Source organism: Marmota marmota, unplaced genomic scaffold (genome assembly GCF_001458135.2).
Source record: "Marmota marmota marmota unplaced genomic scaffold, marMar, whole genome shotgun sequence".
Lineage (NCBI taxonomy): Eukaryota > Metazoa > Chordata > Mammalia > Rodentia > Sciuridae > Marmota > Marmota marmota.
Genome location: NW_025999930.1, coordinates 514,340 through 583,835, shown reverse-complemented (window position 1 = coordinate 583,835; position 69,496 = coordinate 514,340). Strand labels below are relative to the sequence as shown.

The 69,496-nt window shown below is 54.9% G+C and overlaps 1 protein-coding gene across 1 annotated transcript; it reads left to right on the top strand.

Moving 5' to 3' along the window:
* Positions 1-20,094: 20,094 nt before the first annotated feature.
* On the top strand, positions 20,095-62,682 carry Phf2 (PHD finger protein 2). The gene is made up of 21 exons (XM_015506284.2): positions 20,095-20,180; positions 24,032-24,146; positions 34,252-34,412; positions 37,972-38,113; positions 41,457-41,643; positions 42,499-42,661; positions 43,725-43,812; positions 44,240-44,346; positions 44,839-44,930; positions 46,045-46,134; positions 46,713-47,078; positions 47,920-48,039; positions 48,406-48,521; positions 50,497-50,675; positions 50,787-50,857; positions 51,599-51,759; positions 55,963-56,237; positions 57,933-58,028; positions 58,527-58,636; positions 59,403-59,781; positions 60,592-62,682. The coding sequence occupies exons 3-21, from the start codon at positions 34,304-34,306 to the stop codon at positions 60,678-60,680; spliced, it is 2,940 nt and encodes a 979-aa protein (XP_015361770.1). The 5' UTR covers positions 20,095-20,180; positions 24,032-24,146; positions 34,252-34,303; the 3' UTR covers positions 60,681-62,682.
* Positions 62,683-69,496: the final 6,814 nt, after the last annotated feature.

The window sequence follows — 69,496 nt, the reverse complement described above, 5'->3', positions numbered from 1 at the left end:
GAAATTTATAAGTTCTGTGTCTAGATTCTTCTTCTTTTCCTCCTCTTCCTCCTCTTTGTCCCTCCTCCACCTCATTCCTTTTCGTAGGAGATGTCTGGTTGTTTCAGCATCATTTGTTGAAAAGACGATTTTCTCCCTTGTATTGTGTTGGCTCCTCTGTCAAAAATCAGTTAATTATATTTGTGTGGGTCCACTTCTGGGTTCTTCCTGCTCTGTTGACCTCTTTTACTGTTAGTTCATCGACACACACACACACCCCTTTTTTGATACTGGGAATTGAACCCAGGGATACTTTACTAAGGGATGGGCTAACCCTCCCTAGTCCTTTTTTGTTTTATATTTTGTGACAGGGTCTTGCTACGTTGCTAAGGCTGGCCTCCAACTTCTGATCCTCCTACCTCAGCCTCCCCAGTGACTGGGATTACAGGCATGCGCCACCATGCCCTGTTTTTACCCCACTATTTTGATCATGGCTGTTTTATAGTAAGTTTTAGAGCCAGGTGGTGTTACCCCCTCTGACTTTGTTCCCCTTTAATACTGTGCTGGCTATTCTGGGCCTTTCGCTTGGCCACACATAAACTTTAGAGTCAGTTTGTTAATCTCCACAAAGTAACTGGCAGGCATTGGTCTCATGTCAATTCTAAAGATCAAGTACTGTACCACTGAACTCAGGACCTTTAAAAAAAGATATTTTGGAGACATGGTCTTGCTAATTGCTCAGGCTGGCCTTGAATTTAAAATCCTCTTGCCTCAACCTTCCAAGTAGTAGCTGGGTCAATGTAAACACTCTTGGCATTTATCCCATTTAATGTCCTCTGAGCTTTATGGCCTTGGAAGTTTCTGTGGACAGATGTTCAAGTTCCTTGTTTCTTCTATGGCCACGTTCTGTTTACTGATGAGCCCCTCAAAGGCATTCTCCATTTCTGTTATAGCATTTTTTATTTCTAGCATTTCCTTTTGGTTCTTTTATATATAACTTTATTTCATTTATTTAGTTTTTCAATGTAGTGCTGAGGATCAAACCCAGTGTGTCACATGTGCTAGGCAAACGCTTTGAGCCACAACCCCAGCCCCCTTTTGGTTCTTTCTTAGAGTTTCCATCTCTTTCTTTACATTGAATCTGATCTTACAGTTTGTCTGCTAATTTCCTTAGCAAATGAATCATAGTTGTTTTATATTCCTGTTCTAATTCCAACTTCCCAGCCGTGTCTGGGTCTGGTTCTTTACACTTGCTTTGTGTCTTCAGACTCTGGGTTCTTTTGTTTGCTTTTGTTTTTAGTGAGCTTTGTGATTTTTGTTGCAACAATATTAAAAACAAGAAGTCTAACCCCCTGTCCATTGCCATCCAGAGGGAGGTCACCTGTAAGATATCTGTATGTGTTTGCCTCATACTTTTAGTCTTCCCTGTGGATGTTGAGATCATGTGGAATCGCTGTTTCCCATTTGGAGCCCTGTGATTGTGGGGTCTCCGATGCTTTAGTCTCTGTGTTTCTTTGGAGTGGTATCTGAGAAGGCTTCTCCTTGTGCATGGGGCCTCTTCTCACAGTGCTGAGTGGTGCCTGGTTGAAGGTGAAATTGTCATGAGAAGTCTCCACTCTTGACTTTTGTGCCCTTGCCTCACAAACCAGAGGGAGAGACAGGATGAGAAGATTCTTGATCATTTCTTTTTTGTGCTCGAGAGCCTCAAGTTTTGACTTGCCGTTAGCTACTTAACCTGAAGGTTCTGAACAGTTCTGAACCAGTCCTTGCTTTTGACTTGCATTCTATACAGATTGATCTTTTAGGATTAGAAAATATTTATTTTTTTAAAGTAAGTTTCTATATACTTTTAAATTCAAATAACTCTGATTGAAACCAAATCAATTTATTATGATTAAAAATATTTTTTAGGGACTGAGGACGTAGCTCATTGGTGGAGTACTTGTCTAATATGTGCAAGGTCCTAAGTGATCCCTAGTCCTGGAGGCAAAAAGCCAAAGAAACAAACAAACAAAAAACACTTTAACATCTTCACTGGGTGGATAGCAATAGATACACACAGGAAAAAAATGCTACAGTTAAAACTTTGCTATGAAGAGTCTGTCCCTCCATGCTACAGACTGCAGCTACCAGACCTCTCCAGAGATGTATCTTTCCAGAACATTGTGATCACAGAGAAGCATGTTTTTGGATTTCCTTCAGTTTCCCCCCCAACACACACAAAAAACTGGCTGTGGTTTTACACTGTTCTGCAACTTATGTTCTTTGCTGAACTGAACCTCCTAGAGATTGTCCAGATTAGCAAGTGTGGAGTTTGTAGTTCTTCATACTCCAGTATATTTACCTGTTTCCCATGGGGGGAGGGGACGCTTATGCTGGTTCTAACTTTGGGTGCTGCAATAGATGCCCTGTGCTCAGGTGTGCCACATGTCCACAGGTAGAGTCTCAGAAGAGGACATAGAACAGGTGTCTGTGTTTCAGATATTGGCTGCTCCCACCTAAGAGCTCACACTAATGTGGGTTCCTGCCAGAAATCAATGAGGATGCTTGTTGGTCTGTAGCATCAGTCTCAGAGTTCGGGTCTGGAATGTATCCCAAAGGCCCAGGTGTTGAAGGCACCATCTTCAGCCTGTGGCACTATTGAGAGGTGGTGGAATCTTTTGGAGATGGGACCTAGTGGGAGGTTTTAGGTCATTGGTGATGTGCCCTGGAATGAAATATTGGGACCCTGGCCCCTCTGCTCCCTCTTTCTTTGCTTTTTGGCTGCCATGGGGCAAACGGGGCTTCATCTGCTGTGTGCTCCCACCATGATGTACCATGCTGCCACAGGCCCAAAGCAACAGGGCCGAGTAGCCACTGATTCAAAGCTTTGAAACTGAGCCCAAATAAACCTTTCCTTTTTGTAAGTTGATTATCTCAGGTGTTTTGTCATAGTGATGAAAAGCTGCCGACACAAGCAGTACCACCAAGTACCCTCTGAAATTGTTGACCTTTACCAGCCCCATGGTGAGGAATCTCACTGTGGTTCCAGGGGGCATTTCTTCCTACCAGTGATGTTGCACATCTTTTCATATGTTAAATAGCCATTTGTATGTCCTTTTCTGTAAGCTATTTAGGTCACAGCTTCAATCAACAGTCAGATGTCTCAAAAGAAGAACTACAAATGGACAAAAAGTACATGAAAAAATGTTCAACATTTTTAGCAATCAGGGAAATGCAAAATCAAAGGTACACTGAGATTTCATCTCACCTTAGAATGGCAGCCTTCAAGAGTACAAATAAAGACCATTGCTGGGGAAAAAGGTACTCTCATAGGTTGCTGCTGGTAGGACTGCAAATTAGTACAACCACTCTGGAAAGCACTGTGGACATTCCTCAAAAGACAAGGAATGGAACCACTATATGACCCAGCCATCCCACACCTTGATATATATCCCAAAGAACTAAAATCAACGTACTATAACGACACATGCAAAACAATGCTTATAGCAGCACAATTTACATTAACCAAGTCTTGGAACCAGCCCAGGTGCCCATCTGTAGCCAAATGGATCAAGAAAATGTGGTGTAGATACATAATGGAGTTTTACTGAGCCATAAAGAAGAATGAAATGATGTCATTTGCTGGTAAACGGATGGAACTGGGGAACATCATGCTAAGCAGAAGAAGCCAGACTCAGAAAGTCAAGGGTTGAATGTTTTCTTTCATATATGAAAGCTAGAGAGAAAAAAATACATAAAAAAGGGGATCTTGTGACAATAGAAGGGAGATTCGCTAAGTAGAAGCAGGGGACCAGGGTGAGGGTGGAGGGAAGGCAAAGGGGAAGAACTGGGTAATAAAGTTGACCAGATTATGCCACTTTATATATAATTATAATGCACCAATTAAAAAGAAATAGAGGGAAGGAAGACAAGTAGGGGAGAGGAAGGGGATCAGGGAGGGAGGGGGAAGGGAAGACAGTACTAGGGCCTGAAGTGGAGAAAACTGTTATGTGCATTTATGAATGTCAAAAGGAATCCTACTGTCATGTACAACTACAGTGCAGCAAAAAATCACTAGTCAGGCAGATATTCCATTATGCAATTTTCCTACAGAAGAGGTTCTTCTTACTGTTTGCTCCATCCTTAACATGCATCAGCTCTAGGCTGAGGCCTGCCTTAGGTGCATGAAACTCATTTGCGAGCAGTCATTGATGTTGGTCCTTGATATTTTTCAGAGTAATGGGCAGCTGTTCCCTTGTCCTGGATTATCTTGATTTTTGCATCCACAATGTGGTGGAGCTCCGAGGGTCTCAGGAGAGGAGCCCCCCCACCCCCATCACTATGGAGGTGCAAGAAGGTCTAGTTCACCTGCACATACACTCTACGGCCATCCCTGATGTGGCTTCAATTAGAGCAATAGGCCAGTGTGCCCCGCTGACGTCTCTCCCACGTATATTTATTTTAAATAAACCTACAGTGGTGTTTTTGCACTTTTAAATGCCCTAGGGGTCTCACTTTCAACAGGCTGCCCCAGAATGTCGTATTTCAGGTGAGTTACCTAGAGCGACTTGGGCCTTTGTGCCTTGGCCACTCTGGCCTGCCCTTCCTGGTTCCTGTTTGCCTCTGGACTTGGGGATATCTCCTGATGGAACCTGAGCACTTCCCTGCTTCCTCTGGGAGTGCTCAAGCCTGGGGCAGGTTTTTCAGGTTTCTTGGTCATGGAACATTAGCTGTCACAGGGACTTCTGAGATGAGCCCAGCAAAGCCCTCGGCTTTAGAGCTCGGTAACTGGGCCTTGTCACACTAAGTAATGCACCTCTGGAGTTTAGGGGAGGTCTGCTCTGGCCTGATTTCCACCAGTCATGCTTGGGGTTTTCTTTAAGCAAACCATTCTAGAAATGTGGCTAAGAAGGGAATTCCCAGATAAGCCAGCCAAAGCCAGCACCTTGGCACGGGCTGCATGGCTGGGTGCAACGATGCCAGAGGGAAAGCAAAGGTGGCATGTGGGTCGGCACGTGTCTGGGCTAGTCCCAATGGCGCATGAGAAATTCATCGAGGAGGCCTGGTGTGACTTTAGGGACAGGCTCTGACCCAGCAGGACCTGGGGGCAGGGTGGAAGTTGGTGTCCAGATTTCTTAACCCTTCCCAGATGTCTCTGTGACCTGGTGTGGAATGACTTCCAGGACCCATTGCCAAGTGCAAAGCCCCTGAGGCTACCGTGGGTCTAGCAGGACCACCCTGAGCCCCCAAATCAGAGCTTCTTCACATCCTGACAGTAGAGGGATTGGGAGGCTCACCTCAACCAAGAGACCCCAATCCTGTCCCCATCCGGGGCAGCCTGGCCTGTGCCTGCAGTTGGCATATGTAGCACCACGCAGCGCCTGCTCTAGAAATGCACAGCTTGGCACAATCACGTGGAAACACCAGAGAAACCCAGACAGTGGTCTCTGCATCAGACCAGCAGCCCAGGGCCCTCAGGAGGCCAGACTGTGAAGGACAAAAACCTGCCCCAGTTTAAGGAGCTCGGAGACCTGGAGGCTGAGTACTGCATGTGATCTTGGAGCAAATGCACCGATGTCTACACTGACCACTGTGGGGACCCCTGGGAAAATCTGAAGACGTAGATATCTAGAGGAGGGAGCTCATCCCAGGGTGTCACTTTGTCTGATGTTGTATTGTGGTTGGGGTGGACAGTGTCCTTGTGCTTAGGAGGCTACAAGCTGGTCAATTAGGGGGATGGTCCCCTAATCAGTGAAAGACCCAGCACCTCAGGAGACTGAGTGACAAGTTTGAGGCCAGCCTCAGCAACTTAGTGGGGCCCTTTAAAAAAAAAAGAAAAAAAATGACTGGGGTGCAGCTCAGTGGTGAAAGTCCCTCTGGGCTTGATCCCCAATACAGGAAGAAAGAAACCAAAATAAAGCAAAACCAAAATCAGAGAGAAAGCAAATAAAGCTGAATGTTAGCATCTGAGGGAAATGATGAGTATTCCTCATACTAATCTTTCTACATTTCTGTATATTTTAAAGTTTCAAAATAAAAAGTGGAACAAAGAGTCCTCTTGGAGGCCATTGACACAGAGAACTGTCACCCGTCTGTCCGTGGCCACCTCCTCCTCTGCCTCACACTTCACCAGTGCCAGATCAGGGCCCAGGTCCTGCCTGACCCCATGTGGCTTCTACTTGTCCACACCTAAGGGAGAGTCTGGGGGAGTTGGGGTCCATCCCTGCCTGCTGCCAACCTTGTGTGCCGCACCTTCCATACAAGGGGGAACTGTCCTGGGCTGTCAGGAGGACTTGGGGAATGGTGCCGGGGTCGGGTGACTTCTTGCCTGGCATCTGACCTGAGAGAATGAGGGGCACTGTCCACCCCACACCCAGGGCCACTCCACGCTGCTCACACTGTCTTGCAGCGGCCTGTCCAGTGGCTGCCAGGCAGGCTTGATACCTCAGTGCTAGAAACACCAGAGAAACCCAGACAGTGGTCTCTGCAGGAGACCACCAGCCCAGGGCCCTCAGGAGGCCAGGCTGTGAAGGACAAGAACCTGTCAGTTTAAGGAGCTTGGAGACCTGGAGGCTGAGTACTGCATGTGATCTGAGCAAATGCACCGATGTCTGCACTGACCACTGTGGGGACCCCTGGGAAAAATCTGAAGACCTACCAGGTCCTCTTCTCATGATTTAGTCCTCACAGCCACTTTGGAGTAGGTGGTGCTGTGGCCCCTTTCCAGGTGAAGGAGCCAAGTCACCTGCCCCAGGGCTGCCAGCAGAAGAGGCACAGGGGTCAGATCATGCCCTCCAGTGCCAGGTCGTGTCCACTAAGGAGAGAGGACGTTGGCTCACAGGGCCGTCACCCAGCATGTGTACCCACTGACCTAGAAGAGAAGAGCAGCCTCCCGGGGCGTGTCCCTGGGTGTTGGCGTCTCTCGTGCGTGGACCCGAGTGCTGCTCAACATGCAAAACGTGCTTCGCTTGGTTGTGACACCGTGAGAACTTGAAGATGCACACAGGCTCCCTGGGCCCAGCTTCTTCACTTTCCACAGGGATTTTCTCCCTTCTTCCCTGCCTGTGGCTTCTGTTCCCCCGGCCACCCTGTCCTGCTGAAGAGCAGCACTGCAGAGTTCACGTGAAGTCAGCACGGCCAGGAAGCAGCTGTTGCCCTACCCCTCCATCTTCTCCTAGGAGTGAGAAAGAGGCTGGGCTGGGCTCCATCAACTCAGGGTTCTGGAAGAGTGCACTTGGCACACCTGGTAACAGGGAAGAGATGTTGGCATTCTTCCCACCCAGATTCTGTTTCCCTGTGGAGTTTTGCCCTTTTTTAGCCACTCACTACCAGAAATGAAAGTTATTGTGATGTTCTGTCAGCCCAGCAGGAGAAAATGATGGCGATGAGAGTGATGGGGATGATAGGGATGATGGTGGTGCTTGGTTTGTATGGATACTAGTAGTAGTGATCCTGATGGTGATGGTGCTGATGGTGGTGATGGTGATGGTGGTGGTGATCCTAATGGTGATGATCCTAATGGTGATGTGTTGGTAATGATGGTGGTGATGGTGATGGTAGTGATGGTGATGGTGGTGATGGTGGTGCTGATGGTGGTGATGATAATGGTGGTGGTGATCCTAATGGTGATGTGATGGTGATGATGGTGCTGATGGTGGTGATGATGATGGTGGTGGTGATCCTAATGGTGATGTGATGGTGGTGATGATGATGGTGGTGGTGATCCTAATGGTGATGATCCTAATGGTGATGTGTTGGTAATGATGGTGGTGATGGTGATGGTAGTAATGGTGATGGTGGTGATGGTGGTGCTGATGGTGATGGTACTGATGGTGGTGATGATGATGGTAGTGATGGTGATGGTGGTGATGATAATGGAGGTGGTGATCCTAATGGTGATGTGATGGTGATGATGGTGATGGTGCTGATGGTGCTGATGGTGATGGTGCTGATGGTGGTGATGATAATGGAGGTGCTGCTGGTGGTGATCCTAATGGTGATGTGATGGTGATGATGGTGGTGATGGTGATGGTGCTGATGGTGGTGCTGATGGTGGTGATGATAATGGAGGTGCTGGCAGTGGTGATCCTAATGGTGATGATCCTAATGGTGATGTGATGGTGATGATGGTGGTGATGGTGATGGTGATGGCTATGACAAGTAGTGAACTATCTTTTCAGGCACCTGCTGTGTGCTAGGCACTGTGGTTGGTGTGGTACATACAATCCCTCCTGTAATTTTCTCATCAACTCTATTAAGATCTGATGGTCTATTCTTTGTGGTAAAGAATCTGAGACTCACTGTGGCTCAATACGTCTGGTGGTCACCAAGTTGGTGGTGGCAATCACAGCCCAGGGTTTCTACATGCTCTGGGTGTCACTGGATCTGAGATACCCCAGGTGCTGTGCTAGGGGCCAGACCACTGGACCTCCTGACATCTTGGTAGCCTCTTCATGCCTACTTCTGCCCCATCACCACTGGGATCCTTTTGATACCCAGGGCATCCTGAGCAGCAGGAACCTGTCTATACCACGATTCGTCCTGAGACAGGTCCCCAGCCTCACTCCAGGCTGGATGGCTCAGGAGGTGTTCTATGAGGGCACAGAGCACAGGAAAGAGGGAGGAGATGACTAGGAAGACGGCTGTCCTTAAGCAGGGTTTCTTTTGCTAGATATAAAAACCCGGTATTTTTGGTGATTTAGTAAAGTGTAGGGGGTATGCTGTCATGTTTAGTGTGTTGCATTGAAACTTAAACTTCTCAACTCAGACACTCAGAGGACCACAGTTTTATTTATGTATTGACAGTGCTGGGGATCAAAGCCTGGGACTTATGCCTGCTGGGCAAGCTCTCTACCACTGAGCCACACCTCCACCCAAGACCTGTTGTCTTAACTACTGTGTCGTTTGAGCACAGCGTGACCTGGTTACCTGACGGTTGCTGGCTGGAGATGTACCTTATCCCCAACTTTTGTGATTTTAAAATAACCACGAGTCTTTGTGTGCATGTCTACTCTTTGCCTAAGGTCTGTAGATGTGGAGTTACTGACCTAAAAGACACAAATCTATTACAACTCTTGCCACATGTGGCTGGAGCTTAGGAGGCTCCTTGCCAATTTACCACCCTGCCTGGGAGGACCAGAGCACCCACCCTGCGCTCCCACTTGGGTCACGAGTTGGTGTTTTTAAAGATGAACTTTGCCAAGGGCCATTCCCGGTGGTGGTTGCTGCCTTAATGCACACCTGCCACCCGGGGAGCTTCTGTGGTCCTGCCAGCGATGCTGCGGAAGGGCCAAAGGTCAGTGAGAGCTCGGCCTCTCCCCCCCTCCTTGGGGATTAAAAGAGGATCTGAGATTCTTCCTATAATTAAAACAAAACAAAACAAAACAAAAAACTGTCAGAGCAAGGTTACAAGAACTGAGGTTAACAGAAGTCAGTGCTTTTAACAGCAGGAGGAAAAGCTCGACTGCTGTCCAGTTGTGTTGCTCACAAACTAATTCCATTCTGGGTTTTAAAGCATTAAGGAATGCGACATGGTGACGGGTGCCCTGCTGTGGGCCAGGATCAGGACCCAGTCTTCCCTCCCTGGGCTACTGTGCTGGACCCTTGACTCTGCTTGGAGGGAGCCCAAGACAACGTGAAGCCCTCCAGGGGTCTCTGCCCTGTGGTTTACTGCTGACCGTGGCCTTGGGCACCTGTCATTGCTCAGTGTTGTACCCTGACACACTTGAAGCTGGGATTCCATGTCACCCTCAAGAAAGCCGCTGCACCATCTGCAGAGCAGGGATTCCTACAGGACAATGGGACACTCTCTCAAAAATCACTTCCTCTCTGGGGCCCCCCTTGCTTGTCCTATGGAGAGGGTCTTAGAGCCGTGCCGAGTGGCAGAGTCTGGTGTTCACCCAAGGAACTGCGTGAAGGCTTCCTGGGAACTGACAAGCTTCGTGAGCCATCTAAATGGGGGTTTCATGGTCCCTGCAAGTCACCGAATCCAGCCCTCCTGCCTCATCCCCGTTCAGTTTCCTTGATCTTGGCCATTTTCTCTTGGGTCGCATCCCCCACCCCATCCATCTCTGGATTTGGAAATTCTACCATCTTTCTGGTTACTGAGCTTCTGGCCCTAAATTTGCTTTAGTTTTCTTTGGAGTCCACTCAGTTTGTGGTGCTGGGGTCACAGTTGGCTCAGGTGAGACCGGTCGGCCTCCCTAGTGGTACGATCACACCCGTGTCACTGGAACGCGGCTGCCTCCACCCTGTCCTCTCCACAGGGCCCTCCTCAGGGCCAAGGTGAGTGTGATGGACCGAATCCCACATATGACATGAGTATGGGTACACGTGTGCACCGGCATGCGTACACCCAGAACTGGACATGTGTGCATGCACACACAAGCCAGCACATCTGCCCGCATTCCCAGGCACACACTCATCCCTGGGCACACGCACACACAGACGCAAGGTACGCACAAGGCACTCATGCCCACACCAGGCACTCATGCACGCACATGGCTACACATAGCACGTAGATATACACGGATTCTCACACACGCGTGGCATATCCTCATTTTAAAAGGGATCGAGCCGCTTTTCTCCTCTAACCCGCATCTTTGCACTTACTGTATTGTGGCACTCTCATCAGCATAGAAAAGTGACTTCATTCTTTTTGTTGTAAATTAGTTTAGCAGCACTGTGGCCTGCTTGTCTGCCTGTATGTGTGTCTGTCTGTGTGTACAGTGTGTGTCTGTGTGGGGCGTGTGCCAGTGTGAGTGTGAAGCCACATCATGGATTGGTGCTTGGATGCCTATTCGTGGCCATGTGGGCCTCAGCGTCCTTCTGTGGTGACATTTTGGGAGCTGCCTCTCCTGTCATCACTGTGGTACTTTGCTGGGACCTGCAGAACTGGGCTCCCTGTGCCCTGTGCCCACACCCACCCCTCCTCACCCTGTGCCCCATTGGCTTCTCCTTTCTCAGGGCCCCGGTGGACCCTCCCCATCACGTTGACTGCAGGGCAGGTGTTCTGTTTTTTCCCCACAGCTCTGAGGTCTGAGTCTTTGTTTGGTCCTTGTCCCATGCCCCTCAGCCATCACAGGTGTGGACACCCCTGCGGAGCCATCTCCCAGCCCCTTGGAGCCCCACACCTGAGACCCAGACTCGGGGCCTGGGCAAACCTCATTCCTCCGCTTGTGCCTCTCCCTGGGGACTGAGCTGCTCAGACGCTCCCAGGGCAGGGAAGGAAGTTTTGACTGGTCTGAGCTGGTGCCCGGGAGCAGCATGTGCTGGCATCACCAAAGTATGGGGCTGGTCATTCCTAGTTTTCGAAGGATGGAGTTGTGGAGGTGGCAGTGGCTGCGGGGGGAGAGTCCCAGCAGGATCAGTTCTTAGGTGGCCCCAGTGGCCTGTGCTCTGGGCTCTCCCCGTAACCAAGCCTGCTCCGTGGCTCTCCTCCAGGCCCGAGAGGGGAGAACCGCTGCGGCTGTCCGGCGGACGCGACTCTGCCGGGTTTGCACAGCGGCAGTGTGTTCTCTTGTGGAGCCGGTGTCCTGGGCCCTCCCTGCCTCCGAGGTCTCTGACTCCCCTGGGGTCAGATCCTGCCTCTCCCAGCTCCAGGTCTCTCCCCTCTCCCCCAGGTCCGGAGAGGCAGAGGGCTCTCAGCTGAAGGAGGCCGTCAGGCCCGGGGCCACCCCTGAGGCTCCGTGTCTCTGCTCTTTCCCAGGGACTACAGCTCATCTGCCTTGGCTTGTCAGAGGGGAGGGCAGCCGAGGCCCGAGGACCCTGCTGCAGGGCACAGGTGACCAGTGGGCCCTGTGCTCGGAGCCATGCGCCTCCTGTGAGGTCCTGTTGGGGGCTCATTCTTCACCTGAGCCAGCTTTTCCCCAAGGGGGTGGCATTAAAATTAGCTAAATCTGGCCGTTGAAACGTCAGGTGGCCTACAAGGGGTGTCTTTTGGAGGGCACGGTGGGCGAGGGCCACTAGGAGTGTCCACAGAGCAGTACCGCTGAGTGACATTTCCTGTTACTCAGTGAATGGTGTTAAACTCACACCAGGAGTGCAGGGACTATGGAATCCTAAAGCCACCAAGCCCCCTTCAGAATGCCAGCGTCATTTGCTCCTGGCTTAGGAAACTCTTTCCCTCTGTGCTGTGGCTATGGTTCTTCATGATTTCTTAGGGGCACTTGGAAAGCTTTAACTTTGGGATAATAAAATAAAGTGACCAGTGTCGGCAAATAGCCTGCCTGTGAGGATGGTGGTGGCCACAGTGGGACCTGGCTCACAGCAGGTCCCTGGGTTCTTCCGTGGCCCTCTGCTCCTGAGCCTGGTTTAGGTAGCTTGGATTTTACCCCTAGGTGGCTATGGTCAGGGTTGGAGGCCCGGGCAGTAGGGCCTGGCGTAGTGACTCGAGGTTAGGGCCTGTAGGGAGCCCGCCCCGGTTCCCTTAGCAGGTCTGCTCCCTCAGTGTGGCAGGTGACAGGGAGGCCCCTGTGGTCACCCCTGGGCCAGCCCTGCACGTTCTGTGCCCACCTCTGGCCCAGGCCCTGGCTGGCTCAGGTTGAGAGGGCACCAAGGCCCTCAGTTCTGTGAGCTTATTTGGAGCAGAAGCAGAGAGACCAACCTGCGACAGACAACCACCTCTCTCTCTCTCTCTCCCTCTCTCTCTCTCTCTCTCTCTCTCTCTCTCTCTCTCTCTCAATTAGAGCTTCATGGTTATACATGGTGGTCAGGTTCATCCAGGCAAACTGAGACCTGCTAACCACCTCTGTTTCCCTGGAGCTCGGGGTGGCCATTCTGGCCGAGGACAGGCTGCCCCGTCACTGTGCCGTCAGTTCATTTCCTGGCTGCGTGGCGTGGGGTGGCAGGCCTGGATGCCCCGTTGTGTGGGTGGACCCTCCTGTGCAGAGCACAGGGACACTGTGTGGAGGACCCAGAGGTTGTGGCCCGGTGAGCGTCAACCCCCCTGCCCTTTATGCCCTGAGGTGCTTGGAACCTGGTCATGCACTGACTCCCTGGACAGTGCTCCCAGTCGGGGTGCTGGCTGCCACGGGGGTGTGCCCTTGGCCTCGGCTTCCTCGCCTGTGAGCTGGGCTCACGCTGTCTGCTCCCTTGGCGTCAGGATGAGGAGCCAGGGATCTGCTGGCAGAGCCAGGACAGGCATGGTGGGTGCTCCCAGGCCCCGTGCTGGTCCTCCGGTGCTGTAGTGGGAGGTGAATTTGAAGAACCTGTTGGTTTCCGTCCTTGAGGATTGGCCTGCAGCCCAAGCTCCACTGTGGCTTTGCGACAGGGTGGATCCCCCACGCGCTTAGATTCGCCTGTGGAAACCCCCTCCACTGCTCCCGGGGCGCAGCTGGTCCTGGGCTGAGGCAGACATGTTGCTTGCTGGGGCATCGCCTGCTCTCTGGGGCGTCTGGGGGCTTTCCACAGACCAAGGTGGTCCCAGCTCTGAAACCAGCAGGATGCAGCCCGTTCCCCTGCCAGGTGACTTGGCTTGTTTCGTCATTATGAATTATGGCAGTCATGACAAAGGTGCTGTTCCGAGCCTGCTCCCTGTCTGGTCCCACAAAAGCCTTTGGGCCTGCTGAGGCCCAGGGTCACTGTGAAGGGGAGGTGTGCAGAGTGCCACCGGGTGTCATGCTGCACCTCCACCTCCCGGCTCCACCTGCTGGCTACATTTCTGTCCCCGCCCTCCTGTGTCGTGGCATGGTCTGTTGGGGAGATCCCCGAGTCTAGTGGCCTCAGGGCGATCCTGACATGGCGTGGGAAACGTCCTCCGCAGGCTCGTTTTCTGTTTTGATGATTGGGAGCACTGTGTTAATCCTGGGCGTTCTCTCCGCTTCCTTCCCAACTTCTGTTTGTTTACCCAGCCACTTGCCTTCCTGGGAGCAGACGAAGGTCCCTCACTCTGCTCTAGCTGGTTTTGTCTTTTGCTGGACTTTTTAGGCTACCTGGACTGCACTTCGGTTTCGGTCTGAGATAGAGGAACGCTGTATGTCTAAACGTTTCCAAGGTCTGTTTCTGGGCTTTGGGCTCTCTCGCTCAGACTCACGGCCGTGACAGCTCTGGCAGAGCCACCTGCACAGGGACAAGGCCCTGGTGCCTGGGAGGGTTGGTCGGGTACCTTGGGCAGTGGCAGTGACCACTCCATCTATGGAGCACTCACCCCGGGTCAGGCCCATCCGTCCGTTTGCCTCCTGGATCTGCACCTGCAAATGCCCCAAAGGCAAGGGCAATACTGACCCCATGAACCAGCAAGAACCACGTTTAACCCCGTGGGCCCAGTTTCTCTGTTCTGATAAGTAGGGCTGATGAAATAATATCCCCATCATTGAAGCACTGCTTCACAATCGCATTTAGGGTTCTTGGCAGTGATGGGGTTCTGGTAGTGAAGAAGGTGATGACGATGGTGGTGGGGATGATGGTGAAGAAGGTGATGATGACGGTGGAGATACTGATGATGGTGGTGGGGATGAAGGTGATGGTGATGATGGTGGGGATGAGGATGGTGGGGATGAAGGTGGTGGTGATGAGGGAGATCATGCTGGTGGTGATGTCACTCAGGCAGAGTCAGGTCTTTATTTTTTTTCTCTCTTTTTTTATTGAGCTAAAATTCATATAACTTGAAATTAGCCGTTTTAACGTGAACAAGTCAGCAGCACTTCGTACATTCAGTCCGTGTCACCATTGCCTGTATCTGGTTCCAGAACAGATCCCAAAGGAAGCCCCACAGCCACTACATGGTAGCCTCCCATTCCCTCGACTTGCTCCTGGCCTACGCACCACTCTGTGTCTCTCTAGATGGACCTGTTATGGACATTTCTTATCAGTAGAATCACACGGTGTCAGTGCAGGTGTGTGTGGCATTTTCCACTGACATAGTTTTGAGATTCATCCACATTCTTGGACATACTTAAACTTCATTCCTTTTTTAGGGCTCAATGATATTCCACTGTATGTAGGACCACGTATTGTTTATCTGTTCATTTGTCATTGGCTGTTTGGGTTGTTTTCACCTTGTGGTTTTTGTGAATACCCTTATCACTTGTATTCAAAGATTTTTTTTTGAAGCCTATATTCAGTTCTCTTGGGTATATACCCATGAGTAGTAATTGCTGGGACACATTGTAATTTTATGTGTATTTTCTGAGGAAACATCAAACTTTTTCCCCAAGGTGCCTGTGCCATTTTATATTCCCTCCACTGAGGAATTGGAAGAGGGTTACAATTATCCCATACCCTTGTAAATACTTACTTTTCTAAAAAAAAAATTATAAAAGCGAATTTATAGCCATTCTAGTGGGTACGAAGTGATACGTCATTTAGTTTTGATTTGCACTTTAATAACAATGGTGAACATTTTTTCATGTGCTTGTCAGCCATTTACCAATCTTTGGAAAAGTGTTTAAACCATTTGTCCATTTTTAAATTGGATTATTTGTCTTTATTGTTGAACTGTAAGCGTTCTTCATATGGACGCCTGGTCCTTATCTGGTATATGATTGGCAAATATTTCCTTTCATTCTCTCAGTGCTGTTTCTCTTCCTCCAACTCCTTTTTTTTTTTTTTTTTTTTAGTACTGGGAATTGAACCCAAGGGCACTCTACCATTCAGCTGTGTCCCCAGTCTTTTTGTTTTTTACTTGAGACTGGGTCTTGCTGAGTTGCTAAGGCTATCCCCCAACTTGTGATCCTCCTTCCTCAGCCTCCTGAGTCCCTGAGATGACAGGCGCCAGCCATCCTCACGGTGTTCTTTGATGCACAAAGAACATTTAATTTCCATGAGGCCAGTTTATCTATTTTTTCTCTTGTTGCTCATGGTTTTGGTGTCATATCTAGGAATCCGTTGACAAATACAAAGCCACAAAGATTTTTCTCCATTTTTTTTTTCTTCTAAGAGTTTTACAATTTTACATCTTACATTTAGGCTGTTTTTATTTTCAGTTAATTTTTGTATAGGGAGCAAGGTAGGCATCCAAGTCCGTTCTTTTGCATGAGGCTGTCTTTTGTTGAAGAGATTATCCTTTCCGCCATCGAATGGTCTGGTAACCCTTGTCAAAAATGACTTTTTTATGTTTAAGTGTTAAGTTTTGAAATTGGGAAGTGTAAGTCCTCTTTATTTTTCTTTTTGGAGGTTGTTTTGGCTCTTTGGGGTTCTTTATTATTCCATACGAACTTAAGGATAAGCTTTTCCATTTCTGAGAACAAAGGTGTTGGGATTTTGTAGGGATGGCATTGGATCTCTCATCACTTTCGATATTATTGCTATCTTGACATTAAGTCTTCTGACCTGTGAACATGGGATGTATTTTCATGTATTTCTGCCTTTTAAAATTTCAGTGTTGCATAGCTTAGGTTAAGTTTATTTCTAAATATTTTATTTATTTATTTTTTTCCAGAAGTAGGGCTTGAACCCAGTGCCTTATGTGTGTTGGGAAAGTGCTCTACCACTGAGCTTCAACCCCAGCCCTTTCTTTTTTTTTTAATACTTATTTTTTAGTTGTAGTTGGACACAATATCTTTATTTTATTTATTTTTATGTGGTGCTAAGGATCGAATGAACCCAGGGCCTCCCACGTGCTAGGCGAGTGCTCTACTGCTGAGCCACATCCCCAGCTCAACCCCAGCCCTTTCTATTTTATTGTGAGACAGTATCTTGCTAAGTTGCTGAGGCTGGCCTTAAACTTGGGATCCTCCTACCTCCGCTTCCCAAGTGGCTTGGGATTACAGGCATGCACCACTATGCCTGGTTCTAAATATTTTATTCCTTTTATGTGATCATAATTGCTTTCTTGATTTTATTTTTGGATTATTCCTTTCTAGTGTATGGAAATACAGCTAGTTTTTGTGTGTTGATCTTGCATTCTACAACTTCTGAATTTATTAGCTCTAGCATTTTTTGTGTGTGTGTGTGTGTGTGTGGATTCTTTAGGAATTTTTGTAGGATTATGTCATTCAAATAAAGATCATTTTACATCTTCCTTTCCAGTTTGGATGCTTTTAATTTCATTTCCTTTCTCTGAATAGGACTTCTAGCACTGTGTTGAATAGAAGTGGCAACAGCAGACATCCTGTCCCCTGCCTGATCTTCTAGGGAACGCTTTCAGCCTTTTATCGATGTGTATAATGTCACCCTTGTGTATGATATTAGCCGTGGGTTTTCACGTATGGCCTTTATCATCTGAAGACGTTCCCTTCTATTTAGAGTTTGTGGAGTTGTTGTTGTTGCTGTTTTTTAATCACGAAGGGTGTTGGATTATGTCAAGTGGCTTTCTCTGTATCAGTCTAGAGCCACAGAAGTGGCGTGTGGTTTTCTTCATTACGTTAATGTGGGGTGTGGTGTGGAAGGAAGGAGACCAGGAGAGGACTGGGAGAGAGGGAGCAGAGGGCGAGGCAGAGGCTGTGCCGCCCCAGAGAAAGGGCCAGGTGAGCCACACTCCCCCGTCAGACCTCTGTCTTCTTGAGTGGGGGAAAGAGAAGCAGAAATCTGCTGTCCCAGCCTCCAGGGAGGGCTCAGGGACACTTGCCTTCCTAGCAGGCAGCGGTGATGCCTCGGGGATTGCAGCATTGGCTCATTTCCCGTGTGGAATGACCCTTGCATTCCTGTGATAAATCTCACTTGTTTGTGGTATGTGGTCCCCTTAAGGTGCTGCTGGGTTTTATTCGCTAGTATTTTGCTGAGGATTTTATACCAGTGTTCATAAGGGTTGTTGGTGGGTAGTTTTCTTGTAGCGTTTGCCTGACTTTAGAGTCAGGATGATGCTGAATTTTTATAATGGACTAGGAAATATTCCTTCCACTTCTAACTTTCTGCACAGTTTGAGAGAATTGGTGGTGCTGAATTATTTTTGGCTCAGCCCAGGCTTGGTATTATTCATCTTTAAATATTTGATAGAATCCACTAGTGGTGATTTGGAATTTTGTTTTTAGGAAGGTTTTTCAATGACTGATTCCATCTCTTTATTTCTTACGGATATGTTTAAAGTTTCTGTTTTTTTTTTAAATTTCGATAGTTTGTGTGTTCCTAGGAATCTGTCCATTTCACCTCGGTTGTATAATTTATTGGCCTGTGCTTTTTCATATTATTCTTTCAGAATCCTTTTTGGTTTCCTTAAGGTCAGTAGTAATTTCTGGTTTTAGTAATTTGAGTCTCCTCTTCTTTTTTTTTTTTTGGTCGGTCTATCTAAAGACTTGTCAAAGAACCAGCTTTTGGTTTGGTTGATCCTCTTCTAAAGTCGCTGAGTTCATTTCTACATAGGTTACTACATTCCCCTCCCAACACTTAACATTGGAGGGCCCCCCATTCAGGGGAGAAAACGAGTTCAGAGATAGATATGATGTTCCATCATCAAAGAAAGCTCAGGGCTATAAGACGTCAGGAAAAGTATCCAGTGGTTCAGACCCAGAAGAGCACGGGTTCCCCTGGAGGTGAGTCCAGCTGCCCTGAGCTTCCCTCTCCAGGGACCCGTGTGCCCTGTGGCTCCAGCAGCCCTCCTGGCATTGCCAAGGTGACTGAGTGGGCTGGGGAATGCAGCCTGTGTCCTTAGCAGGTGTAGGAGAAGAATGACAAGCTCAGAGCCAGGTGTGAGACGAGGCCCAGCATCTGCACTGAAATATGCTGCTTTCCCTGTGGTTCAAGCGTAGGCAGTCTGCAAGGGGAACTGTCACCCTCTCCCACCCTGACGTAGCCTGTCAACTCCCAGTGGTAACTCACCTGTCCCCACATGGTCTTGTCATTCATCACTCTTAATGGTCACTGATGATTCCATTAGGGGGAGGGACACTAGATGGCAAAGTTTGTCTCTAAAGAGAAAATTTAAGCTGTTTCTAATCTTCTTCTAACACAGAATGCTGAACAAGCGTCGCAGTGCATACAGTGCTTTCCTCTCAGGATGTTCCCATGTCCACCTGTTGGGGTGTATGTCCTGCCCAGGGCTTCGCCAGTATGCCCTGCCCACAGGAGCCGTCGTGTCCCTATTTCCCAGTCTCATCACCTTTACGTTTTAGTGTTTTAAAAGATTCCTACTAATTTTGATAGCTATGAATCTCTATCGGCCCCCAAATAAAAAAAATTAAACAAAAGAAAACATTTAAAAGGTCATTCTAAACGTGACTGAAAATGGTTTAGGAAACTTGGCTTTAATTGTTTGGGAGTGCCTGCCCTCCATCAAAACCATCTGCTTGGTGGACATCGGTGGCTTCTGGATAGCTTGTTCCTCTGAACTCCTCCTACACAGAAATTCTGGATGTGCCCCTGGGGAAAATGTCATTTTAAAAAAATGTCTGGTCAGTTTTCTTTACACTTCTTGGCTCACGAGAAGGAAACGCTGAAGCGTGTTCCCAGCCCATCGACTGCTTTTCCTTGTGGGGGTAGATTTCCCCACGTCCCGCCCTTCATCAGCTCGATTCCCATTTATTGCATGGTACAGATGGCCACTTTTCTGTCACTTTTAACCAAAAAAGTAGAAGCCATCGGAATGGAGCCATATCTTTCCATCTTGCTGGGTTTGATACTCTAGAAGCTTTTGATGTTTTGGGTCGTAGCCTTTGGTGCTCACTGTCCTCATTCCCTAAGTGGTTTTGGCCTGTGACCAGGCCAGTGTCTGCTCAGCGGGCAGCTCTCTCCTGGGCTGAGTTCTCAGCAGGAACTCAGGGAGGGAGGTTGGAGAGGTCATGATTCCTGTGACCCAGGTGTCATCCTGAGCCCTCTGGGGTTGAGCTGGGCAGGTGGCCGTGGTATGTCCTGCATGGGGTGCTCCTGGCTGTTGCTGGTATGTTCTGTCCTCACGGGCTGCTCCAGGGAAAGACCTGGGGGTGACCTGGCTCTGAGATCCCCCCTCATCTTCTCTGAACCCTGGGGGACAGGGTGGAGGTGGCCTTGTGGAGACAGGCCTGCTGGATGTGAGGCCCAGCCCATCCAGTGGGTCCACGTGGTGGTCATGTCCAACACTGTCTGTGTCTGGGCTGCAGATCCACTCTAGGAGGGCAGCCCTGCAGCCCCCCTGCCCTCCAAGGACCCTGTCCCTGTGCAACTCTACTCCATCTGGCCTCAGTCCTCCAGTGGTGAGCTGGGACCCTAACTCAGAGTTGGTGGATGAAAGTCACCTGAGGGGGCTCCAATGAGAAGGTAACGATCTGTTTCCTCCTGTTTCAGCTGTGTTGGGGTGGAAGAGGAGGAGGCGCCAGACATTGACATCTACCACTGCCCAAACTGCGAGAAAACCCACGGGAAGTCTACCCGTAAGTACCCAGAAGGCCGCCTCTTGCCATCTGGAGTGGCCAATACTCACCTTGGCTGCAGGGAGGGCCGGGGCTCTGCTAGGCCTGAACCTCGGCCCCGAGATGCTAGGGCTGAAATGCCCTGGGTAGCACCAAATGGCAGTGTCACAGCCTCAGGACTCCAAAGCTGGGAACCCCTCAGGCCTCACCTGCCCCTTCTGATTGGCACCTGCCCCTTCTGATTGGCTCCTGCCCTCAAGAGCTATGCAAAAACCCCACTAGATTTAAGGCCCAGGGCTGCATAATTAACTCTGGTAGTGGCCACAATAGCCTGAGTCTGGGGTGCAGACTTGGGAATTCAGGTAAGTGGCGATGACGGTGCATCAGGGCCCCTAGCTCAGCCTATCCCTGCTGCACTGTCCATTGCCACAGGTGGGCCCAGGTCGTCCGTATGTGTTTGTGGGTGGGCTCTGCATGCTCCTCCAGCAATAGCACCCCCCTTCCCAGGGAATCTCAGAGGGCCTGTGTCTCTCAGAGCTTGCTGTTTGTGTGTGCTGAGGCCTCCCCTTTCCTCTGGTCCCTCTCAGGTTCAGTGGGTCCTGGGGGGCTCCCAAGGCACAGGCTCAGTCATGCTTGGCAGGTTCACCCAAGTAGGTTTTCAGCTCCCAGGCCAAGCCTGGGTAGCAGGTGGGGGTCAGAGCCGTGTTCTGCAGAGACCTCAGGAGAGAAGTGGCCTGGAGACTGGACCGGTGTCACAAGTGTGCAAGTGTGGCCTCCGGGCTCCTGCCTGGGTTTGTACTCACAGAAACTGAGGCTGATCGTAGCCTTGGCTGGCTGGTCACACTCCCATTCCTGGCCCTGGGCTGGCTGGGCTGAGTGGGATGGTACCCTGGGATAGGGCTGGGGCGTCAGTCTCCTTCAAGAGAGTTCCCTCCAGGTCCCTGTTGCAAGCCAGGGGGCCAGACCCTCAGGCTCCGTGGGCAGAGCCCTGTAGACACAGTGGGATTGGAGGGAGGAGGCAGAGGTGGGAGAAGCCCCAGCGCTCTTGTTCTCGGAGTCCAGCCTGATCAGGGGAGCTTTGGCTGGCCTGGTGCTTGGTGGAGCTGGCGCTTTAGAGTGAGGTCTCCCTACTCTGGGGACCTCACTGCTGTCTCTTGGCCTCTCTAGGGCTTGGCCTGTGTGTTAGTCAGCTTTTTGCTTCTGTCACCAAAATACCTGAGATAAACAACTTAAAGAAGGAAAAGTTGATTTGGGCTCATAGTTTCTGTCCACTGCTCTGGGCCCCAGGTGAGACAGCGCATCATGATGGAAGGAGTGACAGAGGGGCACTGCTCAGCTCTTGGCAGCCAGGAAGCAGAGGTGGGGGAGGGTAAGGGGCCAGGGACAAGATATACTCCCATGGGCAAACCCAGTGACCAGGTGTCCAACCATGCCCCACCTGCCTGCAGTTTCCACCTGCTCCCAATAATCTATTCAGCCTTCAGTGGACTAACCGTTGAGGTCACAGTCATCCTTCTGATCCAAGCACCTCCCCCAAATCCCAACTCTGGACATTGCTACATTGGAAACCTAGTCTTCAAGACGTGAGCTTTGGGGCACATTCCAGATCTAAACCGTTAACCGCCTGTGTCCATTGCTCTGAAGGTGGGGGCTGCACTTGTTCCAGATTTTGTCCCTTGCTCCCTAGCACATCCTCAGCCCCGTCAAATGCCACCAAATATGTGGGTGGGTGAAGATGAGAAGTCTGGTGGCGCTTTCTGAGCTTTCTAGGCTAAGGCTGTGCCTGGGGGAAGTTACCTTCCTAGCCCCTCCCCAGCCATTGGCAGCCCTGGGGACAAACGATGACCCTACATTCTGGTGACTGCTTCAAATCAGAATTAGGGGAGGAAGAATTTCTCCTGGGTCCAGATACCTCGCCGAGCACACCTGGAGATCTCAGGGCCTCCTTATCTTTGCCACAGGACCCAGGCAAATGAGGCAGAGCTTCTGGGCGGATCCAGGGCTACACCATGGGACCTGGGAGGTGGCCAGGGCAGAGCAGGGCTGGCGTAAGGAGGTCCCAAGAAGTGTTTCCTTGGGGTGGAGGATCCACCTTTCACTCAGGGGCCGCTGGTCAGAGGATTTTGGGGGCAGCACTGCTCTGTGTGGTTTATGCCACAGGTGCACATGAGTGTCACCTGAGAAGAGGTTCTAGACTTAGAGGTCTTGGAAAGCACAGGCTGCGGCTCCTGCTTTGACAGTCAGCACGTGTTCCAGGTGTCTTTGCCTGGGGACTCTTGTGAGTCTGGCTGGGGTGGGGTGGGGGGTGCGTAGCTGAACAGGTTACCCACATTGACGAGCACATGGTGTTGATGTCTTTAGTGCCCCTGGATGTCCTCTGAAACACTCAGTGTGACAACCCACGTGCTGTGGGATGCACGTGTACCCACCCCACCCAGGCCCCACCCCTGTGCTTGGGGAGAGTTTGGGCCAAGGTTTGGCCATCAGCTAAGAGCTCACATGCAAGTTCCCCATCCCATCTCCTATAGCCCAGCCCCTAGGGAGCAATGTGTGTGTGTGTGTGTGTGTGTGTATGTATGTGTGTGTGTGTGCGCACACGTGTGCATGTGTGCGTTTGCTTGCTTGCGTCTTTGTTTGTGTGTGTGTGTGTGTGGGGGGGTGTATTAGTCCATTTGAGCTGCTGTAACAAAATACCAGAGACTGGATGGCTTAAATAACATCAAATTTATTTCCCACCACTCTGGAGACTGGGAAGTTCAAGAAACAGGCTCTGGCAGATCCTGTGTCTGGTGAGGGTCCTGTTCCTGGTGCAGCCTGTGGCCTGTGGAGCCCTCTGGAGGCCCCAGGCCTGCCTCCTGCCTTCCTGCCCTTGCTGTTCTGGCCTGGACTGGGGCTTTCAATGGACATGGCGAGGACAAGAGGGACCCATGCCTGTGGCCAAGCATCACCTTCTCTTTACGGAGGCCACAGCGGTGGGATTGCAGGGCCCTTCCCCGAGCTGTCCCCTGTCCTGATATGTTCCTTGGACTGATTTTGAACCATGGGCCCTACAGTTTATCTGACCAACATAGGGCAGGTGTAGGCCTCAGGTTCCTAGACTGAATCTTGGCAAGGTGTCCTGTGTGACAAAGGCACAGGAGAAGCAGGAAGCAGCAGCTCTGGGTTGCAGCTCTGTGACAAGCACAGTCACTAAATGGTCAGACTTACTTTCCCTTCTCTGTCACCGTCAGGTTCTGAGGACTGGGGTGAGAGCCTGCTGGTCCAGGCTCCATCCTCCCCTGCTCAGAGCGGTGCAGCGGGCTCCGTGCTGGGCCTGGGGGACACCTGCACCCCATGCCCCAAGCCATCTTCAGGGGTGTTTCGGGGAAGGAGGTGGAGAGAAGAGGGCCACCTGTGGTGGTGGCTATCAGGTGCCAAAGGTCCCAGCAGGGAGGTGTCAGGGTCTTGATATGGAGGGCAGGCGGAAGGCGTCATCCAGCTCTGGGATGGTGGTTCCCGTGGCTCGGGACCTTGCAGGAGGTGACTCTGGTGATCTTGGCAGATTTGGTGCCTGAAGGAAGAGGAGACCTGGGAGACCCCAGGTTCTGCGTCAGAGTGATGGACGGTGATGACCCTTTAGTTGGTGACACCAGAGGCTGGGGAGGAAGGGTGGGGTCCGAGTTCCTCTGTGTGTGTGTGTGGGGGGGGTAAGGGTGAGGAGGTGCTGGGTGTGAGGGTTGGGGTTTCAGGAGGTCTGAGTACTCACAGGCTCAAGGCCTTGCTGGGTCCCCCTGCAGGGCAGCAGGTATGAGGGCCCCGGAGGGGGGATTGCACTTGATGACATCCCCCACCTCCTGTCCCCCACCTCCTGTCCCCCCCCCGCCCCCCTGCAGTGAAGAAGAAGCGGACGTGGCACAAGCACGGCCCGGGGCAGACGCCCGACGTGAAGCCCGTGCAGAACGGCAGCCAGCTCTTCATCAAGGAGTTGCGGAGCCGGACCTTCCCCAGGTGGGGCCAGGAAGGGGTGGGGGGCCCCCGCAGAGTCTGGTCCTCACCCTGTGGCCCTGCCCTCTCCCTTCATCTTTCACCCCCTGCAGCCAGTGGCCATGTGCTCTGCCCCCTTGGGCTCCCTCTTCCAGGAGAGGGGGAGTGGTCATGCTGCGCTGGAGGTCACAGAGCCCCCACTGCAGCCCCAGGGTGATGGCCAGGGGGACGAGCACAACCCCTGTTCCCCTGGGTGGAGGGCACCCTTCCTGCCAAGTGCCTCACCTTTATGTCGTTCCTGTGGGTTCCTTTCTTTCTCTTTTTGGTGTAGGGATGGAACCCAGGGTGCTTTAGCACGGAGCTACATCCCAGCCCTTCTTGTATTTTCTTTTGAGACAGGGTTTCGCTAAATTGCAAGGGGCCTCAGCCTCCTGAGTCGCTGGGAGAGAGGTGTGCGCCACGGAGCCTGGCTCCCTGGTTTCCTCAGCCCTCCTGGGAGTCCTCTTGCCTCCCACATGGCCAAGAGGCCAGCACCTTGAGGAGGTGGCATGGAATGGCCCCCGGTGAGAAAGGGCATTCACCAGAGGCCCCCCTGAGCTACCCGTGGCTGAGAGCTCCTTTCTGTTTGTCTGACAAGATCTTTTTCCTTCTTCTTTATTTTGGAAGGATGATTTCACTGGAAAAAAGAGTTTTACATTGTGGATTTTTCTTTTGACACTTTAAGTATTTCCGCCAACTCCTTTCTTGCTTCTGGGATTTCTGATGAGAAATAGAATGTCACCTTATCCTTACTCCCCTCTGTGGAAGTGCTTTTCTCTTCGGACTTCTTTCTTTTTTTCTTTTTTCCCCCCTTGTTGAGTGAGGGGTAATTCACAGACCAAAATTCATCCACTTAAAGTGCACAGTTCAGTGGTTTGTGGTGTGTTCACAGACATGTGCACCTTCACCAGTCAGTTTTAGAACATTTTCATCCCCCCAAAAAGAAATCCCACATGTTTATTGTCACCCTTATCTTCTATCCCCCGCCCACAGCCCTAAGCAACTACTGTCACTTTCTTTTATTCATACATTTGCTTACTATGGACATTTTATATCAATAGAATTGTACAGTATATGACTGGCTGCTTGAGTCCTGTGTCACGCCTTTGAGGTTCACCACGTTGTATCGAGGGTCAGTGCTTTTTTCTTTTTAATGATTGGATAATATTCCACTGGTGCCTAAACCACATTCTGTTTATGCATTCACCGGGGAGGGGCATTTGGGTTGTTTCTGCATGTACAAGTTTTTGTGAGGTCATGTTTTCATTTTTTTAAGAATGGAATTGCTAGGTTGTATGGTAACTCCGTGTTTAATTGTTTGAGAAATTGCTAGACCATTTCCCAAAGCAGCTGTACCATTTTACATTCCTGCAAGCAGTATATGAGGCTTCTTATTTTTCTACATCCTCCTCACTAGGGTCTTGTTATTATTTAACATTTTGATCCTGACTGTCCTAGTGGATGTGATTTGGTATGTCATTGTATTTTGATTTGCATGACCAAATGACCAAAGATGTTGAGAATCTTTTTCTGTGATTATGGAACTTTCTAAGAGTTTTGTCCTTGTAGCATTTACAGTTTATTCTTTATTATATCTTAATTAATTTTTTTTTGTATATGGTGGGAGGCAAAGATCTAACTTTATTTTTTTTTACATGTGGCTATCCATTTGTCCCAGTATATTTTGTTGAAAAGATTATTTTTTTACTGTTTATTTTTATGTGTTGCTGAGGATCAAACATAGTGCATGCCAGGCAAGCACTCCACCACTGAGCCTATTCTTTTACTACTGAGTGGTCTTGGAGCCTGTATCAAAATCAGTTTGCCATAGATGTACATGTTTATTTCTGGATGCTAATTCAATTTCACTGGTCTATTATTGTCCTTATGCCAATACCACACAGTCTTTTTTTTTTCTTCTTCTTCTGATTATTTTTTATTGGTACATGCCATTGTGACATATTTCACATACATAAAAACATAATTTGATCAATTTCATTATCCCTCTTCCCCCTTCCCTCCTCCCTTCCTCCACCCCCATATCGATTACTGAAGTCATAGTAAGTTTTAAAATCAAGAGGTGTGAAGCAAAGTCTAACTTTGCTTTTCTTTTTCAAGATTATTTTGGTTCTTCTGGGTCCTTAACTGTTCCTTGCATTTTACTAAGATCAACTTGTCGATTTCTACAAAGAAATCATCTCGAATTCTGAATGTTTTTGATCTAAAGATTATGATAGAGTTTTTCCATCTTAACCACGTTAAGTCTTCTGGTGCATGAACTTGGGATGTTTTTCCACTTATTTGGATCTTTTAAAATTTCTTTCAACAACGATTTATAATTTTCTTGAGTTTTGGACTGCTTTGGTTGAATTTATTTGTGTTTTATTCTTTTTGATGCTCCTGTAAATGGAATCATTCATTTTATTTTCAGATTGTTCAGTGCATAGACATATATTTGGTTTTTGTATATCAGTCTTGTGTCCTGCAACCTGCAGACTAGTGTGTTAGCTCTAATTTTTAATGAATCCCTTAGGATTTTCTCTATAAAAGATCATGTGACTTGAAAATAGAGATGGTTTTACTTCTTTCTTTACTTTTCTGTCTGGATGACTGGTATTTCTTTTTCTTGCCTAATTGCTTTGGCTTTAGAACCTCCCTATGATGCTGAGTAGAAGGGGCAGGGCAGCGGTGATCAGGGCTCCACCCAGTGCTGTGAGCATGCCACTTGAGGGGGGAGCTTCAGTTCCACATGTGGCCCCCCTGCAAGAAGGCAGCCTCCACTTCCTGGCAGTACTTACCCAGGGCTTAGCCTCAGCCACAGAGACTGGGACAGTCAGGGTTTCAGAAAGAAGCCCTGGAGTGGGAACAGGCAATGGAGCCTATGTTCTTGGCTGTAGGTGTCCAGAGTGGAGTCTGCATCCTGCTGAGCAGTGGGAGGTGGAGTGAGAGAATGCTCTGTATTGAAGTATCACAGCCTTTCTGCATGATTTTTTATAGATTTTCTTCATTCGTGAATGAACTGGCTTTGAAGAATTGCTTTGTAAATAATTTCCCCCAGTTCCACTCTCATGCTAGGAATTTCTGTCTCTCGTCTGGATTCTTTCAAAACATTACCTTTGTCTTTGGTTTTCTGCAGTTGGAATGTGATATGCCTTGGCGTAGATGTCTTCTGGGCCCTCTGGATATGGGCTGTCTTGTCTGCAATTTAGTAAAATTTCCAGCCTTTACTCCTTTTTTTACAATTGATTTTATTTTTTTATATACACGACAGTGGAGCCTTTACTCCTTTAAATATTTTTCTGCTTCTTTGTCTCTTTTCCTTCTGATATCCCCATTGTGCATATGCCATGCTTTTGCATAGAGTATACTTTGTAATTTGGGGTTGAAAGCTGGGCGTGATGTGTTGTGTAAGAGGAACTGAGGTGACTGGCTTTCCGTGTGGCGTTAGGTTAATCTGGCTAGGACGGGGCCATGTTAAATTTGCTATAGCTCTAGGTGCCAGAGACTTCACTTCTTCTAGTTTCACTGTTTAATTACCTCCCCCCATTTTCTTTGATTTCCTGATTAAATAGAGTCTGTGTCTTGCAGCTGTTATAACCAACTTGTTATCCTAATGTGCTCTTTGTCACTGGACCCAGGTGTGTTTGCTCTTTACTCAAAAGCCAGTAGTTGAGAGGAAAGTTGGAAAAGAGGAAGTCAGGTTTATTCAAGGACTAGGCCTGAGAAGATAGAGGGGGCTGTCCCCCTTGGCACTCTGTCTTGGGGACCTCAAGTACTCAGAATGACTTTTATGGAGGAATGGAAGGATGTGCACTGGGACAGTGGGCAGAGAGGTCACATGCTGAGCAGGGTCTTCATCAGGTTACATGTCTCCTGGCCGACGCCCCCCTCCCCCACTGAAAAGTTGCAATTGACCTTGACTACCGAGGTCTAGTTACAACCATATTTTCTACAAGTTGAACATACAATTGACTGTGTAAGTGATGCACAGAATTAAAGAATAAGGAGGGCCCTGTTACACACGCAGATCTTATCTGAAAGTCTTATCTGAAAGTCGACAGATGTTCTGGGTTCTGTAAATGTAGTTACAGTTATAGTTCACTGTAACCCTAAAGTTACAGTTGTGTCACTCTGTGTTCACCGTAACTGTAAAGTTAGAATTTAGAATGCTCGGCACAGGGAAGAGAAGGGACTCCGCGGAGGGACAACTCCCAAAGGGGTGGCCACCGTTGTGGTCTGTCGACTCAGAAATCATGACCAAGGTGTTTTTATTCAGGTGCAGAATAGATTTGCAAATCAGAGAATAGAAGAAGTTCCGTTTGATCACGCTGTCATTCCTCCGAGGGAAAGTTGGTCTGGGCTTTTATAACAAGGAGAAGTGGCACATGCAACTTGGGGTTGGAGGAGGTCAGCTGGACCCAGGACCACGCAGCGGGTGGAAACCACCACCTCAGGGTGCTCGTGCACCTTGTTGTCCACTGGAATGCCCAGGTCAGGGGCAAAGACTGGTCACTCTGGTATTTCTCAAACCTTGCAAGCGAGGTGTTGCTAGGTTCTGGGAAATTTTTCTTTCTAGTGGATTCAGTTCCTGACCTCTCTTGTGGCAGGTATCCCGCCCCTATCAGTGCATCTCTAAGGCCAAGAGAGGAGTCTTGTCTCATTTTATCCATTCTAAGCCTTTTGGACTTCTATTTTACCAGGTGGTCAGGCTGTGGGGAAGGGAGTGTTCTGGGATTTCATGGTTAATTCTCAGTGCTTTAGTTGGCCTGAGTTTCTGGGCCGTGACCTTTGGAAGCATTTCCCTTACCTGAGACCTGAGACGGCATGGCTGGAGGGGGCTGGACTTGGCTTATTTCCCTTCTTCCTGTCATAGAAAGGTCTGGTAAAGTGATTTCCCCTGGATGGTAGACCTTGGTTATGGAGAACATTCTAGGTGTATTTAAAAATGATTTATTTTCCCTTTCCCCAGCCTGGGTCAAGAGGGATCTTTGTTTTCTGTTTTGTTTTTGTTACCAGGGATTGAACCCATGTGCACTTAACCACTGAACCACATCACCAGCCCCTTTCTAAAATTTTTTATTTAGAGAGGGTCTCACTAAGTTTCTTAGGGCCTTGCTAAATTGCTTAGGCTGGCTTTGAATTTGAGATCCTCCACTCTCTGCCTCCCAAGCTGCTGGGATTACAGGCAAGTGCCACTGTGCCCTGCTAAGAGGGATCTTGACCTTGAGTACTTGGTGGTTTCTGAATTGATGAAAGTGTGCCCCCCCACCCCCACACCACCACCCTGGGTGGGGACTTTTTAACTCATAAGCTGGTCTATACTCACCTTCCAACTGTTTGTCCAAAAAGGTTACCACTTAAAATTCCCATCAGCTTCTGCTCCAAGTGAGGCAAGTCTTGCCTGTGATTTTCTTTATTTTCCTGTTTCCTCAGATTTGGTGATGGTTGTTTGTCCTGTAACCCCAATTCCCTGATGAATCTGAGAAAAGTTGTTGATTATTGGTTTATTTGGCTTTTTTATTGTGAGGATGAGAGTGTCAGCTTTCAAGCTCTTTGTGTGTTGGAGTTGAAACCAGAAGTCAAGTTCCACACTGTTCTAAGCACCTCACGTTAATTGGGTTATTTATCTTTTTATAATTAAGTTGTAGGAGTTCTTTACATATTCCAGCAGGGCGTGGTGGCACACGCCTGTAATCCCAGCGGCTCCAGAGGCTGAGGCAGGATTTCGAATTGAAAGCCAGCCCCAGCAACTTTGGAGCCCCTAAGCAACGCAGCAAGACCCTGTCTCAAAAATAAAAAAGGGATGGGGATATGATTCAGTGGCTGAGCGCCCATGGGTTCAATTCCTGGCCCAAAGGGGGGAAAATCTCTTTACATATTCCAGATACTCATTCCTTTTCAGATTTTCTCCCTCATCCTACAGGTTCTCTTTTTGATTTCTTGATAGTATCCTTTGAAGCACTAAAGTTTTGATTTTGGTGAAGTCCAATTTTTCTATGGTTTGTGCTTTTAGTGCCACTTCTGTGAAAGCATCACCTAATACAAGATCTTGAGCATTTATGCTTTGCTCTTCTACAGTTTTTGTAGTCTCAGCTTTTTACTTAGGTCTTTGACTCATTTTGCTTTAATTTGTATATGTTTTGAGGTGGGGGCTGTGCCATTCTTCAGCAGGTAGATCTCCAGTGTCCCAGCACCTCTCACTGAGAAGGCTGCCCTCTCCCCATTGGTCTGTCTTGGCACTGTGGTTGAAAAGCACTTCACCATGGATGTGAGGGTTGACTTCTGGACTCTCTGTTGTGTTCCATTGCTCTGCATGTCTCTGCTTATGCTTGGGCTGTCTGGTCTTGATTGTCATAAGCTTTGAAGTGAATTTAGAAGTTGCGAGGTGTCCTGCGGGTGCCTTGCATTCCGTTCAGCATTCCATGTTTTGGTAGGAATTGTATGGACTGCAGATCAACATTCCATCATTTGTTTTTTCTTTCTTCTTTTTTTTTTTTTAATTTTCTTTCTCTCTCTCTCTCTCTCTCTCTCTCTGTCTCTCTATCTCTTGGTGTCTCTCTCTCTCTCTCTCTCTTTCTCTCTCTCTCTCAAGCACTGGGGATTGAACCCAGGGACACTCTACCACTAAACTACATGCCCACCCTTTTATTTTTCTTTTGAGAAAAGTTCACACAAGGTTGGTTGCCCAAGCTGGCCTCAAACTTGTGATCCTCCTGCCTCCGCCTCCTAAGAAGCTCCTAATGCCTGGCTCCATTGTTTCTTGAATCCTACTCCTTCCTTCTAGTTTTGATTTCCCTCTTGTTGAATAATAGCCTTTACTACTTCTTTTAGCAAAAGCCTATGAAAAATAGACTCTTTTTGTCTGATAGTGTTTTCATTTCATCCTTATTCTTGAATGATTCTAATATCCTGAAATTGATCTCTAGTTCTAGAGTTAAAGTTATTTTCCTTTTAGTCCTTGAAGATACTATTTTATTATCTTTTGACATCTCTTGTTGCTCATGATGTCTGCTGTCAGTCTCGTTGCTGGGGTTTTTGTTTTTTTTCCTGGTAAGTAATGTGGTATTTCCCCGCTCCTTTGAAAACACTGAAGATAGTCTGGTCTTTGATGTACCGTCGTGGACGCTGATAACTCTATGTTTGCGGGTTTTTTTTGGTTGTTGTTGTTTATCCTGATTGGAACTCTGTACACATTTTTAATCTGAGAAGTCGTGTCTGAATTCTGAAAAGTATTCTATTTTCTCTTTCAGTAGCATTTCTCCAACATGACCTTTGTCATGTTTCAAATCTTTCTTCAAATTCACTTTCTTCTGCTCAGCAAATTGCCATTGAATGCATCCATTGGGCTTGGAAAATTTCAGTCATATTTCTATTTTTAGAATTTCTGTGAAGTTCCTTTTCAGTGTCCTTTTCTGTTCCTTTTTCGCACTCCCTGTTCTTTTGTAATGTGTTGGGTGTGTTTCAACATTTCTTTTTTAGCCGTTCTGTTTCCCTGAGTTCCTGGGATTTCCTCTTGCCTGCTGTCTCTGGGGACTCCCTCTGGTGTTCACTTGCTTCTGTGCGGCTTGGATCTTCATAGGGGTGGTTTTCCAGGGTCGCTGGCATGTCCCAAGCTGCTACTTGGTTTTGTAAGTGCCGTTTACTGTGGCCCTGTAAACTTCATAGCTCCAGCTCCCATTTGGGCTTCCTGCTCTGTGCATTAATGTGAATTGGGAATTCTCCCCAGTGATAAAAGAGGTTTAGATTATCAAGGGCAGCTTTCCACCTATGATCCTGTAGAGGAGACATTTCTCTTGGCTTCCAAAGCTTCCTTGCGTGACCTTGGTGTTCCCCGGCCGCCCCACAGCAGTCTCTGTACATTTCCTTCTTTCTCACCTTCCTCTTACTCCTGCTGGTTTATCTTTAGCACTGTTACCATGTGGTCCAGCCAGTGGGCCCTCTTTCATCCTGACCTTAACTGACTTCTGGGCAAAACTGGGCCGGGAGCAGTGGCACACACCTGTAATTCCAGTGACTTGGGAGGCTGAGGCAGGAGGATCACAAGTTCAAAGCCAGCCTCTGCAACTTAGTGAGGCCCCAAACAATTGAGCAAGACCTTGTCTCAAAAAATTAAAAAGGCTACAGATGTAAGTCAGTGGTTAAGCACCCCTGGGATCAATCCCCAGTACCCAGACAAACCCAAACCAACCAACAAACCCCCCAACACTGGAGGCTGCCGCCCTCTTCTCACTGGAGCCCTGTGCTTTCTTAGGTCTTCCTCCCCCACCTGCTTTCTCTCCTGCTGACTCCCCTCCCTGTGGCATCACCTGCCAGGGGCTCTGTTCCTGGCCCCGCCCTGAGGCTCCACACCTGTCTCCGTCTTCTAGCTGTTCTGAGCTCTTGACCTGTAGCTCCACTGCAGGATCCGACACACACCTCAGACCAAACATGTCCCCAGCTCAGCAAGGTCCGCTCCTTGCTCCCCACTCCGGCCCTTCTCCATGGTCCCTCCTCTCCCACCAGTCCCCTGCCACCCACTTGGCCGCGTCCTCTTCCCTCACCCCTGTGTGATGGAGCAGTGGTCGTTGGCATCTCCTGAGCCCCCTCGTTCCCGCCTGCTCACTATCCAGGCACCCGCTGAGGTCCTGAGCTTCCTCCTGCTCCTGTCTTGGTTCTGCTGTAGTCCCCTGTCCCCCCAGCAGTGTACAGAACCGCAGGCTGTCACCACCCTGCTGAAACTTGTCCACGCTCTGTGCCTGCAACACGAGCCCTGGCCAGGTGGACGGGCCCTCCAGTCCCCAGCCCCCTGTCTTTCCTCACACCTGCCCTCTTCTCTACGCCCCGAGGCCTTGATGACGCAACTTCTGTCCCCACTCCTTAGGCCCCTTCAGGCCTCTGCCTGATTGCTGCTGTCTCCCATGGAGCCTGTTCTCAGGATCTCCAACAGGGGCTCCTCCAGCACAGCCTGGACCCAGGACAGTGCCCACACACAGGGGTGGGGTGGGGAAGGCATCCACGGTGTGGTGGCCGAGGAACCCACATGCTCTTTGGGCTCCCGCTTCCCCTGGAAGATTGTCAGGGCCTGTCCAGGCTCTGAGGCTGTCATTGGACCCCTCTGCCTGTGGATCTCCTCATGCCTCTGGCCGTGTGGTGGCAGCAGTGTCCAGTAGGGGGCAGGCCAGGATTGGATACCCTTGTGAAGGTCACAGTGGCCATCCGGGTGGATGCCTGGTCCTGGCCTTGCCACCTTTTCTGGGCCAGGAGTGTGGGGCAGATGGGGCTGGGCAGTGTAGGAGGTGGAAGAGGCCTGATTTTTACAGCCGCCTCCCTGTGGGGCTTTGTGCAAGGCCCTCCCAGCCATGGAGCCTCTTCTGGGTCCCTTCTGGGGTCACGGACTCTGTCCACCGTTTTGGTGGCTCCTTCCCTTGTCAGTGCTGACCCTGGTGGCCACTATTTTAGCTGGGTTGAGTCCGGCTGCCTGGAGCTTGGCAAGTCCTGTCAAGGTGATGGGGAAACCAGGTCCCAAGGCGGGTGAGGGAGAGGCTGCGAGTGCCTTCTGTGTGGCCGCACTGGGCAGCTCCCAGGCTCTGGTGAGGGATCCCAGACCAGGGCGAGGAGGTGGTGGTCCCAAAGCATTGTGTTATCACACCTTGTCCCAGGGCTATGGTGGGAGGTGGGAATGGGCTTCAGGCTGGGGCTCACTGAGTCCTGCTTGATGGAGCTCTCCCTGGACACTACTCCTGTGTGGCTCATCCTGTTGGGGCCTCCTGGCCCAGGCCACCCGGAGGCCGTGGGAGAACCTGCTCTTGTCCTCACCCTTTGGGCTGGAGCTGGGCAGTCAGAGGGGGATCCCCCCAGGCTGTGGGGATAACAGGAAGGGCAGTGGTATGCAGGGATGTGGCAGTCTCAGTGTCCCTTGTCACCATGGGCCCTGATCTCAATGATGGGAGCAGGGTACCTGGTGGTGGGGGTACAAGAGCTGGCACCATGTCTGCCTGTGACTGCGCTGGTGGCCCCAGAGAGGTGCTTGGTCTCTCCTGCCGGGGCCCTGTCCAGACCTGTCTGGTGCTGGCAGCTGTGACAGGGCCTCTGACCTGCCCTTCCCCTGCAGTGCTGAAGATGTGGTGTCCCGTGTGCCCGGCAGCCAGCTCACCCTGGGTTACATGGAGGAACATGGCTTCACTGAACCCATCCTTGTCCCTAAGAAAGATGGGCTGGGCCTGGCTGTCCCCGCCCCCACGTTCTATGTCAGTGACGTTGAGAACTATGTGGGTAAGTGCTGTCCCCTTCCCATCTCATGGGGGTCTGAAGTTGTGAGGCATTGGGGTCATCCACTGCCTGACCTCCCCAGCACCGTGGACACATCTTGGACAGAGGAGCCTGGCAGGCCCAGTTCCTTCCGCATGACCCTGGCTACAAAATGGGGCTGGTCGGGGGCCCCCTGATTCTCCCAGTCTTGAATCCCACTGTTGCTGGGTATCAGGTGGTGGGAACTTGGGTCCCTCCCTGCCCTGGCTGCCAGCTGGGTCCAGGCCTGCTTTCCCTACGCCATGACCTGCTTCCCCAGTGCCAGGGCCACCTACCTCTCCTGGATGCTGCTAGTTCCTGATGATGCGGGTGGCAGCTGCCTTGCGTGTCCATATATAGCTGCAGCTTGTGACACTCTGTCAGGGCATGTGCAGGTGGAGGAGGGTGTCTGTGTGGCAGACATGAGGCAGCACACCTGGGGTAATTCTGGCAGGATGGGCTCCTCGGTTGCTGGACTCAGGTGTTCATGGGAGGGGGGTCCTGGGAATGGCTGGTGGGGAAGGAGGAGAAATCCTGGAAACACAGCACCCAGCATGGGAAAGGGTGTGGGTGTGGGCGAGGCCCTGCAGCCCAGCAGCTCCTTCGCTCTGACCTTGACGTCTGTGAAGCCCACGGTCAGGGGTGTTGGGGGCTAAAGTGAGATCATCTGTGAAAGCCACCAGACACACGGAAGCACCCCCAGGAAGCTGCCACGTTCCATTTTGGCAGTGGACAGGGGCCACATGTGCACACTGGGGCTTCCCAGGACGGGCCCTCAGATTCACGAAGGGAGAAGAACATGCCCCGAGGGAGCCGCAGGGGAGTCTCAGAGAGGGGTCAGGGAGGCCTCCTCCCTGGCTGCCAGTTGGCGGTTTTGGGGTCTGTGGAAGAGGCTTATTCTGTGCAGTCCTCCTCAAGAGGGAGGGCAGACAGCGGGCCACTGGGTCACTGTGTACGCAGCCATGCATAGACAGGGACATTGGCAGTTCACAGTCGCCTTGCTCCACCATGCTGGAGAGTGGCCTCGTCTTGGCCGTCTCTGGGCGTATTTGTCCTACCAGGCACAGGAGGCCAGTCTGCCTGTCAGGGCTGCCTTCCTCTTTTTAACACCAGGCCTGGCTGTCCTGCTAGGCATGGAGCGCAGTGGGAGCGCCAGTATCCAGTGCGCACTGCCCAGCACCAGGCCCTGTCCAGGCTCCTCCCATGTAGGAGCAGGTTTCATCCTGCTGGCAGCCCTGAGAAGTGTGGACCCACAAGGGCCCTGGCCCCTCCATGGGTGTCCCTGCGGGGGCAGGAAGAAGTGGTCCTTAGTGGTATTTATTGCTTCCTACAGTCTTTCTTTTCCCCTTAATTAAAAAAAAAAATTGTGGAATTTTTTAAAAACACATCCAAAGTGACAGCGAGCCCTGTGCACCTGGCACTGGCCACGAGCCCCCAGATTTCTGTTCGTTTTCTGCCAACCCCACTCTTCTCATCACTGGAGGGTTTTAAAGCAAATCTCCACATACATCTTTTTGCCCATAAAAACTTCAGTGCGTGGCTGTAACAGGTTTTTAAAAATGTGTAATCACAATTTCATCCTCACACTCCGTAGTGCTAATGATAATTCCTCAATAGTATTGAAGACCCAGGTTAGTTCTCCCCAGTTCCCTCCAAAGAGCCTCCTTCCATTTGGCTGTTGGCATCCGAATTCAAACAACATCCACACGGTGCCTTGCATTTTTGTGCCCTCGAAGTCTCTTCTCCTCTCCGATGGCTCCTACCCGCTCCCATTGTTTTGGTTTATTGGAGAAAGGGATTGTGGGTCGACAGAACTTCTCACATCTGGGAATTGGTGGTCAGTGTCCCTGTGGCGTGGCTCACTGGGTCTCTCTGTCCCTGGTGCTTCCTGTAAACTCAGGCTCAGGGTCCTGTGGAGATGGAGCTCAGGCTGGGCACATCTCCTTCTGGATGGGTGTGCCGCCATCTGTGAGGACACCTGTAACCTGCCGAACACCTCTGGTGATGCTACCCTGGAGGTCCCCCCAGTGGCCTTCAGCTCACTTCCAACTATCCGCTGTGCCCTGGCAAGGGGCCAGCTTGCTAGTTCCTTCTGTTCTCCTCCCTCTCTTGATCATGGATCTTCCATAAAGAACTTTTCCTCTTCAGTTATCTGGTAATCCTGGAGAAGACATGGCACACACCTACACTTTAGAAATTAGAAAGTCAGGAATCCTGCACTCTGGGAACACTGCTATGGTTTATATCAATGTCCCCCAAAGGCTCATGTATTAAAGACTTGGTCCCCAGCCTGTGGCACTGTTGGGAGATGGTGGAACCTTTAAAAGATAGAAACTCCATCACAACCTCAGAAAAGGCAGGATCAATGTTTTTCCCCTAATTTTTCAATTGATTGATTTTTAGAATAGTGAAGTACCTATATTAGTCAGCTGTCACTAGAACAAAATGCCTGAGCAATAACTTAAAAAGGAAAAAGGTTTATGTTTTAGTCAGCTTTTTGGCAGCTGTGACTAAATGACCTTGCCTGCACAACTGTAGAGGAGGAAGAGTTTATTTGAGGGCCCACACTTTCGGAGGTCTCAATCCATAGACAGCTGGCTCCATTCTTCAGGGCCCCAGGTGAGGCAGGAACAACATGGCAGAAGAGTGTGGCAGAGGGGAGTGGCTTTCATGGTGATCAGAAAGCAGAGAGAGAAACTCCACTGGCAGATGCAAATATATCCCCAAAGCCACCCCCCAATTCCCACCTCCTCCAGCCACACCCCACCACTTCAGTTACCACTCAGTTAATTCCTATCAGGTTAAGACTCTTACAACCCAATCGTTTTTCCTCTGAACCTTCTTGTGTGGTCTCTCACGTGAGCTTTTGGGGACACCACATCTAACCCTAACAGTTTATTTTGGTTTGGTCCCATAGCTTTGGACCTCTGATGAGTGTGCCAGGTCACGGTGGGTAGAACAAGCTGCTATGTCACGAGCCAGGAAAAGAGGAAGAAGGAAGGACCAGAGTCCCATAGTCCTCTTCAAGGGCATGACCTAAGGACCTCTCACAAGGCTCCTCCTTTTAGAGGTTCTGCCATCTCCCAGTGGCACCACAGGCTGAGGACCAAACCTCATGGGTCTTGGGGGACACTTATCCAAACCTTGGCATGGCCCTCCAACTGAAGGGTTTTGACTTCTTAGTCCTTAAAGTCCAGAACTAACGTGCCCCAAGTGGCGTTCAGGGTGTGCTTACACTGAAACGCACTGTCGGTCTGAGATGCAAGTTGACTCGGCATCTGCATGCTCACCAGGGGACCTGGCTGCCCTGCCTGAGGCCCAACGTTCACCACCTCACAGGGTCTCTGGGTCCTGTGACAGGGGGAAGGGAGCGCTGGGCACTTTGAATCCAGGGGAATGGCAGGCAGGAGTGTTCAGTACCCAGAGCCTCAGGGCCAGGCCCACCCACGCCACATGCGAGGCACCGAGGGTGTGTGTCCACCCTGAGTTCAAGGGAGGCCACATCACTTCCTTGGTGTTCTCATGTCCTCCTGCGGCTTCCCAGGGCCAGAGCGGAGCGTGGACGTGACAGACGTCACCAAGCAGAAGGACTGCAAGATGAAGCTGAAGGAGTTCGTGGACTATTACTACAGCACCAACCGCAAGCGGGTCCTCAACGTCACCAACCTCGAGTTCTCTGACACCAGGTGACCGGGCCACCCTGGAAGTGGGGGCTAGAGGGGCCTGCCTTGGGTTCCGACCCCTGCTGCGGGGCAAACATCACGGGAGTGTGACGTGCTGGCCGCGGCACATGCTGGTCCTTCCTGTTTCTCTTTTCAAGTATGGAAGTGTGAATAGTGTGGATAAGAGAGCAAGCAGAGGAGGCCCGTCCCCGGCCAGGGACCCTTGGTGAGGTGTGGAGTGGTCTCTTCCAGGATGAACACAGTGACACACTCCTGACACGCCAATGTACGACACCCTCACCAACACACTCATGACACACACACAACCACAGGCACGCTCACCACATGTCTACCCATATGTCACTGAGATGCTGAATCACTGTCACACTCACCCATTGACACACCCACTACGCATCCCCGGCACACTTACACCTTCAAATACATACGCAGACACTTGCAGTCACAGGAAGTCCCACTGCTCACCTACCCTGCATCCTGCCTCCCCAGGCCTGGCTCCCCTCGCTGCTTAGATGATGAGGTCCCACACAGGTGGCCCTGTGGACCTCGTCCCACGGTTCCAGAGTTCCAGGTAGTGGTTTTGGTTTTGTTGGCGACGCTGGGGCTGGAACCCAGGGCCTCCTTGCTGGGCAGGAGCTGCACGCAGTCCTCGGGCCACGCAGTCCCCAGCCCAGAGCCACTGAGCTGGTCGCATGCGGCCTCCGTCCTCTCCTTAGGACCCTGCTCGCCTCCAGGACTGTGTACTTGGCCGTGTTCAGAGCCTGCCCTGCCCACCCCCCACCCTCAGTTCCACTGCCCTCCAGCTGTCCCCTTGGGAAAGACCTGGAACACCCGTCACCATGGGCAGGAGTGGCTAGGAGGGATTTTATTCTTGTGTCATTCCCACCATGTCTGCTTCCAGAAAGCACCTGAGGTGACCCATGTGCATATAGGACGTGGGGAAAAATCAAAGAAAACCACACCAAGGAAGAATACAGGCCTGGACCCAGGGCCACAGAAGGAAGGGGACTGGACACTGGGTTTGGTTTGAGCCTCCTGACAGCAAAGGCACAAAGGGGTGGCCTTTGGTCACAGAGAGGGCAGCTGCCTGTATGAGACTCTTCCCAAGGCTGCACTCGGAGCGTGTGTTGCGTTGGTCCCTGGGACACACTGAGTCATTTCTCCAGCCTGCTCTTGGGGTCCTTCCCCAGAGACACCTGGTGACAGACAGAACTAGATGGTGCTTTGGCCTGGAGCTTCTTCTTGGGCCTCTCAGGGACGTGTTTTGCCACCTGTGTCCCCAGGCGCAGTCTGAGGCTCTTATCGAGCACTCGTGCACCTGAGTGTTCTCCTGGTGTGGGCCAGGGCTGCGGCAAGACTGGGAGGGCAGCAGTGTGCCATGTCTGGCTGGCCAGTCATCCTCCAGAGGTTGGCCAGGCCACCAAGATGAGGCCCAAGCCCACGGGCATCTGGGGCAGCCCTCAGGGCCTGTGGTGACCAGTGTGCACCACCCCTCCAGATGCCCATGGTGCAGTGGGTTGAGTGCCGTGGGCCAGCTGCCTGTCCTCTAAGCGCATGCCTCACACCACGGCAGCCTCGGGGGCCCACAGGAGCGCTGGGATCCTCTCCAGCTCAGAGGAAGGGCCGACTGATTACCCGAGGGGCCAAGCCAAAGAGAGGACTTCCGGGCTATGTCAGGACGTGGAGTCAGCAGGCACTTCCAGTGTGCCCTGTGCGAAAGGCCAGGCCAGATCCTGATGAGGAAGACCCAGGTTGCCAAAGAAAGACCCTTTCCTGCAGGCAGCACCTTTCACTGGGGGCAGGGAACCCTCTTACAGGCCAGGGACCCCCTCCTGAGTGCAGCAGTATGCTCAGGGCACGGACTGGGGACCTGAGAACTCTCATGGGGGGTGGTCGTGAGAAGGTTGCTGGAGATTTAAGGGTGAGGGTCTGTGGCTGAAACTGTTGAGGTCAGGGTGGCAGGACCAGGCTTGGGATTGTGGCAGTGTTTTGATTTAGGGTCTTTAAGATAGAGAACTTGCTGGGTGCGATGGTACACACCCGTAATCCCAGAAACTCAGGAGACTGAGGCAGGAGGATCGTGAGTTCAAAGCCAGCCTCCGCGAAAGTGAGACCCTAAGCAACGGGATGTGGCTCAGTGGTAAAATGCCCCTGGGCTCAATCCCTGGTAGGAAAAAAAAGAAAAGAAAAAGAAAAAAGAGAACTCCCTTCCACTGATTAGGAGAAACACAGATGAAAATAAAGATTTTATTTCTTCTCGGTCCTGGGGCTATAGCATCTGCTTAGAAGAGTCACACATGGAGGTCAGGGAGCACTGGAGGGGAGAGAGGGGGCAAGAGCCAGTGACCTTAGGGGTCCAGGTCTAATTCCAGCCGGCTTCCTGTGTGGAGTTGGAGTTGGTGGCTTCCAGCAGGCAGGCCTGGGCTCCACAGAGTCACACTGTCACCAAGAGGTGATCGTGGTAGCAGACGTGCATAGTCCAGACCAGTAGAGAGGCCACCAGGGCCAGTCAAGCATGTTGTATGCCACTCTCCCATGGGGAGGTGGTCACCAGGGCAGACATCTGGACCAACTACATTGAGGAAGTGGGAGGAGGCTGGGAATGGAGACTGTGAGGGGTGACTGAGTGCGACTTGTGGTGTGGGAAAGTCCAGCCTTTGTTTAAAGAGGATGTCATCAGAGTGCGCGTGGCTTCACACTGAGGTGGAGATGGGGATGTGGGGGGCTAGGAAGGAACTTCAGATGGAGCAAAGGGGACAGGAGAACCCTGTATGGCCCGAGGCAGTTAAAAAGCTCCAAGACCTGGTTCTCCAGGGTGGCCAAAATGTCACCCTCCAGTTGCTGCTGGCCTTGACATTTTGACGCAGTCTTATGCAGTTTATGCAAGACATTGACATTCAATGGAATCAAGGCTCTCTTCACCTTCCCCCACACCCCATGGGTATGAGTAAGCGGGATCTGACTGTGCCCTGGTGTGCAGGGAGGGTTGCCGGTGAGAAACCTGGACCCTCAGGCCCTTTTAGAAACATGGATGTGGGCTGACGTGGAGTAGTGGCCGGCTTTCCAGTTCCTCTGGGAAGGGGTTCTCCTCCTGGGGTGGTGGGTTCCCAGGCCTTCTCCTCCCTCTCTTCTGCATGTGGAGAACAGCATTCTTGGCCTGCGTGGCCACAGCCAGTGGGCTCAATTCACCCTCTGCCATCTTCAGTTTGCCTGTCCGTGAAATGGGAGCAATGCCACGTGGCCCATGGGCTGGTGAAACAGTGGGTGACGTGCTCCTTGCCTGCCCCAAGCTTAAAAAAAACGGAAGCACTGGTTCCCATCACCACTGACTCTCTTCTCCTGCCCCCAGAATGTCCAGCTTCGTGGAGCCGCCTGACATTGTGAAGAAACTGTCCTGGGTAGAAAACTATTGGCCTGATGACGCTCTGCTGGCCAAGCCCAAAGTGACCAAGTACTGCCTGATCTGTGTGAAGGACAGCTACACAGACTTCCACATCGACTCTGGGGGAGCCTCCGCCTGGTACCACGTGCTCAAGGTGAGCCCCGCCCCGCCCCACTCAGGGCACGCCTTGCCTGCATGCACCCTGGTCCATGCAGTTCCCCCAGAAGTTACCCCACAAGAGGGACCCTGGACTCTCGGGCCCTGGGACAGGAGGCTGTGGAGATATATCTGGGTAGAGGGGCAGGGGTGCACTGAGACTGGTGACATGCTTGTGTCTCCTCTTCCTATGGGACTGAGGCTCACTGACAGTTGGGTGAGACCACTGGGGGGTCCCATGTGCAGAGAAGGTAGAGGTGTTGGGGAGCCTTCCCGGAAGGGAATTAGCCACAGCCCGGACTCCCATGGCAGCCAGCCCAGCAGGAGCCTCTCACTAGAGGAAGCCAGAAGAAAAGCCAGATGCCAGTGACAGCAGAGTCCCTAAGCTTAGTTTTTCCAGATCACCCGGGGCTGGGGTTGGGGGTGATGGCCTTGAGCCAGTTGCCACAGTGTCCTCTGGCCCATCTTTGACCCAGTACACAAAGTCTCGGGTCTCACTGCTCTGTGCAGAGCCCTGCCTGGTGGCTGTCCTGCGGGTAGGAATGACGCGCCTGTCAGGGTGCTTTCCAAGTCAGGACTCGTCACAGCAGCACCAGGGCATCTTTGCTCTCCGGTCCCCCAGTGTCCCCAGCACTGGGTGGACACTGCTTCCCCATGTTCTGTCATCTCCAGCACCAGGGGGCTCTGTCCCTTTGTCTCCCATTGTACCCAGCACCGGGAGGGCTCTGCAACCCTGTGTTTCAGTGTCCCCAACACCAGGCAGGCTCTGCCCGTCCCACAGCATCCTCAGCCCTGGGTGGGAGCTGCCCCCTGCCCCTGGTATTGTGGGTCTGCCAACGGGCTCTCTTGACAGGGGGAGAAGATCTTCTATCTCATCAGGCCGGCCTCGGCCAACATCTCCCTGTATGAGCGCTGGCGGTCGGCCTCCAACCACAGCGAGATGTTCTTTGCCGACCAGGTGGACAAGTGCTACCGGTGCACCGTCAAGCAGGGCCAGACTCTCTTCATCCCCTCAGGTGAGCACGCTGGCTCCGGGAACACGGAGCTTGGGCTTGCCAGCCCTTCTCCTGGTCGCTGCTCTGTTCCCTGTGCTGTGTCCCAGCCACTGGCTGCCTGTTCCACCCAGTCCTTAGAGAGGAAGAGCAGCAGGCTCTGTGGTAGCCGGAGGAGGCCTGGGTGCCAATCCCGTTTGGTCAACACTGGGACTGCCTCTGGGCTGTGTGGCTCGACTCCCTGTGGCTGAGCCACCAGCCTGGGAGACCTGGCTCAGAAGGTGGCAGAAGCAGCCGCGCTTCAAAGACACCGAGACCAGTGCTGAGGAAGGAGGGCAGGTAGCTGCCGATTTGGATGTTTGTTAAGGGATGTGTTGACCGAGTGCAGGAGAAAGCAGGTCCCGAGCAGCTGAGTGTCCCCCAGATTCTTCTGTGAGAGTAAATTCCAGACCTTTTAGCTCCATGGTCTCACCCATAAGTAGTCCGCTATCTGAAAGACTTCATTCCCTTTAAGGTAACACAGTTATAATCCTGGTGTCCTGTCTTTAAAAGTGAACAATTAATCACAAGTTCACGGTATCATCAAATAGCCAGAGTGTTCAGATTTTCTAACGGTGATATTTCTTTTTCCATTTAAATTCAGGATCCAGATGTCCTCTGAGTTTGGCTGGTTTCCAAGCCTCTGAATCTTTGTACTCTCCAGGGCCCCTCTTTCCCTCCCCGTCTTCCTCACAGTCACAGTTATTTTAGGAAGAGCTGCGGATTTCCCGGGGTTTGGCCCTGGCTCCATCCCCAAGGATAACCTGGGGACAGATGCCAGCTCTCAGGGAGAGCAGAAGCCAAGTTCAGGTTTCTCCTGCCCCTGCATATGGAGGCCTGGGACCTAGCTCATGCTCTGTGTGGTGCAAGGCTCAATCCAGCCGCCTGGGCTGGCTCAGTCACGTTCTGTCCCCAGTCCCCTCAGAGGGGGTAAGCAGCCAGGATGGGCTGATAGGACCTGGGCAGGGGAGGCCAGCACCGGTCTGCAGCCTGGACAGGCAGCTGCTGAGTGCACAGAGCAAGGTGGAGCCCCGTCTGTCTCTCGCAGGCTGGATTTACGCCACGCTCACCCCTGTGGACTGCCTGGCCTTCGCGGGACACTTTCTCCACAGCCTGAGTGTGGAGATGCAGATGAGGTAGTGCCAGCAGTGCCATCTGCCCTTGGCGGGGTTCCCCCGGCTGGGTTGGTGTGACGGACATCTTGGCCCGAGCCGGCTGGGCCCAACCTGTGGATGGTTCTGGGCACCACTGTTGGCCTTGCTGGGCTGGCGGGAGGGCACACGAGCTCCATGGTCTCACAGTCCCTGAGGGGCTGGGGGTGGGCAGGCTAGTGATGGTTTGAGGTCATTAAAAGCTGCTGCCACCTCTCCCGGGCTTTGGCTGAGGTCCCAGGAACTGCAGCCCACTGCATCCTCCTGATGTGGTCGGTCCTCCCAGTGTGTTCCTCTGGGTCATTGTGGCTGTGGCGTGGCTTGGGTAGCGTGGCCGTGGCCTGTATTCGCCCTCTAGTGTGGTAACTTGTTATTCCTTGCACTAAATGTTTTTTTTTGCTGTGGCTTCCAGGGCATATGAGGTGGAAAGGAGGTTGAAATTGGGCAGCCTGACTCAGTTTCCCAACTTTGAAACTGCCTGCTGGTACATGGGGAAGCACCTGCTGGAGGCTTTCAAAGGTACCGGCTGTCCCAGGGCAGGCACTGAGCCGTGCCTCTGGCTGTGGGGTGGACAGACCTGGGATGGGGCTCTCTGTCCGGGTCTGGGTACTGCTTTCGTGTAGCTTGATCACAGCCCCTTGGAAATAAGAAGGCGCTTGGGGCTGCTTGGTGCAGGACCGTGGGGACAACCCATGGCCTATCTCCTGGCACTCCCACAGTCCTTTGCTGGGGCAGGGCTGGGATACTGGGTGGAGAGGGCAAGCCAGCTGGCCTGTTTCAGGAGCCTGGTGGGCGAGCCGCGGGTAAGGTAGCAGGAGGCTGTGGAGGGCCGACCCTTCCCCTTGCAGGAAAGGCCACCAGGTGGGTGGGCACCCCAGGTTCCAAGAGGAACCGTTGGCAGTTGGGCAGGTGGCTGTGGGCGGAGGCCTCTGGAAGGCAGGGCCCTGGGCGCCCTCCAGCCTGCTGCTGGGCTGGGTGCCCACCCAAGCTAATGAGCTGTCTCCTCTCCAGGTTCTCACAAGTCTGGAGAACAGCTGCCCCCTCATTTAGTCCAAGGAGCTAAAATTCTCAATGGTGCTTTCAGGTCATGGACAAAGAAGCAGGTAGGTAGCAGGCCACTTGTGTTCTTGGACAGGGGAGTGGGTGACAGGCAGGGGCAACACCCAGGTATGTCCTACTCAGTGGGTGACAGGTGGGTGGCCCAATCTGGCCCAGGGAGTACTTTTACATCACTCACAGACAGCTGTCTCCTGCCCACTGATGGAACCATCTGGGACTCCTGAGGGGGTAAGACATAGGTAGATTGAGAGTGCCCCCCCATCTGGGGCTATGGTGGGGACAGCACCATGAACCTGGAGAGGACAGGAGGACCTGGGAGCAGCTGGCCCAATGACCAGGCATCTGGATCTGGACAGGGAGTGCTAGGGACACTGTTGGACCCTCCTACTTAGGAGCCACACTACCTGGTGCAGGCACCTAACCAACTTGCAGTGGCCTGGGCTCTGCACCAGCTGTGCCTTCCCCATGACCCCATGGTGCTGGCCCCCTGGAGCAGCGGACACTGTTTCTCAAACAGGGCCCAGAGGACCCCGCTTCCTGTTTGCATTCTCATTGCCTGGGTTGTGGCTACAGAGAAGGGGGCGGGTCTGGCTCAGCCTTGGGCCCCCTTGGAACCTTGTCTCCTCCTGGGGCTGTCATTGTGCAGAGCTACCTGGCCATCTGCAGCCTGAGGGAGGAGGGCTGCCCCCCAGGGCTGGGGTCGCCAGCAAGTCCACAGGGACTTTCACAAGGTGGAGTCCACGCAGGGAGCCCAGTGCAGCTGACTTGCTCATGGGTGAGGCAAGTGGGGAGAGCGCAGCTGGTGTCCTCCCGGGGCCGTCCTGGGGCCACCATCTCTTTTGGGCCTTATGACTGGGGTAGTCCGGGGGCCCCTGCACCTCACTCCAGCTGCCTGGCCAGGCAGAAGGCTCAGGTCCACAGCTGCCCCACCAGCTGCTCACAGGAGCCTCAGGTGGGGTCCTAGCCCTGTGCAGCGCCTCTGGAGTGGGGCGCACAGGCAGGTTCCAGGACCCAGTGCTCCATGGCAGCCTCTCACCCCAGGACAGTTGGGTGGTCCTGGTCCTGTCTGGGTGGGAAGGAAGGGAGTAGATCGGAGGGACGGGGCAGGGGGCGAGGAGCCGCAGACGGCAGAGCTGGCGCTGACCCCGGGTCCCACAGGCCCTGGCGGAGCACGAGGATGAGCTCCCTGAGCACGTCAGGCCCTCCCAGCTCATCAAGGACCTGGCCAGAGAGATCCGGCTCAGTGAGGTGAGGACGTGCCTGGGGCTCTGCGCTGGCCCCTGGGATGAGGGTGGGCTGACCTCTCCTCCGGGTCTGTGAGCCAGCTAGACCGGAGCTGCCCCTCCAGGTGGCTCCCCTGCCTGAGGGTCCACTCCCAGGCCTGGAGCTGGGCTGGGCTCTGGTGGTGGCACCCAGGGAGTGAGAGGTGGATGGGGCCTCGCAGCTCCCACATGGCGGGGCGTCCAGCAGGGGAACCCCCTGCGTCCAGCCTCTTGGTGCCCGCCCCTGTGAGCCTGGCAGAGCCTGGCAGAGCCTGGCAGCCTCCCTGCTCAGGGAGGACTGAGGAGCCCGAGTGGGTGAGGATCTGGTGCCGATGGCGATGAAGGATGTGGCGGGGGCTGAGTGTCTTGATGGCCCAGGACAGTGGAGCTCATCACAGGGTGGTGTGGGGTGGGCGGCTGTCACGTGTTGGCGTGGAGTGTTATGAGCAGATCATAGGGTGGTGTGGGATGGGTGGGCCTCTCTCTGCCTCTCCTGAGTCCTGTGGGGACCCTCCTGGCCATGGTCTAGGGACCTGCGCGACCCTGTCCTTTTTCCCATCCCAGAATGCCTCCAAAACCGTCCGACCGGAAGTGAATGTTGTCGCCTCCTCTGATGAGGTCTGTGACGGGGACAAGGAGAAGGAGGAGCCCCCATCTCCCATCGAGGCCACCCCACCTCGGTCCCTCTTGGAGAAAGTGTCCAAAAAAAAGACTCCCAAGACTGTGAAGATGCCCAAGCCATCCAAAATCCCCAAGCCCCGAGCCCCCAAGCCCCCGAAGCCCCCCAAAACTCTGAAGCTCAAGGATGGAAGCAAGAAGAAAGGGAAGAAGTGCCGGGAGTCATCCTCGCCCACCATCCCCAACCTGGACCTGCTCGAGGCCCACACCAAGGAGGCGCTGACCAAGATGGAGCCGCCCAAGAAGGGCAAGGTGGGCCTGCTGGGTGCCGGGACGGCTGGGGCCGCGGTGTCCTTGCCCTCCAGGGGCTGGTGCCTGTGCAGGGAGGGGGCAGCCATGAGGTGGTGTCCCAGAGCGTGCCAGGGTCGTGCTGTGGCAGTCTTGCTGCTGACACTCGGACTGTGTGTCAGGCCCAGACGGTGCCCCGGCCAGCAGTGGCACAGAGGGAGGTGGCACTGTTGGTGTCGGGCAGGGGCTGCGCTCAGGAGGGCCAAGCAGCACAGGGAGAGGGGTGGTCTTCCGGGAGGGTGGCCCAGCTGGGAATCGAGGAGCTGTTCCTGGGGCTGAGACCTGAGGGTGGAGGAAGCGTCCATGCAGAAGCAGCGTGGACAGCACTGGAGCCCGGAGAGGGACAGACCCAGCTGGGGCACCCACTCTGACTCCAGGGTCTTAGGTCTGGGCTTCAGGAACCTGCGCCCTGAGACCAGGCACCACCGAGGGTGCATGACCTCCAGGGGGAGGCTGTCACCGGCTTCTTGGGGGCCCTCCTCCAGGGTCACAGTGGGACACACTGGTAGTTTCTTTCTCAGGATAAGCGTGGATGAACGGATGGATGGAGGGATGGAGGGATGGAGGGATGGAGGGATGGAGGGATGGATGAAGGAGGGTTGAATGGATGATGGAGGGATGAACAGATGGATGATGGACAGATAGGTGGAGGAGAGGCTGGCCGAGCCACATGCGGGCAGCAGGAGGCGGGGCCTTGTGGAGCCAGGAGGCCAGGGCTTGGGGGCCAGGCTTCAATGGTGTAAAGCAAGGGAACCCTGCTCATCCTCCACGTCTGCCTCTGAGTCATGAGTGCCCTGCTTTCTAGGCTCCAAAGAGTGTCCTGAGTGTTCCCAACAAGGACGTGGTCCACACACAGAACGACGTGGAGCGGCTAGAGATCCGCGAGCAGACCAAGAGCAAGTCGGAGGCCAAGTGGAAGTACAAGGTGCGGTTGTGTGTGTGTGAGTGAGTGTGAGCTGAGGTCGGTCCATGACTCCCTGCACGCGTGAGGGTGGTGAGGTACCGGACAGGCGGTGCCCTGAGGCACCTCTGCAGGTCTGGAGGGCGCACAACCCCCCCTGAGAGTCACCTGCTGTGGGGCAGCGTGGACGCAGAGCCCACGTGCCACGCTGGGTGGGTGGAGCTTCACTGTCTTCGCCATCAGTGCCCTGGTGTGTGTCGCTGCTCCCTGGGAGCCAGGAGGGCCCTGCAGGCTCGGGGCGGAGCAGCCGTCGGAGCCGTGAGTGACTTTCCAGGCCTGTGCCTCTGCCCCCGCCCCGGGGCTCAGCAACGGCCCTGCTCTTGCTTTCAGAACAGCAAACCCGACTCCCTACTGAAGATGGAGGAGGAGCAGAAGCTGGAGAAGTCGCCCCTGGCTGGGAACAAGGACAAGTTTTCCTTTTCTTTCTCCAACAAGAAACTCCTGGGGTATGTGAGGGGGCTCAGGTCGGGGGCTGACCCCACAGGCCGCACCACACACACCGCACATGCCACACAGGGACCGCGTCACGCACGTGCAGATGCTGTGCAGACATCCTGTGCCTCACACACCCTACACAGGCACACGCAGCACACTTCTGCACACCGCAGCACGTCCGTCACACCTGGGGAAACCCAGTGGACACTCCCTGGCCAGCACGTGCACACAGCTCCCCGCACGGACAGACCCCACTCTCTACCAACACGTGTACACTGCATCATAACCCCACCCACACCCACGTACACATACACGCCACACGTGCATTTCACACCACACGCACACACGCACACACACACACACTCACAGCCTTTGACCGATGCACCCTCAGCTGGGCTCTTCTGCCTCCAGGCTGCTGACCTTACGCACTGCAGCTCTGTGCATAGCGCGCCTTGGTCAGGGCCAGGGCCAGGCCTTGGTCAGGGCCAGGCCTCAGGAAAGCTGAGCCTCTGCTTCCAGCAAGCTGGGCCCGTGGGGCAGCTGGGAGGAGGGATCCTGCAGCGGGCAGGGAGGGAGCCCCAGTTGACTGCCTGGCTGTCATGAAGGCACTGAGGTGGTGAGCAGGGGAGCCCAGTGGCCAGTGGGATAGGGCAGTGTGAACCCGGCAGTCTCCTAAGTGCACCTGAAATCGTGACTGTGAGGGGCACCACGGGGAAGGGTTTGCGGGCCCCTAGGTGTGGAGGCCTGTCCTCCGTGGGAGCCAGGAGGGCTTTCCAGAGAAGGCGGAGGGCACCAGCCTCGGAGCTCAGATGGGAGCCAGGGGTGCTGTGGTGTGAATCAGGCTGTAGACTTCCAAGCTCCGGCTGCAGGGTCTGCCTGTCCTGGGCACAGACATGTCCCCGAGGTGTCCCCATTGCCTGCTGAATCAGACAGGTCCTGGTGGGAGTGGTGGCCACTTTTCTGCAGTGGCCACTGAGTGACATGGTTGGATCTCAGGTTCCTCACCCAGGAGATGGGAGGAGGCCCCCTGGGGTGGTGAAGAAACAGGCAGGTGCCAGGGCTGAGCCTGGTGAGAGGCAGCGTCCTTTCCTGGGTGAGCCCACAGTTGCTCAGCAGGTGGTAGCTTGCATGGTCTGGTCTTGGTGCCCTGACCCGATGGCCCCGGGCTTGCCCCTTATGTGCACTGCCTGCAGGTCTCGGGAGGCTTTTCAGTGGGATTGGTTCCTTGATTGCACCTAGAGTTTAGAGATGGGATGAGAAAGGTGGGCGTGACTCTGGCTACGCGTGCCCCTGTGCACATGCGCGTGTTGGATGCGCAGCTCTAAGGCCGCAGTCTGGATGCTGCCCTTCTCCGAGAGCACTGGAAGCAGCGGCTGCCCCACGCACTGTCCGCGCACCAGCCTCCCCTTCACTTAGAACTCAGCTGCGCCTGTTTGAAGTTCCAGGCATTTTTGCTTCTCCCTGCTGTCCCCGCCATTGATCGAGTCCTCAGGCCCCGGGGCCCAGGCTGATGCTGCGAGGGCTGAGCACGTGGGTGCGTCTTGCCTGGAACAGCCTTCCTGACCCCAGCAGAGATGAGTTACGTATTTCTTAGGCCAGGGAGCGTACACTGTGGCCCTGAAGGTATCTTTCCAAAACAGCTTGCAGAAAAAGACAGGAGGGTTGGCTAGTTCCCCATCTAGGACCGGATTCAGTGTGTGTCAGGATTGTCTAGCAGGCTGGCAGAGGGCCTGTGTGTGTGTTTGGGGGCCCTGTTCTCAGAAGGACTTTCTCTGTACCACATGAGCTGCATATCAGGACCACACGCCAGGCTACAGGGCATTGAGGAGGTGGCCGTGGGCTTGGGGAGTATCTCCTCTCTATGGACAGGTGACCTCCTACAATGCAGTCTTGTCTTCTGCCACCAACTGCTTCCAAGGGATGCTGGGACCAGGGTTTCAGGGGAGATCCTCATAGCCTGCTGACCTGCGTCCTTCTGCCCCCTAGCTCCAAGGCCCTCAGGCCCCCGACGAGCCCTGGTGTATTTGGGGCCCTGCAGAACTTCAAGGAGGACAAGGCCAAGCCCGTGCGGGATGAGTATGAGTACGTGTCAGATGACGGGGAGCTTAAGATCGATGAGTTTCCCATCAGGAGGAAGAAGAACGCCCCGAAAAGGGACTTGTCCTGTGAGTGCAGCGTGAGCGTGGGCGGGGGCTCGGGCAGCCCATCCTGGCCGGGCGAGAGGTCAGTACCTGGCCAGCTCCATGCAGGAGGACTCACATCTGCTCTGCTTTCAGTCTTGTTGGACAAGAAGGAGGTTCTTCCCACGCCTGTCACGAAGCCAAAGCTGGAGTCGGCAGTGTACAAGGTGAGCCCCCTTCTGGGGCCAGCTCGGGGGCTCAGTGGGATGGTCCTTGTGTCTCTGCTTGAGGCGACCAGGGGCCTCCGCCCTCTCCCTGCCCTTTCCTCAGCGTTCTTACAGAGAGGCTGTGGGTTGGGCTCAGATGTGGGGTTGGCACAGGAGGCACAAGTGCCTGCCTGAGCCCTTGGCCACCTGAAGAGCCACCCCCCTCGCCCCAGTCAGAGCCACCACTGGGGAGATAGGTGCAATAAGATGCCCCCGGGGTGGAAGTCTGCGGGAGGGGACTGTGGTCAGGAGGGGGTTTGTACTCAGATGACCTCCAAGACCACCATGCAGAGGCCCTCTCTGAGGATCTGGGGTCTCTGCCCCAGGAGCCACTTGCCCGGGGGCTGATCTGGAGCTGAGGCTGCTGCCCAGGGCCTGGAGCTCTGGGGGACTGCAGGTACTCCCCCATGCCCTGCTCCTCCTGCCGTGGCAGCCTCACACTGGGCTCTCTCATGTGAGACCTTTGCTGTAGAAATGGTGTAGGTGGCGCTGGGGTCCTGGAGATAGCCCAGCACCCTTGCCAGCCCCGCGTGTCTGGCTGGCTCCTCCCTCAGCTCGGAGGCCTTGGGCAGACCCTGGCAATGTTCATTAGAAAGAGAGGGCTCTATAAGAACTTTCTTATGTTTCTCCCTGAAGGGAAAAAGTGATCCCCCACCCTCCTGCCACGCCCCTGCGCTGACCATCACCTTTGTCCCCATGTAGCACAGTGACGACTCCTCGGATGAGGGCTCTCTGCACATTGACACGGACACCAAGCCTGGACGCAACGCCAAAGTCAAGAAGGAGAGTGGCTCGGCAGCTGGCATCCTGGACCTGCTGCAGGCTAGTGAGGAGGTCGGGGCGCTCGAGTACAACCCCAACAGGTGGGCCCCCGGCCACGTCCTGCAGCATCCGGGCAGCGGCCACTCGCGGGCACACGGCCAGACCCTAGGCTCGGGCAGCGAGGCGTGCCACAGGGTAGAGACTCTGGGAACTGGGCTGTACCTAGTCTCAGGACAGCGCAGAGTCCCTCACAGTTGGGGAAACGGAGGCTCAGCGAGCTCAACCCTCTTGCCTGACTACAGCTCCAAGGTAGCAGACAGGCCTAGGGTCACGTCTGCTTGATTTGAGAACCAGAGCTTTGGGGGTTCCTGAAGTATTGTCTGGTACTGGGCTCTGTTGTCCTGGAGTGAGCCCTGGTCCCTTGTCACACTTTGGCCTGAGGAAGGCAGGGCCCTTGCGACCTGTTGGGCGCTCGCTCCATTTCCCAGATCTGCGTTTTAGTCTCTGGTTTCTGGAGGTGACCACTTAGATGAAACTACTGACAGCTCAGCATGGCCCTTGGGGCTGCTCCAGGGCAGGTGGACGCTGAAGGCCCGGCCTGCTCTTAGATGGCGGAGGGGCTCTGGAAAGGCGGATTAAGAGCTTGATTGAGAAGGTTTGGCTAAATCAGTCGGCTGGGTTTTGTTTCATAAGTGGCTGTTTGCGTGCAGTATCACATTCACCCCTCCAGCTGCAGGCCCTGTCTTTCAGCGGGAGTGAAGCATGACTAGAGGGGTCCACAGCACCTTGGGGGACAGATTTCCTGCTTGGCATGAGGTCATTTCTGTTCTGTCCTTACTGCAGAGATGATTGTAGCCAGGAGGTGAAGGCTGGCCGCCTGGCCCTCCCCAGTGGAGGCTGCAGCCCTGCGCGGGGCTCCCCGCAGCCTGGCAGGGGCTGCTTGCCTTCCAGGAGGAGGTACGTGCTGGCTAAGCCTCCGTGACTGACCCTGGGGACACCCTGGAGCCCCCATGGCCTCCATAGAGAGGACTAAAGGCCAGGGGCTGGGGTGAGACTGAGGTCTCCCAGGATGTGGTCAGATGGAGCTGAGAGCCTTGGCCTGGGTCACCAGGTACCTTGCTGTGGATGCTGTATAGAGGGGACTCTCAAGGGCAGAGTGGGGACAGAGATGGGGAGGTTCTGTGTCTGAGCCCAGGACGGGAGGCCCATCTGCTAAGGAGGCACCCAGAGCTGCCCCAGCCCCTGTGCCTTTAGGGGATGGGCCCTGAAGACACCGCATGTGACCTCCTGCATGTGCATGCACAAGCACACGTGCCCACGGGGGCCTCCAGGGCCAGCTGGCCCCCACAGCCTGCTGCAGGCAGTTCCTCTCCTGCAGTCCCCCATTTGGAGTGTAGGTCAGTTTTTGATGGTCCATTTGCTCTGCTGTAAGTACTAGCTGTTTGGAAAAAAAAAACAGCTAAAGAAAACTGGAGGAAAATATGTTAATTTCTGTGGATGGTTTGCTTAGTGTTTACCGCTGTGGAAGAAAGGAGAGGATTCGGGTATGATAATTGGAGGATTAAAGTATTATTTTCCATGCTGACTGGTTAAACTTTGCTCATTGATTCACCAGTGACTGTGGACGGACAGGCTGGGCGTGAGGTCCCCACCCTCTGGGGTCGCCCAGATGGCCTGGGTGGACAGATCACTTCTGCACGGGCTCCAGTGGGGGCCCCTCCCCCTGTGTTGGGGAACCTCATGGTGGGTGTCTCGGCATCCCCCTGTGGCCCAGGTCGGGGACAGGATAGGGCCTAGTGCAGAGGGTTCAAGAGCAAATAGCTCCTAGTGGTGGCCTGTCCCTGCTCAGAGAGGTCAGTGAGGATGGTACAGTGGTGACAGAGCCCGGGCAGCTGCTGGCCTTGGCACCGCAGCCAGGCAGTGTGACAGCGCAGCCCTGGGGGGCAGTGGAGGGGCAGCTCCCGGAGCACCTCCCAGGGAGCTCAGCACCGTCGTCTTTACTTGATGTTTCACGGCCGTGGTGGGGGCCTGCGAGGCAGCTCTCATGGAGGGCTGTGGAGACTGGTGGCTCAGGGAAAGGACCCTCAGAGGGCTGTGGGCCTGGGCCTCCCACACGTCCCTTGAAGGGGGGTCTCCTGCAGGTTTGCCAGGTTTGCCTTTGCGGGTGTGGCCAGATGGCTCCGCCACCCTCTGTCAGACCCCGTTCTTGGGGACTCACTTGCTTCTGAGCAGCGACGTCTCCAGGTCCCTGGGTGCTTCAGCCTGTGTCTGGGCAGCACGCCCTCCACTGCCCTGGCCCCTCTCCTCTCACGTGTGCTCTGCCTCCCGTGAGGGGCTTGAGGTGCACGAGCCTCTCTCCCCCACGCAGAAGTCCTGTCCTGGGCCTGACACCCCTTCCGCGCCCTGCTCACCCCCCTCTCAGCAGCTTGTCCTGCCTTCCCATCTCAGGGGCTGGGGGAAAGGGGAGGCCGAGGCCGGAGAGAGGATGCTGTCGCAGAACAAGCCTCCTTAGCAGCGGGCTCGGGAGGGGGCGAGGCAGGGTACTGTGTGCCTCTGGTCGGGGCGGGGCTGACCCCCACTGGTGGCAGGACTACTCTGCAGGCTAGAGTGGGCCATCCCGCCCTGGGTGGGAGGAGTGCAGGGCAGTGGACAGGAGGCCCGCATAGAGCTGCGGGGAAATGCAGGCTCTCCGTCCCGGCCACCTGTGGTGTCTGGAGCCTGAGCCTGACTCACCGTCTCCAGAAGGGGCCGGGCGTCTCCAGAAGGGGCCGGGCGCTGGCATTTTTAAGCTGCTCAGGCATTTCTGAGGCACACAGGTGGGGGTTCTTGTTGGGGCAGGGCATGGCCTGGGCGGGGCAAGGCCCCACAAGGACACTGGGGCTGGGCTCCGTGGTGCGGATGGTGGGAGGCTCCCCACGAATCCCAGAACTTGGCCTCAAGGGGCCTTGCCGTCCAGCAGCTTCCAGCCCCAGCTCTGCGGAGTGACCATGGTCATCCCGTCCCACCTTTCCCTGAGCCTGGCTTTGGAAGCTGCATCTGGAAGGAGGGACACCAGTGCAGCCAAGAAGGCACAGGCACAGGAATGGGCAGGGGACGAGGAGCTGGCCAGAATGCCAGCTGGCTGCTGTGGGCGGCGAGGCCTGGAGCTAGAGGGCAGCAGAGGACTGGGGAGCAAGGGGCCCCCAGAAAGCCTGGGAGTCTGCGTGGAAGCTACCAGAGACGGGGAGTGTGGGTTGGACAGAGGTGCAGCTGTGCCTCTCCAGGTGGGCACAGGAACAGGAGCATGTCTGATGCAGGTGTGGGTGTGGATGCAGGTGTGGGCATAGGTGTGGATGCAGGTGTAGGTGTAGATGCAGGTGTGGATGCAGGTATGGGCAAAGGTGCAGGTGGGGGTGTGGATGCAGGTGTGGGCATAGGTGTGGATGCAGGTGTAGGTGTAGGTACAGGTGTGGGTACAGGTGTGAATGCAGGTATGGGCAAAGGTGCAGGTGGGGGTGTGGATGCAGGTGTGGGCGTAGGTGCAGGTGGGGGTGTGGATGCAGGTGTGGGCGTAGGTGCAGATGTGGGGACAGGTGTGGATGCAGGTGTGGGCGTAGGTGCAGATGGGGGGACAGGTGTGGATGCAGGTGTGGGCGTAGGTGCAGATGGGGGGACAGGTGTGGATTCAGGTGTGGATGCAGGTGCACATGCAAGCAGATATGTAGGTGTAGGTGTGGGGAGAGTCTATGCCTGAGAGGGGAGTGCTGTTCTTTCCGGGTACCGTGCTGAGTGGGAGGTGCCGGGAAGGAATGTCCTCAGTGAGGCTGAGGTTGGGGGTCTGTGGTGGGGAGAGCAGCCCAGGGTGCCCTGAGGGGTGCACAGGGCTGGCAGGAGTGCAGGAGGGGGAGGGCTGCTCCTGCTGGCCAGCCTTGAGATGGCAAAGCCTGGGGCATGATCATGCAGGACCTGGCCCTACCCCGTCCCCCTGTGTGTCTCCCTTCTGTGACCCATTTCTGACCCAAGGCCTCCAGCTCTCCCCAGAGTGGGGCTGGGTGAGCAGAGGGGCTTCCTGACCTCTGTCCACGGGAAGTCATCAGCCACACCACCTCTCCGCTCCATGCCCTCTGCTTGTCACCCAGGCCAGTGACTGTGTGGCCCCTGGGCTGTGGGCTGTTGGAAGTCCAAGCGTCCTGGGCTGCAGGCTGCAGGCTGCAGGCTCGGTCGTGTCCTGGGCTGAGGACCACTGTGTACAGTGAGCTGTGGGCTGATGCTCTGGGCTGTGGACCTGGGGCTGTGGCTGAGTCCCTGTTTCTCTGTGTCCCCAGCCAGCCGCCGGCGTCCCCCAGCACACAGGAAGCCATTCAGGGAATGCTGTCCATGGCCAACCTGCAGGCCTCTGACTCCTGCCTGCAGACCACGTGGGGCGCTGGCCAGGCCAAGGGCAGCTCACTGGCAGCCCATGGTGGCCGGAAAAACGGAGGTGGCAGCAAGAGCTCGGGCAAGCGGCTGCTCAAGAGGTCGGCCAAGAACAGCGTGGACCTGGACGACTACGAGGAGGAGCAGGACCACCTGGACGCCTGCTTCAAGGACTCGGACTACGGTGTGTGCTGCTGCCGGGGCAGGGGCACTGCGGCCAGGGATGGGGCCGGTGCCCGTGGCGGGCAGGAACCTCGCATCCGGGGCTGTGCCCACCGGGAGCTCTTCCTGGAGCTGAGCCCTTTTTGATTTTGAGATGTCACTTACACGTCATAAAAGCCACCCTTAAAGGTTGGCAGTTCAGTGGGCTTTGTTGTCCTCAGAGGTGTGTACGTCCACAGCCACCTTCATCACATCTCCCGGAGAAAACCCTGACCTCTAACAGTCGCCCCTCCCACTTCCCTGCCCCGGGCAGCCCCTGATGTGCTCTGGGGCTCTGTGGCCCGCCTGCTCTGGACTCGTCACACACCTGGATCCTGCACGTCACCTTTGTGTCCTGAAGATCCCCCCATTGCCGGGGCCTGTGCCAGGGTTCCTTCCCTCTTTGAGGCTGACTCTTCCTCCAGATGTAGCCCACGTTTGTCTGTCCATCCGGGGACCCTTGTGTGGCTCCTGCATGTGCCTGTGCGTGCTCCCTCCCTGCCCCACACCCTCGTTCCTAGGAGGGCGGGCGGGGTCGTAGGTCACTGTGTGCTCAGCTCTCTAGGACCTGCCCGAGGGCTTCCCATGCAGCTCTACCATTTTGTAGTGGCAGGACTTTGAGATCATTGTGTCCACCCTGCCTCTGTGTGAGACCCCAGGTGGCACTGTGGCCACATCGGAGGTGTGGCAGGTAGTTAGAAATGGGCTGTAGCTCTGGCCCCCTGCCGTGACAGAGCCTCCATCTCCCACCAGACACTTGGTCAGGCTGCATAGCGCTGTCTCCAGCCCCGTCCAGAGGGCCAGAGAGCAAGGAGCCTGTCCGCGTGCCTCGGAGAAGGTTCTGGGTGTGGGGTGCTGGGGCAGGCCCACTGTTCCCAGGGCCGGACATGCCTTGCTTAGTCCAGAACTTTCTCCCAACACGCGTACTACTGGCCAGAGGCTGGGGCCTTGCCCAGCTGGGCCGCCGTGAGTTGGAGAGCTCCCACACACCAGGCTGGCCGAGCCCCACATCTGGTGGACAGATCTGGGCCTGCAGCGGGGCCCGCCCTGTTGACAGGCAGACTGACAGCTCGGCCGACTCCTGTTTTCTGCACTCCTTCGGGGTGTGGAGTGTGGGCTCCTGCTGCTGCCTCCCGAGTCACAGGCCCTGGGGTTCCTCTGCAGGCCTTGGAGGCTGAGGGACCATGACCCACAGTGCAAGGGTCCCCGGCAAGTCACAGTCCAGGGGCAGCTCCTGCTGGCCACTGTACTGCTATGCACGGCCCCTCCTCTGAGATTCACTGCGGAGCCCACCCAGCTCCTGGCCTTGGATGGTGGACGGTTCACAAGGAAGCTGGAGACCCAGAATTCTGTCCCCAGAGCCGGGTGCCCTGCTGGGGGCCCGTCCCTCCCTGGTCTTCCCACCTCTGCCACAGCTAGCCTCAAGGTGGGGCCTCCCGAGGTCCCGGGCTCTGTGGACAGCTGTGTGGACGGCGGTCCCGAGAGCAGGAGGCCGGGTGGGGCAGACGTGGCTGGTCAGGTGGATGCAGGCGCCTTCTCGTCTGTGCCCACGCGTGGGGTGGTCACTGTGTGGCAGGCCTGGGGCTGGGCTCTGGGGCACCAGTCAGGGAGGTCTGTTGCGCCGCAGCCCAGCTGCGTCCAGCTGCTCAGGGGCCCATCCTCCTTTCGCCTCCCTCAGTTTACCCCTCACTGGAGTCTGACGAAGACAACCCCGTCTTCAAGTCCCGGTCGAAGAAGAGGAAAGGCTCGGACGACGCTCCCTACAGCCCCACAGGTAGTGCCGAGGGGGGCCACGCGACACTGACGTGGACGGCTGTGTCCTCGTCTGCCGTCCCTCTGGCCACTGGGAATGTGGGCTTTGCTCTGTGCTAGTCCTGTCCCATGGTTGGGGGGGCCTGTCCTGAGGGACTGGTCAGCTGCCTGCAAGAGCATGACTGGGGCTCTGCTTTGGGTCCCAGGCCCCAGGCCAGGTACTGGGAAGCCCCTGGGGTGGGCCCTCTTTCCATGTGAGGGGCCTGCTCGTGGAGGGACGCCTGCCGAGGTGGCTGGTGGGCGCAGCCCTGCCCACCTCCCAGGTGGCCCCCGCTGGCCTGCCTGACTCACAGGCTTGGCCCGGGAAACCTGATGTGGTGCCCACTGTGGACAGGCCAGTGCTCTGTCTCCTCCCTGGCAAGGCCCGGTGCTCGGGGTCCTGTGGACTCGGGGATGGGCCGGGGTGAGGGGTGGATGAACTGTGGCTGAAAGCTCAGGGGCCGGCCCTTGTCTTCCACAGCCAGGGTCGGCCCATCGGTGCCAAGACAGGACAGGCCTGTGCGGGAGGGGACGAGAGTGGCCTCTATTGAGACCGGGCTGGCGGCGGCTGCGGCCAAGCTATCCCAGCAGGTGAGGAGGGGCTGGGGGAGAGGAGACTCCCTGAGGCTGGGCCCAACACTCCGACCCCAGATGTCCCCATCCTCCGTCCCCACACACAGACCACCTGGGCTGGGGGGGTTTCAGGCTTGGGGACGTTTACTTACAGGCCGTTGAAGGCCTCGGCCCCTCGCCCTGGATGGGTGCCTCTGGCTGAGGCTGGGCTGTTCTGGTGCAGGGGGTGCCCCGGAGGGACCCCCGTGGCTCTCACCCTTGGCGCCCCTAGGAGGGGCCCTTCCCCTCCCCTGGGGTCCTGGCCCTTCCCCTCCCCTGGGGTCCTGGCCCTGCCCCTCCCCTGGGGTCCTGCCTTTTCCAGCTGTCCACATGGAGACGGAGGGTGGCCTGTCCACTCGGGCTCTGCTCTCCCAGCCCAGACAGGGTCCTGGAGCCCAGGTACCCAGTCCACCAGGCCTGACTCCATCCGGGTACCACCCACAGAAGTCAGTAGGATCAAAGTGAATGTCCCTTCAGAACTGAGGGGCCCGTGGCAGCTCAGAGTGCCTGGCCCCTGTGCCCACCCACCAGGGGAGTGCACACCGTGTGGGGGGCCCGCAGTGGCCGCATGTCCCAGCTGGGCCAGGCTCAGGACCGGAGCCCTTCCTGCTCAGCACGCTGTGGCGAGTGTGGTGGCCCCTCCCCAGGCCCAGCACTGATGTGCGGGGCCCAGCCCCCTGGGTTCTGACGGGACGTGTGTCCGCAGCTGCCCTGCGGGTAACACACCTGCATATTTTGTTCAAAGGAGGAGCAGAAAAGCAGGAAGAAAAAGAGCACTAAAAGGAAACTGACCCCCAGCACCGCCTCTCCCTCCGCCTCTGCCTCGGCCGGCACCACCTCGGCCTCCACCACGCCGGCCTCCACCACCCCAGCCTCCACTACCCCGGCCTCCACTACCCCGGCCTCCACCAGCACGGCCAGCAGCCAGGCCTCTCAGGAGGGCAGCTCACCTGAGCCCCCGCCTGAGTCACACAGCAGTAGCCTGGCTGACCACGAGTACACAGCGGCCGGCGCCTTCGCGGGGGCCCCGGCTGGCCGCGCCTCCCAGCCCATGGCCCCTGGAGTCTTTCTCACACAGAGGCGGCCCTCTGCGTCGTCCCCCAACAACAACACTGCTGCCAAAGGTAGCCCCGTCCTGCCTGCCCCTGCTGGGCCCCGGGGCAGCCCCAGACTTGCAGCCCCTGTCCCTCGATAGAGGACGCTACATGGCCAGGGCAGGTTCTGGCCTCAGGACCGCAGACACTGGGGTCTGAGCTAGTTCCCGTCTGGGCATCTGCATGCCCCCGTGGCAAGGCACACAAAAGTTTGCAGCCAGCCTGCTCAGTGTTGATGTGGGGAAGAGCTGGCCTCCGTGGAGACCAGGGGAGAGGGCTGCTCATCAGATCGGGGCCAGGACTGCCTCTGGGCCTGTGGATAAGGCTCAAGTCTGAAGCTCTGGGGTCCGACAGAGCTGGGGTGTGGTCAGCCATTTGCCAAGGGTGGGGCTGGGACTGACCTGGTACGCACCGGGCTGCTTGCAGGGTCACCAGCCCCTCTGCGTGGGCTGGACATCGTGTCAGCCAGGTCCCCTGCCACCCCCTGTGTCTTCATCTCCTGCTCCTGCCGGGCCTCCCTAGCTGCCCCCTGGTCACGGACCCCGCTGGCTATGGGGACCTGGGTGTGTATGGTACCAGGCCCAGGGTGACCTCGAGTCCCCGAGCCTGAGTCCACCCACTCACCATGGCCCCTGTGGACGCAGCGGCCTCTGAGCTGGGTGCTGTAACTTGGCTGGACTCGGAGCTCAGAGCTGTGGCCACAGAGGCCCATTTTTGCAGAGAAAGGTGGGGACTCAGGGGCTGCAAGCTGACCCAGTGTCGGGGGGCCCCGTGCCCCGGCTCGCCGCCCCCTTTGCCATCTCACCCTTGTGTTTTGTGTCCCCTCCCCCACCCTCTTAGGAAAACGTACTAAAAAGGGTATGGCCACCGCCAAGCAGCGGCTCGGAAAGATCCTGAAGATCCATCGGAACGGCAAGTTGCTCCTTTAAAGCTCAGAAGCCAGGATCCTTCTGCTCTGCTCAGGACCCCGGAGCCCCGCCAGAACATCCGCCCCCCGGGAGGGTGGTCGAGCTGCCTCACCCAGGGAGGGCCTCACTTCCTCCCAGCCACCACACCCCCAAACGAGCGTCTGTCCCTTGAGCAGGCGGAGCGAGCCAAGCATGGCCGTCCCTCGTTTTGAATCCGGACATCCTTTCTCAAGTTGCTTAGAGTGACCAGTTCCTGAAAAGCGGCCCTGCCAGTTTGAGGATCATTCCAATTTCAGGACAGCCTCCAGGCACCCGGAGCATGGGTGTGATTGCGGGGGCCTCCGCAGCTCTGCTGGGAGCACGAGTCCTTCGAGGAAGGTAGAGTGAGCCAATGCTCACCAGCCCCAGAGTCTGAGCTGGCCACAGGCTGGTAGCCTCCAGAGGCTTAAAAAAAGGCAAAGAACACAGAGAGAATGAGGAGGAGCAGGCAGGATGTTTACGTGCCCCCTTCGCTTCTCTTCCCGAGCGATTTCTCAGACAAGTCCAGAGAGCGCTCGGCCGGCAAGGAGAGGTCTGCCCCAGCTGGCAGGTGGCAGTCTAGATAGTGGGTGTTGCGCCCGAAATGCCCAGGGGCGTTTCTCTGGGGCGACTAGGACCAGCAGCTGGGTTGGTGTGTGAGCAGGTGGGGGAGCCACCGCAGGATCCCCAGGGGAGGGCGAGGGCCCGGCCACGTCTCCCACGTCTCGGGGCCCCGGGGGCCCAGGCTAAGCCTCGTGGAGGGGCCCCACCGACTCTGCCGGCTGCACCCGGGAGAAGCACTTCTCGGCCGAGGCCCCTGCCCCGAGACTGGCGGGCTGGAGGGCGGCCAGGTGGCTGGGGGCCGCGGGATGGCACTTCTCTGTTCTCCCGGGCTGGCTGGCGTGGGGTGTCGCGGGCACGGCCGTCCCCGGATGGCTGGCTGCCCCGCGTCGCAGAGGGTCTGGATTTGTTTCTCAGGCAATCCTGTATTTTAATTTTAGATGTATTTCCTGAAGCATATTTTTCATAGAATGTAGCGTGTAAATAGCTTTTTAAACGACTTCTTTTTTACAAGAGCAAAAGTATCTTTAGGAATTTCTTTCTATAGAGCCCTTCATTAACCTTTATACGAGTTTTTTGCCGACTCTGATGGACAGTTGGGTTCCAGTGCTTTCTTTTTTTCTTTTTTCTTTTTTTTTTTTTTTGATTCTTTTTCCTTCTTTCCTTTTGTTCTTCTCCTTCTTCTTCTTCTTTTTTCTTTTAGGAACTAAGGTATTGCCTGAAAAACAAGTCTGTCTGTGCAGCCTTACACTCTGTCTTCACAGAAGCAAACAGTACACAAAAGATGGACTTCAGACACATTCTGAAGACGACTCCTCGGCTTTCATACCAGCTCTTTGTTTTCCTTCTTGTATGACGAGGGGGTCGGGGGACAGTTATTTTACTAGCACCTTGTGAAGTGTTTTCTGTGTTTTGTGACGCTGTAATTTATTAATGTTTGTAGCTTTTTATATTTGTACATTTCTTATGAGCTTTGTTTATATACCCATTACCTGGATGTCTCGTCCACGGGGAGAAGCAGCTTGGCGGAGGCCTTATCCACCCCCACTGTCCTGTTAGGAGGGACGCCGAGGGACGCCGTCCCCAGGGCCCGAGGCTGGGAGAGGGGAAGTCTCACAGGGCCCCAGGCTTACTCAGAACTGGCGTTTTTAAAGTTTCCTTTCCCTGTCCTTGTTGAACATTTATATAATCTAACCCGGGCATCAAGCTGTGTTCTCTCTCTCTCTCTCCTCTCTCTTTCCTTCTCTCCTTCTCTCCCTCTCTCTCTCTCTCTTTTTAATTTTATTATTATTTTGGCAACATGTACATTTCTAACAAAGTTTATCGTGGCTATTAAAGTGTTTTATTTCCCGATTCATATTACTCTTGTATCGAGTCCATGAGGTCTAAGGCAACTTAGACCAAAGTTTTAAAAAAGTAAAAATATTTCAGGTTTTGTACAGAACCACGTCTGTGTCATTACTGCCTCGTTCGCCGCCCCCCCCCTTGTCCTCCAGTGACTACCCGGCCTGAGGCTGTCCGTGATCCCCGGGGAAAGCCTTGGACTGTTCCACCAAGCCACAGCGCCCCAAGCTCGCTGGCAGGAAAGGACAGGAGAGATCCTAGAGGACCCTGGGGTGGCGGCCTTTGAAATCCGAGGGCTTGGAGGACCTCGCGTGCCACCTAGGTTCTGGGGTGTGTGAGATGGTCAGCACAGGGGCAAGGACCCACCTCAGCAGGCCTCATTCACAAGAAACCAGCGGAAAGGCCCTGTCCGTGACAGGCTTGCTGACATGACAGGACAGGAGGGTGCCCATCATGCGCACTAGGTGTCCGTCCATGGCACTGGTGGGCAGGGCTGCCGGGGGGTAGGTGATGCCTGCTTGGTTTAGGGCGAGTTTCCTGGGTGGGGGCCGATGACCATGCCGAAGACGATGGGTGAGACAGTCCCAAGGGTCCCGGGGACAGCTGAGGAGTAGCCTTGCCCCACTAGCAAGCCCTTGTGCAGGCCCCAGCCACACGGGCACCGGGGGTCTCCGGTGACGGGAGGCACCAACCTCAGATAAGCAGCTGGAGATGCGCGAAATTGGCCAAGGTCGCCCAAGGCCACCAGGTTGTAGGTCACTGAACAAAGATGAGCCCTATTTACTAACACCCTAAGCAAACATAGAGCAGATGTCCCCAAGGGAGACCGCCAGCAGACAGTCCTGCTGTGGCGGACCCCAACCATACCCAGGAGGTGGCTGGCGGCTGTAACCCACAGCCTGGCGTGAGTCCCTGCTGGAAGCTCCGGGAAGATGACCCACCCTGAGCTGAGCCCCCAGGGGTGTCTTTGGGCCCTCTGGGCTGCAGGGTGGGGCAGGGGCTGGGCTGTCACAAGGTGGTGCCCTGGGCCGTGCTGAGCCGCCAGCACCTGGGATCCTCATGGATGCTAATGGCCTGGCCCCCAATGAGATGGAGGTGGCCTCGCACCCCAGCCAGGGGCTGGCCTGGAGCTCTCTCAGCAGTGCCCATGCTCTTGGGGACAGTGCCCAGCCCTGGGCTGCTCTGTGCGTCTCCTCCAGGTGGGGTTCTGAACGCCCCCAACCTGGGGCCCAGCCCCGTGTTCTTGCAGCTGAGCTGCCTGGGTGCTGGCCGACCACCACCCTAAATGCCCTCAGGATTGTCAGAGATCTGGCGATCCTGGGCCTCGGGAGGAGCTTCCAGAGGCCACCCAGCATCTCCCAGGGCCCCGGTGCCATCTTGCACTACCCTGGCCTGTTGGGAGGCCTGGGCCATGTGTTGGCCCTCGCTCTGTGCCAGGCGCCCTGTGTGTTCGTGGACCCTGGAGGAGGGTCTCTGAGCCTGTGCCTGCAGCAGGGGACACAGGCCCTCCTGAACCTGATGCTCCTCCCCCAACCTCCGGGTTGGTGACAACAGGCCCCTGACAGTAAGGCTGGGGGTTCAAGGCACAGGTGGACGGATACATGGAACCCCGTAGCCAGGCCCCTCTCTCCACAGGGGAGGATGGGGACCCCCCAGAGGAGACCTTCACTCACTCTCCTCATTTGCTTCCATGAGCCACAATGAGGAGCCCCAGTTCTGCCTCGGGGACCGCCCCCCTGCCCTCAGTGGGCACAGCTCAGGATGGCAACGGCCCCTCAAGGCCAGAGGATCCAAACCCGAGCTGTGTCTTCAAGCAGGGAGTGTTCACAGCACACTGAGCAAGAGAACCGAGACCCCCATCCTCGCAGCCGGACCGCCTGTCCTCAGGCCGCCCAGCACAGCATACTAGGGAGACATGGGGAGCCCCTCTGTGGGCAGGATTGTGGTGCTCTGGAAGTGACCCTGATTGTCATCATTTCTCAGGCCCTTCCTGGTGGGTGGCCTAGCAGCTGGCTCTGACCATCCTGTTGGGTTGGGGGCCACAGGGTGCACAGCTGGGTCCTCCAGGTCCACTGGGCAGGGAGGGAGGGGTGTCACTAGCACATTTTTGCTGAGGAGTCCACCGAGGCTCAGAGCTGGCACCAGCTACCCTGAGCAGAGCTGGACCTATGCTGTCCTTGGTCCCTGTCCCATGCAGAGTGCGTGGCCAGGCAGGGTAGGAAGGGACCGCAGGGAAGGCTCCCGAGCAGACCAGGGGGATGTGAAGATGCTCTCCGAGGCAGGTGCCAGGCCCCAGGTTGGTCAGACAGCCCCACAGGAGGAATCGAGGGAGGGTCTGGAGCCCACTTAGAGCAGGCCCATGGGCCCACATGTACAGTGGCCCTGGGGACCCCACGATTTGTGAGAAGATGAAGTGGCAGGTGGGCACTGCAAGGGGCTCCCCTGTCCATTTGCCATATGTCCATCTTCTCCATGCCTCGTGGGGAGCTCAGTGTGTCTGCACCGTCCCGCCTGTCCCAGTGCTCAGGTCTGTGGGCCCTGCTGGACCCAGGGCCTGTCCCTGCTGGACCCAGGGCCTGTCCCTGAACCTGCTGTGGGGAGGGAAGGGTCCAAAGCAGGAGTCAGGGGCAATGCCCAGAATGAACACCAGGGGGCAGGGCAGGGCCGGGAACAGGAGGAGCGTGGCCCTAGGTTATTTAGTGCCTGGGGCTGGGGGCCCCACGGGGCTCAGGGGGCTTGTGGGAGCCAGGGGACTGTAACTCAGGAAACAGAATTACAAGCATGCCGTGAGTGCTGGGAAGCAGACGGCAAAATTCATCTGGGTTTAGTCACCAACTTTTAAGCACCAGTATGGCCTCGTGTGCAGGCCCTCTAAGGGAGGGCCCAGGAGTACCTCTGCTTTCTGCCAGGGAAACTGAGGCACGGGGTCTCACAGCTGGTGGAGCAGGATTTAAGTACACATGGATCAGCTTTTGAGAGAGACCCTGCCATAGGTGGTAGCCAGGAGGGCAGACACCCAGATCCGGGGACAAGCGTGGCCCTCTGGGGAAGGCTGCAGGGTGCCCGCCCCGGGTGCTGCACAGTTCTGAGGAGGAGCCTGATTGCAGATGGAGACACTGAGGCAGAGCTCAGCTGGGATTCACAGCAGCTGGGGGCCTCTGCCCTCCTTGTCCCCGAGAAGAGGAGGCTGCCTAGGAGTGAGGGAGGGAGACAGAACACTCACGGCCCAGGCTTAGGGAAGACACAGGGCCGATTCTCAAATCCCAGCCGTGTCCCCTCCGTCCTGCACAAAGTCTCCTTACTCCCAATCCCCATGGACCTGAGGGGACAAGCGTTCAGAGTGAAGCCCTGGGCGCCAGAGGTAAAGACTCTTGAGTGTCCTGTTTCTGTGGTCCCGGCGGTCGCATTCCTGAGCCCTACTGTGTCCTGGGAAGGGCACTACAAGCTTTCACATGGCTCTCCGACCACTTACTGTGCTCCCCAAACTCAGATCCACAGAGGAGACAGGGGCTGGGCATGTGTCCGCCTGTCTGGACTGGGAGGACTGTCTGAGGAGGTGGTCTTTGAGCAGAGAGAACCCTGAGACTCTGGAGGGAAGAGTGTTTGGTAGGAGGAACAGCCTGCGCAAAGGCCCTGGGGCAGGAACGAGCTTGCTGAGGAGTAACAGGAGGCAGTGGGAGTGTAGAATGTGGGTTGAGAGCTGGCGGGGTCAGAGTGAGAGGCCTGGTCCTCTGGAGCCCTTGACAGGCCCTCACCTGGCCTGGCTGTGTGGTCTGAGTGGCAGCCTCAACTTCCTCTTGTGAAGAGTAGGATGATGGCCTTGACCTGACAGAGGGATGCTCCAGGCCCAGCTCCTCTGTACCCGCCCCAGAGGCGGGAACCTCTGCCCCTGGGCGGGAGGGAAGGGCGTCCTCATCCTGCCCTCCCTTTGACCTTGCAGCTTTTACGTCCTGATGGCCCAGGAAACTGTCTGCACAGGAGTCCAGGGTGCAGGACGCGGGCCTGCCTCGGGCGGCCAGGCCCCCGGGGAGCTTCTGTGGTGCATGTGTCCCCAGCAGGTGTGAGGAGCAGGTGGAGGCTGCGCCCCAGGTCTCCAGGGTGCGGGCCCCGACCCCGGCAGAGGACCCCTCCTGGCGCTTCCTTACGCATTTGCTCATTTCCAGTTTCAGTTTCCTGCTATTTTGGAGTGAATCCTTGTGATGTTTTCACAATTCACGGATTTTCATCCTCAGAGCCAGTGAAGAGGGGAGGCCTGGGGCGGGGGACGCAGGGTGGAGGGGCTGGGCCGGTGAAGAGGCCTGGGCTGCAGGAGGGGAGCCGGGGCAGCTGTCTGTGGCCTGACAAATGGCCTTCAGTAAAGCCCTGGCCTCCCTGGTGATCCGCCCACCGCCCAGTCTGAGTCCAGCCGGTCGCCTCATCCAAACAACCCGGGGATGCCACCTCTGCAGAAAAATGACGCTGTTCCATTAACATCTGACACGGATTTGCAGGCCCCAAACAGACAAGCACGCGTGTAAACACCCGGCCCCAGCTGGGCCCTCGCCCGGCCTCGAAGCAGGATCCTAGTCATTAATTGTCGTCCTCCTGGCCTGCTCAGACCCCGGGCCCCCAGATCCAGTCAGTGCAATTTCAAAATCAAAATCCCTCCCTGCCTCCTGCAAACTCTATTTACCAAACAGCGGATGTGGCGGGGCTGGTAGGAGGGGCACCAGCAGAGCCTGCGCCTGCCTCTGGTGCTGGTGTTGGGGTGCCTTCCAACAGGGTGACCTTGGAACTCAACTTCCTCCCTGTAAAATTGGGGCGGCAACCCTGGCCTCCTGAGCTGGTTGAGAGGGACAGCAAGCGCCTCGTGGGCTGCGGGGATTATACCTGCCAGGTGTGAGCACTGCCGGCCCCCTGCTGTGTCCTTTGGGACAGTTCTCTTGGGCTACCTGAGCGAGGACTCAGGGTTCAGAGCTAGTGTCATCCTGCACACGCCGTGGGAGGCTGTATGACCAGCTCTGATTCTTCAATTCTCCTTATTTCAGTTAATTTAATAAGTGCATAAGGCCACCTTGACCTTGAAGTGTGTGTCTTTTTATGCAGAAGAGGGAGTTTAATAGGACTGTTGTCCAATGGAGCCTGTGTTGGCCAATAATGCCTTTTCCCTCTGTGTCAAAGGGGATCTTATGTAAATAGACGTACCGAGTCCCCGTAGGTGACGGAATCCGCTTTGGTGAGCTGCAGGCCCAGGAAGGGCATCCCTATTTCCTTCCTGGCTTCCTTCTCTGGCCCCTTTCTTTAGCAGCTTAGGAAATTGCATGCCTTTGCCTCCAGGGGGCACCAGGGGTCACAGCTACTCTGATCCCTCAAGTGGGGGAGGACCTCATGGGGTTTTAACGTGGGGACAGTCACGTTACCCTCGGGCGCCACTAGGATTACAGAGATCGACCGCATTAGCTGGGTGCCAGCTCACAGAAGGGCCCACGCAGTGTTTACTGGGGTCATTATCGTTGCTCCAAAAAGCCGTGGACGTCACCTTTGAATCTCCAGCCAGCCTCACTCTGCCTCCTGGGGTGTGTTGTGATCATGGCCGAGTGTGAGTTTATCCCCCATCCTCATCCAGGTGTTCGTGGCACACAAATCTCACACTAGACTCGGTGTCCCTGCGGGTGGGTGATTACTGGTGTCAAACATCAATGTTTGGGGGGCCCAGGAGCAGCACCGAGCTGGGGAGCTGGGGGGCCGTGGGTGGCTTCTGGGAGGAGGAGGGGGAGTCGAGGACTTGAGGAAGAGGCAGGTGAGGAATTCTGGGGACTTCTGCCCTTGGGTGCTGACCTGGATTCGCTCTGCCCTGAACTCAGCACCTGCGGAAGTTTTCACGGCTGTGTGAAGGTGTTTCCAATCCCTCAGCTGCTGCTTGTTCTGGACTGAAGTGTGGTGAGTGTGCAAAGCGGCTGTGAAGGCTGTTGATGGGCCTGGGATTGCAGCCACCCTTCCTCCTCAGACAGGAAGGGCGCTGCACACTCTCCCGGGGACCCCGACACCAGCCCAGGCCTGTCTGTCTGCTTCCCTCCCCGGCTGCCCCCAGATGCAGCTTTGAAACATCACCCTGTCTGGCTGCTTTCCTGCTCAACCACCTTCTGTGGCTCCCTATTAACTGCCCTAAGGACCCCGGCATTCTGGGCCCTTCCTTCTCTCCTACCTCAACTTCCACACCCCAGCGGACAGGGCCTCCTCTGGGTGGTCAAGTGGAGCTCCTCGTGGCCCCTTTTGCCCCTGTCTCTGTACTTGACTGTTCACGGGCTGGTGTCGGGGCCAGGGAAATGAGCCAGCGGCGGTCCTTCCCTTTCAACCCCTGTTCACGGGGCCCGAGTGACCAGGACCCTGGAAAAGAAGGGAGTGGAGGGAACCTTCAGAGAGGAGCTACCTAAGTAGCTTTTTCAAGAAGTGACCATGGCCTGAGCAGGGAGGGACCTGAGAGGAGGGGGCGTCAAGCAGAGTGATCCCTGGGTTCCCCGGCCGAGGGCAGGAGTGGAGATATGGAGGGACAGGGATTGGGTTGGCCAGGATGAGTGCAGGAGCCAGGGACAGGACACCCAGCTGCACAGGGGCCCTGGGGCAGGCAGGGGCAGGCTGTGAGAGGCTGGAGTTGCAGGGTGATTAGGACAGAGAGGCCCCGGGTGGCCCTGAGGGGGACCGGGGTTGTCATTGTTTTCTCCTGTGAAGCCTGGGTGACCCAGTGGTCAGCGGCTAGGCCTGGCTAGCAGGGAGGCGGTCCAGGCTGTTTTCACCCTGGTGGGCTGGGCCGCCCTGCAGGCAAACCAGACATCCCCGGCCCCAGCCCGTTCCAGGCACCTGGCCATTGGCTTCCACCCCACACTGCCCTGAGGGCTGGCTCCCGACCTCCTGGACACTCTGCCTCACCCTGGACT

Bases quoted from the DNA above. Each gene is read 5' to 3' on its own strand.
- Phf2 (XM_015506284.2), top strand. From the start codon at position 34,304: ATGGAGGAACATGGCTTCACTGAACCCATCCTTGTCCCTAAGAAAGAT. The intron at 34,413-37,971 runs GTAAGTGCTGTC...GCGGCTTCCCAG, and splicing joins TGACGTTGAGAACTATGTGG to GGCCAGAGCGGAGCGTGGAC. The intron at 44,347-44,838 runs GTACCGGCTGTC...TCTCCTCTCCAG, and splicing joins CCTGCTGGAGGCTTTCAAAG to GTTCTCACAAGTCTGGAGAA.